General features: G+C 34.6%; 3 protein-coding genes and 2 pseudogenes across 3 annotated transcripts in view; all 5 read right to left on the reverse strand.

Annotated features, from left to right (window-relative positions):
- Positions 1-13,379: 13,379 nt before the first annotated feature.
- On the reverse strand, positions 13,380-14,791 carry LOC120128217 (annotated as a pseudogene).
- A 5,340-nt stretch (positions 14,792-20,131) lies between these two features.
- On the reverse strand, positions 20,132-53,229 carry LOC120122449 (BTB/POZ domain-containing protein At2g30600-like). The gene is made up of 10 exons (XM_039141620.1): positions 53,204-53,229; positions 23,862-24,015; positions 23,341-23,553; positions 23,197-23,244; positions 23,044-23,102; positions 21,135-21,267; positions 20,976-21,050; positions 20,803-20,883; positions 20,540-20,608; positions 20,132-20,466 (listed from the first exon to the last, which is right to left on the reverse strand). The coding sequence occupies exons 1-10, from the start codon at positions 53,227-53,229 to the stop codon at positions 20,248-20,250; spliced, it is 1,077 nt and encodes a 358-aa protein (XP_038997551.1). The 3' UTR covers positions 20,132-20,247.
- Positions 53,230-58,532: 5,303 nt separating this feature from the next.
- On the reverse strand, positions 58,533-60,739 carry LOC120128321 (annotated as a pseudogene).
- Positions 60,740-66,694: 5,955 nt separating this feature from the next.
- On the reverse strand, positions 66,695-68,305 carry LOC120128420 (high mobility group B protein 3-like). Its single transcript, XM_039146131.1, has 8 exons — positions 68,169-68,305; positions 68,019-68,067; positions 67,803-67,910; positions 67,547-67,604; positions 67,425-67,469; positions 67,249-67,329; positions 67,025-67,114; positions 66,695-66,941 (listed from the first exon to the last, which is right to left on the reverse strand). Exons 2-8 carry the CDS (start codon positions 68,057-68,059, stop codon positions 66,924-66,926), a joined length of 441 nt encoding a protein of 146 aa, XP_039002062.1. The 5' UTR covers positions 68,060-68,067; positions 68,169-68,305; the 3' UTR covers positions 66,695-66,923.
- A 1,699-nt stretch (positions 68,306-70,004) lies between these two features.
- The window catches only part of LOC120128510 (Fanconi anemia group J protein homolog), a 12,433-nt gene continuing 10,348 nt past the window's right edge, over positions 70,005-72,089 (reverse strand). Inside the window, exons 25-29 of the mRNA XM_039146214.1 lie at positions 72,025-72,089; positions 70,834-71,764; positions 70,648-70,719; positions 70,320-70,424; positions 70,005-70,233 (exon numbers count right to left, since the gene is read on the reverse strand). The exon at positions 72,025-72,089 is cut by the window's right edge and continues 87 nt beyond it. Of these exons, the coding sequence (XP_039002145.1) occupies positions 70,213-70,233; positions 70,320-70,424; positions 70,648-70,719; positions 70,834-71,764; positions 72,025-72,089 (1,194 nt within the window). The 3' untranslated portion in view covers positions 70,005-70,212. The remainder of the gene's footprint in view (positions 70,234-70,319; positions 70,425-70,647; positions 70,720-70,833; positions 71,765-72,024) is intronic.

Consider the following 72,089-nt stretch of genomic DNA (forward strand, 5'->3'; position numbering starts at 1 on the left):
AGGGCACATTTTGTTATAAAGTGATGCCCTTCAGACTAAATAATACACGGGCAACGTATCAACGAGCCATGGTTACCTTTTTCCATTATATGATGTACAAAGAGATAGAGATATACATGGACGATATGATTTCCAAATCACAAACTGAAGAAGAACATGTTGCATTCTTAAGGGAGTTTTTCTTAAGATTGAGAAAATACCAGCTTAAACTTAACCCAGCTAAATGCACTTTTGGAGCCACTTCAGGGAAACTATTACGGTTTGTAGTCGGTGAGAAAGGGATAAAAATAGACCCCAATAAAGTCAAATCAATATTGGAATTACCACCTCCTAAAACAAAAAAGTAAGTGCGAGGATTTTTAGGGAGGTTAAATTACATTGCCATATTCATCTCTCAATTAACCGAGAAATATGATCCAATCTTTCGCTTGTTAAGAAAGCAAAACCCTATAACATGGGATGAAAATTGCCAAGAAGGTTTTTATAAAGTTAAACATTACTTTTCACACACTCCAGTTTTAATGTCACCAATACTGGATAAGTCGTTTATTTTTCACTTAATATCTTTGAAAATTCAATGGGATATGTACTAACACAATATGATGAAACTGGGAGAAGAGAATGAGGCATTTATTACCTCAGAAAGAAATTCACTGATTGTGAAACTTGATATTCTTCGATCAAAAAGTTGTGTTGTGCCTTTGTATGGACCAAAAAAAGGTTGAGACAATATTTGCTATACCACTCTACTTTGCTAATATTAAAGATTAATCCATTGAAATACATGGTGGAATCATCATCTCTAACTGGAAGAATGGCAAGGTGGAAAATGTTGTTATCCAAGTTTGACATAGTTTATATGAATCAAAAAGTAGTGAAAGGTAGATTGCAGATTTTCTGGCAAGCAGGGCATTAGAAGATTATGAACTAGTAAAGTTTGAGTTTCCAAATGAGGACTTAATATGCATATTCACTGTAAATAAAGAGGAATCCCCGAAATATGAAGTGTGTAAATGAATTTTGGTGTTGCCTCAAATGTCGTGGGATATGGAATTGAGGCAGTGCTAGTTTCACCTGAAGAATATCATTATCCCTTTACCAGCCGGCTCACCTTTGAATGTTTAAACAACATGGTTGAGTATGAAGCATGTATCATGGGAATCTGAGCTGCAAATGAGCGTAAGATCAAAATCCTATAAGTATTTGGAGATTCTTCCTTAGTCATTTACCAACTTCGTGGAGAATGGATGACTAGAGATTCCAAGTTGATAGAATACAAAAATCTAGTTATGGACCTGATAAAGGAGTTTGAGGAGATTACCTTTACTTATCTTCCAAGAGAAGAAAATCAAATGACATATGTTTTAGCCAAGTTGGTTTTAATGTTCAAAGTCAATGATCACGCTCAAATGATGCCCGTCCGAATAAGTATAAGAGAAGTCTCGGTTCATTGTTGTAATATTGAGGAAGAGGAAGATGACAGTTTCTCATGGTATTATGACATTCTTCAGTATGTAAAATATCGAACTTACCATACTAAAGCTACTGAAAATGAAAAGTGAACTTTAAGAAGATTGATTATAGGGTATGTTCTCGATAGGGATATCTTGTACAAAAAGGACAGAGATAAAGTACTTTTGAGATGTGTGGACAAATTTAAGGCTAAGAAAATACTCAAAGAGGTTCATGAAGGGATTTGTGGAACACACACTAATGGTTTGACAATGCCCAAGAAAATCATGTGGTTTGGTTACTATTGGTCTACAATGGAATGGGATTGCATCAGCTTTGCCTGAAAATGTCATAAATTTCAGATCTATGGTGATAAAATATATGTTCCTCCCTCACTACTCCATGTAATAACAATACCTTGCCATTTTCAATGTGTGGGCATTGACGTCATTGGCGCAATCTCACCGAAGGCTTCAAATGGACATCATTTTACCTTAGTGGCTATCGATTACTTCACCAAATGGGTTGAAGCCGCCTCATATTCTAGTATTACAAAAGGGGTAGTTTACATATTCCTAAAGAATGAGATTATCTATAGATATGGAACACCAAAGAGAATTATTTAAGATAATTCCTTGAAACTGAACAATTACTTGATAAAGGAAGTCTGCATAAAATTCAAGATCAAGCATCACAACTCGACTCCTTATCGCCTAAAGATGAATGGGGTAGTGGAGGCAGCAAATAAAAATATCAAAAAGATCATCACAAAAACAAACGAAACATATAGGGAATGGCACGAGAAATTACCTTTCGCTCTGTTTGCCTATCGTACATCAGTTCGTATGTCGACTGGGGTAACATCATTCTATCTAGTTTATGGTATGGAAGCGGTTTTACTCGTTGAAGTAGAAATCTCTTATCTGAGAGTATTGATGGAGCTAAAACTGAAAGAGGTTGATTGGATTCATAATAGGTTTGATTAGTTAAATTTGATTAATGAGAAAAGACTAAGAGATATTTGTCATTACCAGATGTATCAGAAAAGGATGATACGAGCTCACGATAAGAAGGTCAGACCTCAAAATTTTCACGAATGAGATTTGGTGCTGAAAATATCTTACCCATGCAAAAATACCTTCGAGGGAAGTGGATGCCAAACTGGGAAGGTCTTTTGCCATAAAAAGGGATAGAGATGAACTGTCTAATCCTGTGAATTCTAATTCAGTCAAGCGATACTACACTTCAAAGAAAAAATAAAAAGAAATTAAAAAAAAAAGATGAAAAGAAAAGGGGGTTTAAGATAAAAACCCAAAATGGGCGCCTTGAATTCAAAGGAGAATTTGATTTGAAAATCCGTAAAGGACGACTCAAATATTCAGGTTTAGGCTTATGAATGTCGGATTCCCTAGAAAGCCTGTCAATTAAGGGAGAGGTTCTCATACTCAGACATACTTAGTACAATCTGAACCATTTAGACACATGTTAACTTTCAGAAAAAAACTTGGGGTGAGAAGATAAAAATACTCATACACTTGATATCAGGTGTAATCAATCTTTATTCTTTCTGTAATGTTTTCCTTTTTCTTAAAAGAAAATTTTGTTCCAAAATATTGTACTTTTCTTTACAAATCATTAATGAAAACAATTGGTTATATTTATTTACTCCTTTACATAAGCATCATGCATGAAAATTCCAATTAATAATAGTATCATGTATGAAAATATTATTATGCCTTACTCTAAGAAAAGTTCAGAGTATGGGAATTTCAAAAATAGTTGTACACTAGGAAGCACAGACGAAAGAAACATATCTCTAATTCCACATGATTAATCAGATCATTAGAGAGGAGAATTTGGTCAAATCAAAGAAATTAGTCAAAAAGAAAGCAATCTCAACCTGATTATGCGCTCCCAAGCAAATAGATCAAAATAAATTTGATGCACCATATAAGATTCCACTCGGACCAAATTATTTCTAGAAAAAGTTGACCTTATGTCAAAAATCAACTAAACAAGGCAACTTGTTCCTCTGACTAGATCAAAGAGACTAAGTTAAGCGCAATATTTGGTGGGAAGTTAGAAAGGTACCCACAGTCAAAGCCCAGACAATGGCAACACAGAAAATCTCGCATGTCATGATCGAGATTTGTTTACTAAGAGCAGATGAAGTCCCAGGAGCCAAGATTGAGATGCCCAGAGGCACACTAAAATTCATATGCATCATATCGAAATCACATTTAGACCATCTTTAAGACATATTACATACAACAAACATGAAATCATAACATATGACCTTTTGGAATAGGATCTTGAAGATTTACCTCGTTACTAAAAAGAACGAATCAATCTTTGTTAACCGTGACTAGATCTCCTCAACATGAAGGAGCCATGTCATCATCAGATTTAATGTTGAGCAAATCACTAAAAACGATTAGAACTCCTCAATATGAAGGAGCAATGTCGTTTTTGAAGAAAAACATCTGCAGGCAATTAGACGTCCTCAACTAGAAGGAACAAAGTTGTCTCTAGATTTACAATTTTCAAAACACGAATAACCGTCCTCATCAAAAAGGAACCATGTCGTGAACAACTTTACATCTTCAAAAGAGAAAGAATCATCGAAATACAACCAGACGTCCTCAGCATGAATGAACAATGTCATTTTTAGATTCCCTATTCTCATATGAGGAATTCAATTTCCAGATGCACAACAAACATCATAGCAAAACAAAATTTGTGTCTTTGGTCTTTGTCGTATTCCTTATATACGAAAATGGGAAAAGAGGGGCAGTTGTTGACACTAAATGTTGTTTGGGATTTTTATTAAACTTTATTTAATTTTTACTTTTACTTTTATTTTTATTTTATTTCATTTTATTTCCATTTCTATTAAACTTTTATTTTAATTTTTCCTTTTTACCATGTACCAAGTATTTTTGGTCATTAGTTATAATCATTTGTAATATTTTATTGATAGTATTCTAATTAAATTTCATTAGATATATGTGATTAGGAGTTAGCTATATTTACATATTAATTATAATAATAATAATAATAATACTTATTATTATTATATTCATAATATATAATATGATATAATGGTTATAAATAATAAAAAGTAAGTATAATATTTATATATTTATTTTTGTTTTACAAGTCCATTATAAGAACATCCCAACAATTACAAAGATCAACCCCTGGTGGATTATTTGCCCAATAGGGCACCCAAACATTTAATTTGGGATCTACGACAATTGCAACAGTACCCATGGAATATGTCGCTCCGGTCTGACGAGTTCCATGGGATATAGTTTCTTAATGGGTCATGTCAAGTGGGCCCCACAGCTAGAATAAATCTAATAAATCTTGATGGACTCATCACTCCGGTGTGACGAGCCCCATTAAAAAATATTTTTTTATTTTAAATTTTTTTAAAAGAAAATAGAAATAATAATATTTTAATGGCCATGGAACTCGTCACGCCGGTGTGACGAGTTCCAACAGGTATAATTTTGACTTTTTTATCGTTGGATTGACTGTTGATCAATGGTTGATTTTTTAAAATTTCAATGGAACTCGTCATGTCGGTGTGACGAGTTCCAATGAAAAAAATATGTTTTCCCTTTAAGTTGTGCACATCATCTTCAATCTTTTACATAACACACTCCTTTCATCTTCAATCTCTTACATAAAAAACTCATTTCATCTAAAACATTTCAAACAATGAACAACAAATTCTTCACATTTGTCCATTATAATGTGAAATTCTACAAACTGATGTTGGTGTTGTGTTTAAGTCAGGCAGACCGATCAATATGATGTTCCCTGTAGATGTATCTCATCACCAAATGAAGTAAAAAATTGAGAGAAAACTTAGAGCTTCTGCTTCATGTTTAAGTTATCGGCACTTGATCTCCTCAAATCTAATGAAATATGGAAAAGTTCAACTTGATGATAATGACGATGTTATTGTTATGGATGGACTTCATCAATCATAAGATAATAATATGGTGGAGATGTACGTCAAAACAACGAATGCAACTGATATTCCGACGTCACCAGTACCAACTTGAAGAACAGAAGAAGCAGGAACCTCTCAACCACATACAAGTTATGGTGATGAGAACCTTATTGGACGGTTCGGTGAAAGCCTTGTTGGATTTAGCGAGGATGATGAAGAAATTGTTCCGTTGGTAGATGATGACGACACAACATTAGTTGATGAGTCCGATTTTTTTAGGTTGCTTTAGAGGGACAAGGTTTTGATGTTGAGGCGGATGTATGGGAGGTGGTTGTTTCACAATGTCAAGGATTGCAGAATGCTCCAAATGTTTGGGCAAGGACAAACCCCCAACCTAAAATCAATCACCATGATTTACCTCGGTATCATCATGCAGCTGCAATGCATGACATTAACTACGATGCTATGCAAAATCCTGAAATATTTTATATGCCAGAGTTATGTGCTGCTCTCTAGGTTCTTTAGACGAGCATTCATATGAGTTGATTATTGGGTCTTGCTTTGAAACAAAAAACGAGACACAACTAGAAATCGAGTAGTAATGTATCAAAACTCATCTTCAATTCTATGTCGCGGAGTCGGATCAAAAAAACTTATTTCATAAGGTGTATACATCATGAAGTTGGTTGTAAATGGAGGATGTGAGTATCATACCAAAAACGGAAGAAGTTGTGGGAAGTCACAAGGTTTAATGCAGAGCATGCATGTACAATGACCTCATTGACACAAGACCATATACATTTAGATTCGGATGTCATATGCTCTTATGTGAAGTTGTTGGTGGAAAAATCCAAGAGTGATAGTTTCTATGTTAGTGGCATCTATTCGGAATACATTTGGTTATATTCCTACTTGTTACAAGGCATGGATGGCTAAATGGAAAGCAATGACCTTGTTGTATGGTGATTAAGATCAGTCATATAATGAGCTACCACGTCTTCTACAAGCAATAGAATTTTTCATCCCTAAAACCATTGTTAGGTACTATACTCATCCTGCAGTCACACTTGAGGGAGACGTTATCCCTGGGAAGAGAATATTTGGTGGCTTTTTCTGGGCGTTTAAGCCAGCTATCGAAGGGTTTAGATTTTGCAAACAAATGATTCAAGTTGATGGCACTTTTTTGTATGGGCTCTACAGACACATATTGATGATATTGTTGCATAAGATGGAGACAGAAATATTTTCCCCATTGCCTTCACCATTGTTAAAAATGAATCGAAGGAAACTTGGAATTTATTTCTCTCCAACTTGCGTTCTCATGTTGTCACTTAAGAAGGGGTTTGCATGATCTCAGATCGTTCGCCTGGGTTGTTAAGCAAAATTGGTAGACCCAAAAATAAATGGACGCCACCGCACGCAAATCCTGCATATTGTATACGTCATATCGCGTTGAATGCAATGAAGAGGTTTAAGAAGAAAAATATCAAAAAGGAGATTATCAACATGAGTAAGTACCTTAGCATTTGTCATTAATTATTTCTGCTTCATTTATTTTTTTTTAATAACATTTAATTTACTGCTTTTTAGGGTAAGCTTTACTCCAACCAAACTTTTGTGCACGACTTGAAAATTTGAGAAGATACGGAGATGATGTGTATGAGTTCGCAGATGAAATACCAAGGGAAATATGGTCATAAGCATATGATGTTGAGGGTCGACATTACGGCCATATGACTACCAACCTTGCTGAATGTATCAACTCAATGCTGAAAGGGACTCGACATCTCCCGATAGCTAGTATTGTTAGGGAGACTTACATTATGTTGGGTAAAGTATGGGCAGACAAAAGTGCACAAATTGATGCCATGATCAGCAATGGGAGAAATTGGGCTCCAGATTTAGAGAAGGCAATGCAAAAGAATCAAACACATGCGACATCAATGTTTGTCCACAATTTTGCCATACTTGATTATGATTTCGTTGTCCAAGCATTAGTTCGACCACATGAGGGAGGTAATTCTACAACATACACTGGTATTCTGAATAGGAGATGGTGTGATTGTGGTCAATTTCAAGCTTTTAGGTTCCCATGCGCTCACGCTGTTGCTACATGTATGCACATCAATGTTGACCCATACTTATATGCTGATGACTATTATAGTTTGCACACTATGTGCAACATTTACAGTTGTGACTTCAAATACCTCCCAAATGAAGCATAATGGCATACATGCACAATTTATGAGGAATGGTTTCCAAATCCTAGATTGCGTAGGAAGTTACAGGGTCGACCTAAATCTAGCCGAATTCATACCGATATGGATGATCCTCAAAGAGAGACAGGTCAACCCAAACTTTGTGGCCACTGCAGAGGTGAAGGTCATAACAGAAAACATTGTTCACATCTTCCAAAATATCGTGTTGGACGCTAAAATAGACGTTACAAAATATTATGTATTGTAAAACCCCTACTTCCAAACTATTAGTAAAATTTTTTTTTCTTTTTCAAGGATCAAGAGTAACCTTTGGAAAACCCCTAGTTATTCAATGATTATCGGTATGACCTTTTTAATTTTTAAATAAATCTAGTCGTTTAAGACCGTTGGGCTAGACAGTATCGGTACTCCTCTTTATGGTATCGATACTATTGTGTAAAGTAGTATCGGTACCCCTATGAGTATCGGTACCTATTTTGCATTCTGGAATTTGACCTGTTTGAAAAATAATGGTAGTATTGATACTACCAACTGAGTATCGATACTTCTTTTACCTTTGGTATCAGTACCAAATAAACAGTATCGATAATGTTTTTTAATTGAAAATGGAAAAGACAAATTTGTAATTGACAATTTAAATTTTAAATTTAAAACTTCATTAAAGTTTTTTTACTTGAGAATTGACTCAAAATTAATCATTTTGATAACTATAACATCTCATTTTAATGATAAATAAAATTTTAAATTTTAATGAGACAATAATTAATTAATAAAGACAACGTCATACATAAACTAAAACCATACAAATGAATATTTGAACATATGTCATTTTTTAATTTTTTTACATCTCTCTATAATTTGATCTTCCTTCGTCTTATTCTTCTCAATTTCTATACTTCTTTTTATTTGTTCTTCCCTCTCAACTAGTCGTTTGTTACGCCGCTTCGGTAAATCTTCATATTTCCTCTTCTTCTCCTCTTTTATTTTCATTTTATTCTTTTTATGCTCCTCAACTATATACTTTATTGCCTATTTCCCACTATTCATCTAAAGAATAGCTTAAATCTGAATCGTTGCTCTCTGAGTCGGTATTGTGAAATCCATAAACACCGTTAGCCAAATCAATCCCAAATTTTTCCCACGACCACATATTTGATATTCTAAATATTTTGTCACTTCTGATACATCATAATATTCACCCTAAACCCCTATTTATACTAAAATTTTAAAAATTGGTTGTTGGACGAGTTCCAGTTTATTTAAAAAATTCTTGACCGTTCCACAACGGTTACTCCAACGGTCCAATTTTTTAATTTATACCCGTTAGAACTTGTCACACCGGCATGACGAGTTTCATATCATTTTTTTCATATTTGTTAAAAATTTCTAAAAATATCATATTATTTTTAACTTCAAAATTTTAAAAAAATTAATATATTTTTTTAAATTTTTTAATTACACTAAATATCAATGAAATTTAAACAATTCTATTTTTTTTTATAATTTTATCAAAGTACACTTTATTTTATTATAATTTAAAAAGTAAACAAATTTATTACTTAATAATGAATTTTTGATACAATTAAATATTGACTACAAAAAATTAAATAAACAAATTTATTACTTATATTTACGCAATTCTTGCCAATGTCGAGGCGTGGTAGAATGGTAATGACGTGGTGCTCGTCGATTTCGTCGTGGTCGTCCACCTTTTTCATTTTCCTCTACTTCCGGTTCAGGTGTTCCAAATACTACTCCACCACTTTGATATACATCCTCGGGTGAAAATGATGGAGTACTCCAGGTATTTGATGCCATCATTGACGTCATCGCCTTAAATTGAGATTATCCGTGATGAAGAAGATGATCCCATGGATCTCTTTCTTCCGATTCATAGGAAAATTGTTGTGAATGTGGCACTTAATCCCCCCCCCACTTCTTTCCCAAACCGCTCGACTCTCCATCGATGGTTAATATGCACCATATCCACCATAACTTTCTTGCAATGGATAATAATTAGCGGATGCATAAGATGAAGATGTTGACAAAGATGTTGATTTTTTCCATATTTTTCCTTCATTATTTCCCACTCGGACCGCTCCTTCGGCGTTGTCAAGTATGGTTTCCCATTTGCTTCATAATTTTGGAGGTAGGGAGAAATATTGAAATCAAAATCTTTAGGTTGTACCTCATAACGATTAGGCAATCGTAAATGTCTATTTTGTCATTCATATATGAATGTAGCATACTTCCTCGGCCAATCTTCGGTATGTTTCTCACGTGCATCTACTTTATGCAAATCATCAATGTTATATATTGACATTTATATCGGTTGGTGAAACTCAAATTGTCGCAAAACTCTATCGGCGGCATGGATATCAACAATTACGAAATGGAGCAATGGTCTTATGGCACACCATGTGTCCACTCCTTCAAAGAACATTGGCGGTAGACACCGTTGGATATCCGACTCATAGTAAAGAATCCAATTAAACTGTCAAAAGTATTATGTTAGCATAATTAAACAATTAATATTACAATTTTAAAGTTAATGCAAAAAATATAAAATTTACAGCATGTCTACCGGCGATGTCAATCCTTATTCGAATATCTACTTTGGTTGCATCCGACAACTTTGTATCGATTATTGGTGTCGTCATCTACAAAAAATTACGTTATTTATTGTCATTTTCAAAATATTTAAATAAATATTATAAAATATCAAAACTTTAAATATATGAATTTACCTTGCGGCGAGAGGAAACTCCATATGAGCGGATGTAATAGGCGTCATAAACGAGAGACGATACCACGCCCATGATTGGAGCAAAACTAAACAACCCGCTACATCCACTTTTTTTCATCTAACGACTACGGTCGCCTTACATAGTTCATGATACAAAAACGCCAAAATTATAGAACCCCAACTATATTGGCGACATACAGTGAAATCCTCCATTACTAGAAGATATTATGTGTGCACCAAATTGCATATTTTATCATGTATCAAGATCCCTCCAATCAACGTCATAAGATATGCTCAAGATACATATATCACCTCTTACTCCGTTGATTGTTTATATACTCTAAATTCTCTTTCCAACTACGTCATTTGTACCCACAACCCATCAATGACATTGGCTAGAGCCTCCTTTCCCAATAAATTTGAAATAAGATTATTTACTTTATAAGTGTTGCAAAATACCAATGGCGTACCATTAATCGAAACTCCAAGTTGATATGCGACATCTTCCAAAGTTATCGTCACTTCACCACAAGGTAAATGAAACGTATGCATTTCGGGCCTCCAACGATCAACCAACATCGATATCAGTGTCGGCATCACCTTAAATCCGTGAAGAAACGTCGCTCCATATAATTCGGATTGTGAAAGATATATCACCATCCGCTCATTTGGTTTTTCATTCATCATTCCTCGATGACGAATGGATCGTTCTTCTCGCTACAATTTGAAAATAAATTATTCAATGCAATTACATAAATAATTATTATTAATAATAATATAATTATGTCGAAACTAAAATGAAATAAAAAAAATTAAACTTACCGTTGTCAACTCGATCGACGAAATATGAACATCATGAAGACGTAACATTTCTTCTCTTGTCGCCATTTCAACCTAAATTCTTCAATAAAAAAGTTTTTGCTATCAATAGAATGTTTGATTACAAGTGAAAAATCAATCCAACCCAAACCTCTATTTATACTACTCTACCCAACGGCTAATTTTTTCAAATTGAAAATAGTCGTTGGAACTAGTCACAACGGTCAATCCAACAATCAAAAAAGTTAAAATTATACCTGTTGGAACTCTTCACACTGGCGTGACGAGTTCCATGACCATTAAAATATTATTTTTTTTATTTTCTTTTAAAAAAATTCAAAATAAAAAATATTTTTTAATGGAGTGATGTGTCCATCAAGATATATTAGATTTATTTGACTGTGGTACCCACCTGACACGACCTATTAAAAAATTATATTCTCGGCGTGACGAGTTCCATACCATTGTTGCAATTGTCGTAGATCCCAAAGTAAATGTTTGGGTGCCATAGGGCCAAATAATCCACCCGGGTGGATTATTTGCCCAATTCTACCGATTTGGTCTCTGTGCTATTATGTTTTTTTAAGTTTGTTCTAATATGTGTTTTTATTATCACATGTTATTGTGGCATATATATATATATATATATATATATATATATATATATATATATATATATGGATATTTAAGTGTAGTCGTAAATATTGGATGCTAAATTTATGATGTAGTCATTAAAGGGGTAAACCACCTTAAATGTTTGATCATGATATTTTATTAAATTTCATACTCGTATTCATCTTCAAGGACACTTGACATAGAATGGGCGTGAAAAGTACAACTTGATAGAAGTAGTGTGATTCAAGACGACATTCGAACGAAGGTAAACTTGAAACAAATCGAGTTTTTTTAAAATAAAAATAGAATAATTATTTCTTTCATTCATTTTATTTTAAAGTGATGGCTATATATGTCTCTTTAAATAGTGCATTATTTTCCACAATTATTAATTTTTTATTTGATTCGTAATCTTTTGATAATAATGAGGAGGGAATATTTTTTTATAGACGAGAAATAGATTAGATAGTCTTCTCATTGGAGGATGTACAAATCCTGAGATTTCTAATCAAATTAAAGAATTTTACCTAATAAATAATTGTAAACAAATTAATTAAAGTTTAATAAATGGTTCATATTCTAATTTTATATTCAAATTTATTGTTTTACTTCCATGACAATGTATAAGCAAACAGATACAAATTTTGGGTTTTGTGGTGGTGATTTTCTTCCCCACGCTTAATCAACTCCTGAACTCTTTAAATCTAATTTTTTGGTAAACGTATATCGATTTATGTCTTTTAAATATTTTTTAAATGTTTAAAAGATGTTTTTTAGGTATTCTACCTACCTAACCTAAAGATCGATGACGACTCCTACTCAATTTGATCAATTAATTTAAAATGAATATTTTTAAAATAAGTCGTAAATGAACTTTTCTTTTAAAACGTAAAAACTTTTAAAATAAAAAGGACTTTACGACATTATGAATTAAGATAGAATATTTTAGAGAGATATCATAATTTAGAGATTAAATAAATTAATTTAAAATTTATGAGTTAATATATTAATTTAAAATAACAATCATAATCTAAGAATTCATTTATAATTAACTCTATTTTTATTCAGTTAATTGATAAAATTAAACAATTATATATCAGACAAGTAACATTTATTTATTTATTAATTACGAAAAGTAAACTTATTAGAGTTGTTTAAATTAAATATTAAAGACAAATTATGAAAAATATTAATAATACACGGAGAATACTCATCCTGCATGCCATTACCATAAGCAGGGTGACTGGAACTGGAATATTGTTTGGTGTCCCTTTCTTAGCTACAGTGATGGGATCGGATTCCTTAAGCTAAATCTCGCTCAGCGATTTTTTAATTTGTTTTAGTAGAAGACAAGGACAAATATGACGATGAGAACAAAGGTGGATCCTCGGTGTCTTTTGGGGCTGAACTTCCGTATCCTAGTTGTTCAGCCTTCATGTTACCGGTAAATTTCAACTTTGGATGGCCATATGGACCCATCTCATTCATTGCATTGGTCAAAAGCTCTCATTACATGTCCATTCACTTGCAATTTTACAATACTACCTTTTATTGTATTTGCTTTTTCTTTCATTGCCAGAAACAAACTGAAATGAGTAATCAATATGAACAAGCTAATGCACAAATGAGTTGCTGATCGTCAAAGGACTGGGGTCGAACTTGGCCACTTGGAGAAGCTCCTCGTCACGTTCAAGTATCACCATATCTTGTTCATCCAAGGTCACCCATGCTTCTATGCCATCGCCCAGTTGTGTGTCCACCAAAATGACCAGATTCATGAACACTGAAATTTCCATTCCGAAACTGCTGACCCATACAGGTTTTCCCCAACCAAAATCAGCTTCGTAGAACCCCAACTTACACCAACTGCTAAACCCAATATGATGTAATCCATCTTTGGACTCTTCATCACCTATTTCTCTTATAATTTCAGAAATCAGAGATTTCCCTTCTTCATAGTCTCGTAGTTTCTTTATAAGATCACCATCGACTCTCGATATTGCTTTCCTCACCTGTCCGACCAAATCAGCCAAATCCCACATGTTCTCACCCTTGGTCTTTGCTGATGCTATTCACATGAGATTCCCTGTTGAATTCTCCGTGTTATACGCCATTCGTCGCCGTAGATTCACTAGGTGAGTTAATAAGGAAGCTCTATGAAAACCGTTTCTCTCTTTGGAGGCAGCCATGGTGCACTTCCATAAGAAAGCTGAAACAGAATTGACTCGAGTAGGGTACTTACCCGAGATGGTAGCTCGGGCCGTGAGAGCGGCCATCGATGAAGCACCGAATACGATTCTCCTTGTAACACTCTTGCCTTTCTTAAACAAAGATCCCCACATCACTAGCGATGAATTTCTAAGCCTCAAATCATCCGCGGTAGGGAAGAGAGTCGTCGAAATGAAGTTGGGATTTATTATAGTTTCCTTACAGTCACGAGCTGCTGCAGTCCATGCTTTGAGAAAGGTGCTTAGGGAGGCGCCGTCGAGAATCTTATGGGAAATGCATACGCCGATAGCAATGCCGCCACACCGGAACATGTTCACTTGAATATTGGTCACGTAAGTTCCTGCAGTTGGTTCCTTCGAATTGAAGTCGCGGGGAAGGAATCTAGACAACACGAGAAGGTCGGGTTGTTCAAGAAACTCGTCGAAACGACAGTTCACTAAAGCTTCGACGAAATAAGCTCCTTCGTCGCTGCACACGATGGACAAATCATTTTTTATCCTCCCTGCAAGAGGGTAAAACCGTGTTAAGGTGTCTGATAAAGATTTCTTCAACAGCTCGAGTTTGTCGGGAACAATCTCATGATCCGAAGAGTAAAATAAGATGATCGGAGCGTATGGGGCGGGAATAAGCTGGTCCAAAAGCGAGAGTTTGAAGATTTTCAGGTGTTGAGGTGTCGGGGAAGATGGTTCTATGAGTTGTGTGGAGATGATTTGCACATCAATTTTCATTATTTTCTTCTTAATGAAAATCCACCTACTTTTGTTACTGAGCAAAGGCTAATAGGTTCGACCTGCTTTATATAATGCAACAGAAGGTGAAACTGAAATGTGTGGAGTGAGATCACGAAGCACTCCTTTACAAAGATTCCTCCAATGTCGTGTACACTAATTTTAGAGTAGAGGCGAATCCTTCAATGTTAGAGGCGGCTCCTTCGGAGATTTTATGGCATATTTGAAGTTTGGACTTGTCTAAAACTAAAAAAAAAAAATCCAATTGTCTTCGAATTTGAATTTTGTAATATTTTGATGAGAATATGTCTTGAGAGTTGTGATACAATTTTTTATTTTCTCCTGGTTTCAAGGTTTCACTTTGATTAATCTGGGCCGACTTGTGTCGCACGTCTAGCTTTAGTAAATTAATCTCTCAGCAGGTATTTTCTATATACACAAGGACTCGAACTCAAGACATTTGCTTCAGCGATATTAAATTGCTTACCACTTAAATCAACCTCTGTTGATAGTTGTGCTAAAATTTAATAATATCAAATAATTAAAATAATAATAAAATTAAAAATAAATGCGAGCAAAAATAAATTTAGATATTAAATTAGAAATTAATAAAATCTAGGTTTTAGAAAGTGATATATGGTATTTTTCTTAGCAGAACAGTTCGACGGTAAAGGCGGATGACATCTTAAATGGTGACTAACACCAGGCTTTTGTTTTTAGCACTTGTTAGTTACTAGCTGATTTATGGAACATTTGCCGTCCGAATTTCGAAGTACTGGTGTTTTCCCCATGCAAGCCAAGCGTCTTCCGATCAGGGTATATCATTTTTATTTTTTATTGGGTAAACTATAAAAATAGTCACTGAACTTTAGGATGCTTACATTTTAACCATCGAACTTTTAAAACTTAAATACAATCACCGAACTTTTAATTCACTTTCATTGCATCATTATCGTCAACTACCATTAAGAAATGCTAACATGACAAGTTAAAGTAATCTTCTTCCCGAAAAAACCTTAAATTTCTCAAATTATTTTACAGTCATCTAACTCCTTTTGTTTGTACCGTCTAATTATTTTTTAGATCTTCGTTATCACTAAACACAACAACCACACTAATACAAAAATCAGCATCTCCCCATGATCTCAAACCATTTATCAACATCATTTCATCTAATTTCTTCCATCTTTCAATCATGAAACAACTAGTGCATTTCATACACACACAATTAGATAACATTCTCATAAAGCATCTTTCTTTAAACTCCATGGTCCAAGGCACAAGCTTTGGTCAAGTTTTATGTGTTAGAAGCTGTATGAATTGAAGAAATCTATATTAATTGAAACATGAACTTTTGTCACACTCTGTTGATTTCTTGTAGTTTTATTCAAAACTGGATGAGAAACATCAAGCTCTATAGGCGAAAAAGACCTAAAGTGGAGCACAAACTAAGTTATAGATAAGGATATATGTTTGCTACATAAGATTATTCAATATATTAAGCCTCTTGTGGGGTTTGTGAGACTCTAGTGTTTTCTACCTTGCTTTTGAGTTCTTGGAGAATGATTCTTTAAGAGAATAGCTTCAAAACAAGAGTTGTCAGAAATTTCATATATGAAATTACAGGATTCGTATTGTTTTAAATGCTGATGATGGGCTTCATGACATTACCTCCACAACTTCATCGCCTAGCATATGTGTATAAAGAAATTTGCAGTGATAATGGGTGTTTAGGGTTTGGATGAAATGATTATGATCAATGATCCAATAATTATGGAAAGGTGATGAAGCTCTTGAGTATAGTGGACGTTATGATACAATATACTTTATAATATAATAATTTAATTTATTGACGATATAAAAATATATAGCGTTAATACAAGGAATGCAAACTAAATTAATAATACAATGAATGCTTCCGGAAGTAATAGTAGATATTTTTAGGGGTGTTAAAAAATCGTTATAGTTAACCGAACCCGTTAAGCGGCATAACAGTTACATTCAACATGATAATTAATCAAATTGTTATTGTTAAACGGTTTTAGTTAATCGAACCGTTAAAATGATGGTTACCGATTTAGGTTATAGTTATGAATTTGATAAATGATTAACCGTTAATAAATTAAATTTATAATTATATTTTTTTAAGGAAAACACTAATATAATTAGAAGTAAATTTTAACCATATTCTTAAAATTTATATTTTTTAATAAGATTTGTACATAAATAATTTAATATATATTTTTTATTCTTTTTAATTTTTTATTTCTTTGAAAATACATAAATATATTTACGCTAATATAATTATGTGTTTATTGTTAGGTATCAAGATATTGGTAGATGTACATACTTACACAGGAGTAAGTACATGTTAAGTACTCTTTTTTATTTTATTCTCTTATACTAGTGTAAGTATGAGTTAAGTGCTACACTTTTTTGTAGTATGAATTGTGAAACTTTAAAACGTTTATGTTGTGTTATTTTTTGAAAAATAATTATAATAGGTTAACTTATAATCGAACCGTTAATAATAATTAAACGTTTCTTAATGATTATATTACATTTAAAAAAATCTCGTAACCATTATAACGATTAACCGACCGTTTAGACTAAACGATACGACTAATCATCCATTCTACGTGTTTTCCATCTTTTCTTGTTATCAACGAGCATCAATTTTTTCCATAAAACAATTATGTTCGAGAACCAAACGCAAGCTAGGTTTTATATAAATTATAAATTCAAATTTATTTTCTATTTTAAATTTTTAAAATTTAATTATATTATTTATCTATCACTTAAATAAATAAATAACAGAGACTAATAAAAAATCCACCTTGGAAATTCGTTCTACATGTTGCATTCCGTAAAAGGGGATTGCTTCTTGAGATCTATTTCTCATATGGAGTAAATAAAATACATTTAAAAAAGTAAAGAATTATTATGGAAACGACCTTTCTAATCGAATTTGTACTATTTATAATAGTTATAATTCGAATCTTTAATATTATTTAAAAAATATAATATCTATCCCACTAAATCATCTAATTGTTATTAAATACATTAAAGATTATTAAATTATATCTAATTATAATTATTTTAAAAATATATAAAACAATCATTATAAAATAATAATTAATTTTTATCAAATTATTATAAAATAATCATTAAATTTATCAAATGTCTATATTTATTATAATATTATAATGACCATCTTATAATAACTTAATAATTTTTTTAGAAATATAATAATCAAATTAATTATTTAAATATAATTTAATAACTAAAAAATTATTATTTTTAAATAATTGTTATATAAAATAAAAATTTTACTCGTAATAATATTGAACTCATAATTTAAAGAGAGAAGAATATAATTGAAAACTGATAAAAATAATTGTTAAATATAATATAATAATTAAAGTAATCATTGAGTATAACTAAAATAATTGCTACGTATGCACGTGGGCTAGCTTTGTCTATTGATATAGTCTGATATCTTGTTTATTCACGGAAAGTGAGCTGTTGGTATGTAAACGAGTTGAACCTACATAAATGGAGATATGTTTATATTCGTTTAAATGAATAAAATTTTTTTATTTATGTTCGTTTATAAATGGAGGTATGTTTATATTCGTTCATTTAATAAATAAACGAATAAAAAAATTTGTTCATGTTCGTTCATTAAGGAATATAGTTTGTTCATGTATGTTTATTTAAATGATAAACGAACACAAACGAACAAACATAAACGAACATAATAAATGAACAACACAAACACAAAAAATAAACTTATTCGAACACAACAATGAATGTAAAAAAGTAAACAATAAGAATAACAACTTAAAATTCATTAATATAACCTACAACTTTATAGTTAATTTGCTCGAATACGACAAAAACATACATAAATAATAAATAAGCTATATGAAAATAATAACTTCTTAAAGTTAATTTGTTCAACTAAACAATCTTCTTGAAACCAAACAACTTCAATAATCTTCGTAACATATTTAACTTGCCCTCTGTTCGAACATAAATGAAAATAAATGAACGAACATATAATCGAACGTTCACGAACGTAAATGAACGAATAAACCCTTTGTTCGTGTTCGTTCATTTAAGTAAACAAACGCAAAATCTTATTTATGTTCGTTCATTTAATAAATAAACGAAAATAAACGAACTTCCAATCGCACGGTTAATCAACGATTCGTTGAACATTCAGTTTATTTAAAGTCCTAGTCAATTGCCATTTAAATATGAACTTATTATAACCGTTCGACGATTCGCTCTACTCTACAGTCTCTACTTTCTCAACCGAAGATACCAATGTCTAAGATGACATATGATCGTATGCCGCCGCTTGCTAAATCGCCTATCCGTCAACGGCCCCGTCGCATCCTCCGTCCAAACTCAAAATTAAATATTATTTTAAATAATTACATTTTTTACAATAATAATATTTTACCTCTTAAAAATATAAATTGATTAAAATACTAAATATTAAAAATACAAAATACAAAATAATTTTAACTACTCAAATTTATTATATATTTTACTAAATTAATTTTTGTATATTATTAGTATTATTATTAAGTTTATAATTTTGAGTAAACAGAAGAATAAAAATGAATAAGGATCAATATGAAAATAATTCATTATTTCAAAAATATTTATGTCCAAGGTGGTAAGAATTATTCATTATCTAAGAATTTGAAGATGATGACATTTTCAATATTTTTAACTAAAAATGTTACTATTGATAATAAGTTATTACCCGGTGATGATCTTTTCCGCGAACCAAACGTAAGAATATAATTCCAAAAAATATTATTTACTTTAATAATAATCTTTTTTGCGAACCAAACGCCTATTTTTCTTGTTGTACAAAGGAAAACAAGCAAAGAAAAGAATATGCTGAATGGATGTAAATGAATGAATGAAGTTCCTTGGTTTCATCTTCTCCTCTCACATGTTTGCTGCATCTCCTTTGGGTAACCTAAAACTTACGAATCAACAATACGAATGAAATTGCCAGAATCTTAAACCCTTCTAAAATGCAGTACAGGGCTAGCTTTCCGCTCTTAATTTCATTAATCTACAGTTCTCGGTACGAAATTTGCCATGAAGAAACAGTTTACATGTAATCTAAGAACAAGCTATAAAGATTGTTTGGTGCATGGTCTCCCCCTTGAAACTCCAGTTACAGGTGTATTCGTAGGAATGTCTTCTCATGGAGTGAACAACGCATCCGCTGAGCTTTGAAGATAAGTACCAAGCTTCTTCCGGAAGCAAGGCCCAGAGTAAAGCAGAGTCAATTGATCGTTCCAAGTGGCACGAAAGGTAAATTCAGTCCTCAATGTAAACTATATAAATCTTATTGGTAGAACTGTACATGGTTCTAGGTTAAACAAAAAGAGATACTTGAACCGATGGGAACATTGTTAAATAGATGCCCATAATTAAGTCAATTCAGTGGAAGTAACCGTACAGCTCCAGAAAGCAAATGCATAAGCTCCAGGGGTTCGAGGCATGAGTGGTTGGCCCAGTGAGTAGAACCCTGAAGAATCTAAATGGAAGCAGCGCATTTGGTCCAGTTACACGCCATGATGCAAACTGACCGGGCTTGCACACGCTTTGATCATTCTCGTGCACTCTCAAATCTATCCAACTCCTTCCATCCATACAACCCTGAAAAATCATGGAGAGTTAACTTACAGTTCACTGCGCTCCCATTGTTAGAATTCACTTGTATCTTCATTACCTGAAATTTCCAATTCCTTATGTAAGCCCTAGAGCCGTCCTGTCTCAATGTGTAGTAGTTGCACATAAGCTGCATTAATCACATTTACCACTTGGTTTTTAGAAAAATTGGTAAACAGTTTTACTCAAAGTAGAGCCAAGACCAATCAAATTAATTCCGGTACATTCTACAACTCGAAGAGATCTCGCATGTTCAACTTAATACAACTAAATGAGTGTTCTTATAGAAATGCAGGTTAATAAGAGGAAGAACCGAGCAGAAACCTGATGATCTTGGCCAATGTCAAGTATCCACCATGCAAAGATGTTTCCGTTTTCCATACGAGGTCCGGCGAAACATGTTCCCTGAAGCAGGGGATCATTTGGTTAAGCAAAATAATGCAGCATTATGCTTTATATTTGTTCTGGAGAGCTTTAAAAGGTTCGATTCATCATACCTGGTAAGTTCTTGATACTAAAACCTTGGGATCAGTATGACTTGAAACAGGGCCACTAGGTGTAATAGCAATTCTCTGAAGCAAGAAGTTGAAGAGATGATAAGGAACGGTAACTGTATTATGAATGAAAAATCAGAGAGGATTGATAGAGTATTTCACCTTGGACAGAACAGGGTTAACCCATGGGTGCTCCCCATATGATGTCCCAGATAAGTACAGAACTCCGTTGCTGTCTCCGTTGCATATATACTGGAACGTCTGTGTTGAAACCTTACACTTCACAAAATACAGACTCATGTTAGTCAAGCTCAAGAACACTGCCCCTAACCCATGCTGTATTGGCTCTGTGTAGGATATAGCCGTGTGTACTTTGTATTAAACTTGTATTTTAAATTTATCGAAGTAGAAGATAAGATAGTTATCTGTTTAGATAAGAAAATAAACACCTAGAGGAACTTTTATGCTGTAAATCCTAGGACTCTACTGTTGTTAACTCAGACTATACAGACGAACCAGTAAACTCTCTTCTTTTCTCTCCCTTTTCTCATTAAATTTATATGATATGAAATATTATGGCGTTCCCACCAGCGTCTTCCTGTCTTCCTCGAAAATCAGTTCCGAATCAAACTGACGTATACCCTCTTCAATTCTTCACCTATTCCTATAATCTGTCATGCTAATACAACGGTTGTTTCCACCAAATAGTGACAACAATCACTTCAGTGTGGCGTAGATTGGAATACTACAAAAGCAACTTGGACGAATGTCAACCTCTCATGATAAAAAATTTGCATAACATACTCGCCAAATCTATTCTGCATTAAATATAAACCCTCAACTCCATTGTCCATCATTCATAGAGTAAAAAATGTTAATTGAGTTGGATGGTTCCTCTCATTTATAAATGATCATTCTAGGACAATACGGACTTTCTTATGAAAGAAAAATTTGAAATTGATGGTTTATTTTTATATCTTTGTATACTGTGGTTGGAAGTTGGAACCTAATTTAAGAGCCAAATTCAAATCCTCAAAACAGATAATGGGATTGAATAGGACAACCTTAGGATCTTACGTTAGAGAAGAAGGGATAATTCAACTGTTAGAAGTTACTAGGTCTATCATATTTTCCGCGAGTGCTCCCAAACAATTCTGGGGAAACTCATCCTTACTACGACTTACCTTATTAATAAAATGTCTAGCAAAGTCTTATTAATTTAAAAGACCTTGTGATGTTCTCCTACAACGATTTCCTCACTTCAGGTCTTTTATCTTGATTTTTCCTTAAAAGTATTTGATTGTTCTACGATTGTTTACTTCCTTCCACCACCATTATAGTATCAAACATGATCATAAGTCTATCAAATGTGTGTTCTTAGTCTACTCTTCTAATCAAAGTGGTACAAATGATACTCTCCCCTTACTCAGAAAACATATACGCCACGGATGTCACATTCCTTCACAACCAGCCTTATTTTACCAAAGCTGAGCATCTGTGTTTTACTTTGTATGAAAGATGAGAAAGTAAACACCTAGCATGACTCTTATGTTGTAAATCCTAGTAAGACTTTATTGTTGTAAATCGGTCTATTTTAATAAGTCTGATATATTCGTTTATTCGAATAACAGAGAAATAGTAGAGAAAAACAACTCTCTCTTCCCGTAAACTCTCTCAGCTTTTGCTCTCCTTTTTTTCAATAAATTCGAACTTTGGACATTAATTTCAAAAAGAATGCAGCATATATATTACAAGTCTAATAAAATAAAATAAAAAAACTAGCATCAATAAGCAAGATTTAAATTAGCTCTTTCAGAAAGAACCAAACATGACTAAAGAATTTCCCTGATAGCCAGACCAGTACTCAAAACAATGATGAGGGTTACAGCAAGCAAGCTAAAGCCTAGAAAGAGAGGAAATTATAGTAGACGACTTAGTTTCTCTTCATGGTTTATGCGTCGGATTTTGAATCTAAATTTCCATTTTCTCAGCAACAAAAGTGACATTTTTATTCAGAATAGAATCCTTATGAGCAAGACATCAAGATGTGTAAGCACAAAAGACGACTTACTTCCGGTCATTTCCATGTGTTGCTGCTCCGCATTCTATATAATTAATGGCTTCCTTAACCTATTTCAATAAAGACATCAGCAACGGAGGAAGCAAAATATGGAATTAAAATACATGTCCAAAACGAATCTTCGAATAGAAACAATGGACTTACAAGATCACCAAAAGCAGAAATCTGCCTGCTAATACTGGTATTATCTAACTGCAACATTGTTGAAAACAATAGCAGTCGATAATTGAGCCATGGTCATATCTTAGCACTCCTTGATAGATAAGGTTAGATCCCGGGTTTTATTACCTTCTTAAGCAGGGAGTATGGCAATAAAGGGAACCGCACTGATAGAAGCAAGTCATTAACCAGTTGAAGCCCATCCTTGAACACACTTTCTAAAGTTGAATCTGTAATAAGCTCATTCACCACTTCCCACCCACATAATTTCTCTGATTTCATATACCACATCAAAATTGCATCGAGAACTCTTTCTTCAGATGTTACTGTTAGATCTGGATGCTGCAAGAAATCCATAATATATAATAATAAATAAGGAAACCTATCATGTGGTATACTTCATATGTAAGTCTATATGTAGGTTATAACTTGCATAAACTGACCCGAAGATGGTTATAATTTAAGTTTCTATTCTCTATCTATATAACTGAGTACTGACTAGCCACTTAAAATGTAGCAACATAAAGCCATCACTACATAGATTAGCCTTCACGTTGGAAATTATATTCTATGCACAGAAGCACAGAGCACATCAGCTTCATCCTAAGATAGCTAAGATACCGTTCGAGTTTTGGCAAGCAACGACCCACCTGAATAATATTCCTAAATGTCATCTCATCTAAAGAGATGAAATCAAGGTTTGCAGTAGTGCAGTAGTCAAAGTGCATGGCAAACTTCCTTTCACAAGTTTCCTTGATGAGTTTGCACGATGGGATTGACGAAATTGTCGAAACGATTTTTTTTCTAAAAGGTGAAAAAGCGAGATTTTGAAAACCACGTTAATTTTTGAATTATCTCTTTTAATTTTAAAACAAATGCAATTTAAAAACCTCTCGTTTCGAAAAAATTTGGATTTTCTTTACGATCGAAAAAATATGGTTCAAAGAGTCGCCACCAATCTTTGATTAGGGTGTGATTAGGCACCCAAAAAATGTTTGTTATTTTAAATAAAAGTTTAATTTAATTAAAACAACAAATTAAGGTCTGCGTTAGCAAAATCCGAGTTCGGGAGTCGGTTACGTGCAGGGAAGGATTAGCACCCCCACAACGCCCTAAAACGGTACCTAGTCGATTAATTAATATATTTGCAATGAACTTTACAAATTCGAACTTAATTTAACTTTTGATCTCATAAAACAAATATGTAAATTTTAAAAAAAACATTCAAAAACACTTAAATAAATTAAATTAAAATTACCAAGTCGTTTTAGAAAGATAAAGAATGTTCGATTATTTACAAATATCGAGACCAGATCTTAAAGATATAACAACCTTTTCTCGATATATTTAAATAAACGAACATTTCTTTTTCTCTCGTTCCCAAATTTTAGGTGACGAATCATTTTTTTGGTTTCACTTTAGGGATACACTTTTAATTTAAAATCGTCAAAACGACCCTCTAATCAGTTAAGATAGGTCACTCGAGACAATTTTAAATTAAAAGGGTATTACCCTTAGTTTGATTATGTAATAGGTCGAGTTATGCATGTGAGGCTATCATGTAAATTATGAAAAAAAGTGGATGTCATGCCAAAATATTTAAATACCACAAATTATAACTTTTATATATATATATATATATATATATATATATATATATATGTATGTATGTATTAATATGTAATGTACGAAAGTGACTTAAAATAATAAAAAAACATATTAACTCCAGAATACAAATTTCACGAGATAACTGAAGATATTAATTTTTTTACCCATTTTTATTATTATTATAATTATAATTATTATTATTATTATTAATATATATTATTTATTAATATTACAAAACCCAAATCGAGGCCCAACAGACTGGCCCAAACAAAACAAAAAAACCCTAAAACCCATTTAGGGTTTATATCTCAACTGTCGCCGCTTTGCTTCTCCACTGTTGGATCTAGCATTGATTCAACGGTCCAGATGGCGCCAGACGAAACCCTAGGGTTATGATACCCTAGGGACTACACCAGCTGCCGCCGCTCCACGTCGCTCCAGCCGCTGCCACGCCCCAACCGAAGGCTCCAGAAGCTCCAACACCAGTCGTCCACGTTATGGCCATGGGGGTGAGTCACCACTGGGAGTCCGGTGACTCGCCGAAGGGTATTCTTTTACCCGGTCCGATGGCCACACCGGTGATGGCTATAAAGCCATCACCCCATCTGCAAAGAAGAAAAAAAGAACAGACCACAACAGAAAACAGAGAGACAATACCAAGAGCAAAAATACGAAAACGGAGAGCAACAACCCAACAACCAGCAGAAAAAAAAAAAGAGAGAGAAGCTTACCGAGGAAGCCCCGACCACCGGACCTCTTCAAACGTCACCAAAACCTTCGAAAATCGAAGGTACTTTCTTAGATTTGCTCCGATCGGGAACTGTTTAGGAGAAAAGAGCATCGGAACCGTCATTAGGACCGTCCGGTGACCGGCTTCCCTCCGATGAGGGAAGCTAGAGAGAAGGGAGAGCTTTTATTCTCTCTCAGTTAGAGAGAGAAATAAAAAAAAAAGAAATGAGATATGGCCCGAAGGGCCAGCCGGATTTGGCTTTAAATAGCCCTTCCCGAACGACGTCGTTTCGGGGAGGGCTATTTGTGTAATTTTTAATTGCTAAATCCCATCCGCCATCCCTTGAATTTGTAATCCTTACATTTTAGTTTCTAAATTGAGTTTATAATCCTTTTAATTCAGATCTTTAATTTTAATTTTATTTATTTTAGTCCTTTGTATTAAAATAATATATTTAGGGTAAATAACAGATTTAGTCCTATAATTTTAATAATTAATATTTTAATCTGAATAGTATGTTTTAATTTATTTTATTCTAATATCCGAATTTTATATAATTTTATTTTAGTCACTAAATTAATAAATAAGAAAATAGCATGTTTAATCCCTATGATTTTGATTAATTATGAATTAGGTATTTAATTTTAATTTTACTATAATTTAGTCACTAATTTTAAATCTTTTCATTTATTTTATTGCTTTTAAATATATAGTTCTGTATTTTTATTGTTTTAATTTTACTTGTTTATATATTTAAATATTTTTATTATTATTATGTATTCATAAAAATATAAATAATAAATAATAATTTATATTTTTTTAATAAATTATTTTAACATTTATTTGTCAATATCGAAGAAAAGGGCAGTCTTAATACAACTGGATGTCCTATTCTGGTATTTTAAAATTAAATATTATAAAAAATTATTATTTTATTCAAATTAATATTTATTAATATCAAAGAAAAGAGCTGTCTTAAGACACCTAGAAGTCCTTTTCTGATATTTTTAAATATTTTTTATATAATTTTGAAATAATAGGATTATAAATTAAATATATTTTGAATTTTTAAATTTTTAATAATAGAGACAATTTATAATTAAAAAGTACCAATTTTGGGCGTTGTAGGGGTGCTAATCCTTCCCTAAACATAACCGACCACGAATCCCTTTTTATTATTAAAAAGAACGAATTTTTGGTTATAAACGCATATCAGTTCATTTTTTTATTGATGTTTTCTTAAAACTCTTTTAAAAAAAATAATTTTTAGGTATTCGACCTACCTGACCCAAAAGGCCGATGGCGACTCCCAAATTATTTTCAAAAACCATTTATTCACATCAATTTTCCCGCCAAAGAAATATTTCGTACCCGGACGAAAACCGGTTACGAAAGCTTGGCGACTCCGCTGGGGACTGGTCAAACTTTTAAAATCAATTATAAATTGTCTCTATTAATTATAAATTAAAAATTTATATATTTTATTTATAATTCTTTCTTTTCAAATTTTTTTATATACTTATTATTTTCATAGTATTTATATATTTTTCTATTAATATTTCATTTTATTTGCAAGTATTTTATTATTTATTTTTTTCTGTCAGAGGTTTGAACATTTCTCCTCACACACAACACTTGCATAGCATAACATAAAGCTCTATAATTGAGTTTGTCCCTTTTAAGTGGGAGTGAAAGCGACGTCTTCGTGAGAATTTATTCTCCGTGTCAGACCTAGCAAGTAACTTTCGGGGTTCATATGCTCTATGTCTTCGTGAGAATTTATTCTCCGTGTCAGGCATAGAGAAATGTATCCCCTCGAATTGAACTCGATCCGTTTTAGTCTGTGATGGATTAGGATTGAGGGTTAACAGCCCAAGGGGGCACTAACAAGGACAATTTGGGTACCTTTATTCTTAGATCTAAAACCTTGCATATAATAAACCCTAGAAACTCTTCCGATCTGAAGCCATGCCGAAATTTTGTCCAAAATAGGTGTACACACAGGAGAAATGAATTCTAACTTTCCTTTTAATTTATTTATTTTCTTACTGATTAAATTACATGTATATTTAAATTATTTAAATTATGAAAAAGCATGTTTAAATAAAAATATTTAGGTAGATATTATCATTAAGTTTCTTTATTATGTAAACTAATTCATTTCTTTTTGTGTGTTCTTTATTTTTTCTGTTTGCATAGCATCATACAGGATAAAAGGAATTGATCCTCGTGTTAATTGTCTCATTGGAAAGCCTTCATCCATGGATAAAAAGTGTTCAAATCAAATAATTCTAAACTCAGAAGTAAGACAGTGGGCTGAGGACTTACAAAGACAAGGAGGAGACAGTCTGCAGGATGATTATGTATCTGACTTGGCCAGTTATGCTCCAGTTTCGCTAAAAAGAAATGATATGCAAGATTTGCGAAGCATTTGGGAAAGTTGGGATTCAAACAAAAAATTACAGTTTTATCAGACTTACAGAGACATCCCATATTTGCTCTATGTCGAAGTTGATGATGAATTACTCAGAGCCCTAATTCAATTCTGGAATCCAGGGTACAATTGCTTCACTCTCAATAAGGAGGACTTGGTCCCTACTATTGAAGAGTACACAACTTTGCTACATATAGAAGGAGCTTTGGAGAATCGAATCTATTCAAAGTCAATTAAAACTCAACCCTTTCGAGTTAAATTAGCAAAGATTGCCGGGGTACGAGAAGAATGGGTGGCATCCCGTACAAAACAAAAAGGCGAAAGCGAAGGCATTGCTTGGACCAACATTAAAGAACTTATTCAGAGTCATCCAGACACTAAAGTACGATTCGATCTATTTGCTCTGGGTATGTATGGTATGGTCATCTTCCCAAAAGTATTGGGATATGTTGAAGCTGCAGTGGTAGATTTGTTTGAACAGCTACCGAAAAAGATTAATCCTGCTTCTGCAATTCTAGTAGAGACCTTCAGATCATTAAATGCTTGTAGAAAGCTAAGAGGTGGACGATTCTCAGGGTGTACCCAATTGTTATATGTTTGGGTCCGTAGCCATTTCTGGAAGACAGAAAAGGTTTCATACCGACGCTTTAATACGGATTACGCACCATTAAAAGAATTTCTGGAGCAAGAATGGCCGAAAGAAATTAAGAAAGATATGTGGATTAATGCTTTTGGAAATCTGCAAAGCAATGACATTGTTTGGCGAGCCCCGTGGCAAATCCAAAGGGAATTCTTTTACAAATGTGGGGATTACAATTGGATAATGCTGCTCGGATTATGGGGAGGAATTGGATATGCACCACTTCTGGTCATAAGACAGTATGAAGGTCGTCAATTTGTACCTGTCACCACTGGATTACATTCATCTGAGTTCGCATTCCACAGCAAAAATTATAAAAGAAATATCATGGAAGCTGTTACAGCTTGGAAAACAACTTTTTGTATCCGAGCTAAAGCAGCAAAAGAAATGCTAACTCCTGATTATGAGGAATGGAGATCTGTCAGGAAAAATGAAAATATTCCTCTACCAGATCAAAATGAGGATATCTCTATGGAAGATCGCATTAAGGTGGTTCCATTAGAGATTGAAATCCTGAGAGCTGAGTTTGAAGCAGAAAGAGAAGGCTGGTCAAGAGAATTAGAGCAAATGAGACGAGATAAAGCTATGTTGGGTGTTGATATTGACTTTCATTCATCACAATGTGCAATGTTGAGAGAAAACAAAGAAAAATTTGATGGTGAATTTAGAGCATTAAAGAAAAATTACCAAGAGTTATATAAATCCCGGAAAGCATCAGGACCAAGCCAATCAACAGTACAGATGAGCAGAGAATTGAACATCGAGAAAAGTCGAGTTGAAGATCTAAAAGGAAAGAATAGCCGTCTACTCAAAAGCCTTGAGAAAGGAAAGCAAAAAATGGAAGATTTTGAGGTTGACAGAAGAGAGCGAATTATAAAACACAAAGCTGAACACCGCGAAATAATGAGTGAAATGCAAAGAGAAAGGGATCGAGCCAAAGATTTAGAAGAGATGAAAAATGACATCTTTGATAAATTTGAAGGTGAGAAAAATATCATGTTCAAAGGATTTGAATCTAAAATGAACCAGTTGATTGCCGAACTTGAAGTCAGGGGCCAAAAGATTGAAGAGTTCAATATTGAAAAAGAAAAATGGGAGCTGGAAAGAAAGAATTTCAACACCAAACTTGAGGTAGAGCAAGAAGTGGCTAGCAATTGGATGCAAAGATGCAGAAACAAGAATGTTCAAATCCAGAAGATTAATCAAAGAACGCAATAAGCACGAACAAAACTTGAAGAAGATCTGGATCAGTCTAGAAACAAAAACTCAGAGTTTAACGCTTACATTTTGCAACTTGAAGAATCATTATTTAAAGAAAAGGTTCGTCTAGGACCTAATGATCTCAAAGAAAGTAATGAGGAAAGTGCTTCACTGCGAAGACGCATTAGAGATCTTGAAAAAATTCTGCACAATTGTCAAGTCAGAATCACTGAATTAGAGCAAACTCTTGAAGGAACTAATGAACAATGGCAAAAGTCAACTGATTTCTATGTTGAAAGAAGTGAAGAAAGAAGTAATATGGTGTTCGAGGCCATGGTACAAATGAGCGAAGTTGCTAGATATGTTGGGGAACTAGCTGTTGAAGCTAAAATAATTGAGCATCACGTTGATCCAGTTTCTAAGTTTGGAAAGAAGGTGTCATGGTTAATGAAAGAAATTATAGAGCTTAATAGGAAAGCTACGCCTTATATATAGTTATGAACTATTATAAAGAAACTTTTGTATGCCAATGAAAGTTGTTCTATGACAGCTAACTTTTTGGGATCAATACCTTTTTGCATACATGCATTTTGCATACATTCATTATTCATTTCATGATTTTCTTTATGGATATTTTTTATTAAGATAAAATTCATTAATTAAAATTTGGAAAAAATAATATCAAAAGATTTTTCAATCGCAGTTATTCTGGCCAAAAGAGAAATACAACATCACTACGGTACTAGACAAGCTACTAAGAGAATTATGGAGGATAAAATACAACGTATTGAGGAACAGCATAATAAAGAACAAGCAGAAATGAGAATGAAGCTGGAGAAAATTGAAGCCAGTATTGCAAATTCACAAGACAGCATGATGCAGAAAATAGAGGACATGTTTAAAAGGCAGGCTATCATTGGAAAAATGCATGAAAATCCTGTATCTTTCGACCAAGAACCTATGTATCCTCTAGGTTTTCCACCAGAACCAATTTATCACTCTGGTACTACACCTATACAAATTAATGCTCGCACTTCAGCATTTCAAGAAGCCAAATCACATGAAAATCGACAAGTGGATCCTGCATCTTCAAGCAAAAATCCACTTATATCAGATGTGAAAATAGGGGATTTTAATACTGAGCATTTAATCCCAGATTTGAATGAGCTGAATGAGAAAGAAGAATTGACCAGACAGATCAAGAACTTAGAAGAACGAATGAAATCCGTGGAAATAACTGGATCATTCTATGGGTTTGACGCTAGTGAGTTGAGTTTGGTTCCAGACTTAATCCTCCCCATCAAGTTCAAAGTTCCCGAATTTGATAGATATGACGGTACTACATGCCCTTCATCCCACATTACTATGTTTTGTCGCAGAATGGCAGGATATGTGAAAGATGAGAAGTTGTTAATTCACTGCTTTCAAGATAGTTTGACAGGACCAGCTTTAAAATGGTATACTCAATTGACCAAAGCCAACATTAGATCCTGGAAAGATCTGGCTAAAGCATTCCTAGAGCAGTACCGCCACGTAACAGACATGGTCCCTGATAGATGGACTCTCCAAAATTTGGAGAAAAAGAATAACGAAACGTTCAGACAGTATGCCCAAAGATGGCGTGACACAGCAGCCCAAGTTCAACCACCTTTGTCAGAAAAAGAGGCCACAGTAATATTTGTCCATACATTGAAAGCTCCTTATTTAAATCATCTAATGGGGAATGCAACCAGAAATTTTGCAGATTTGGTCATTTCTGGAGAACTCATTGAAAATGTCTTGAAAAGTGGAAAAATTGAATCAAATGAGGGGTCTAGTTCCAAAAGACCTATGTACCAGAAAAAAGAGAATGAAGTCAACAATGCAAACTCTTACAACAAGGATTCATCGAAAAGTGTTACAATAACCCAGCCAAGGGTTAAGAAAGAGGAAACAAACACTAATCGAGCAGAGTCCAGATGATCTCGAAAGGAAAATGAAAGGTTGTCTTTTACACCTTTACCAGTACCATATGCTGAGATCTATGATTCGCTGTTAAAAGCAGATGTCATACGGCCCTATCCTTTGGTTCTCATGCAACCACCATTCCCTCCTTGGTATGATATAAAGGCACACTATGTTTACCATGAAGGAATTGCGGGTCATTCTATTGAAAACTATTTGGCATTCAAAAGGGTGGTTCAAAATTTGATCAACACTGGAAAGTTGGAATTCAATTCAACATCTACATCAAATCATCTATTGCCAAATCATGGAGATAAAAACGTGAATGCAATTCAGGAAGAGAACAGAAAGAAAGCAAAAACTGACATTTCTGAAATTAAATCTCCTTTTGTTTGGGTATTTCAACAACTCTCTTTAGCCGGTATAATTCCACAACAATTCAGGCCAAAACATAATGAAGGCAAGAATTATTGTGAATATCATCAAGAGAAGGGGCATGAAATTCAACTATGTCTTGAGTTTAGGGATTTGTTGCAAAAATTAATAAATAGCAGAGAGATAGAATTCTTTGAAGAAGAACCAGGGAAAAAAGAAGATGATGTTTGCTCATCAGAGGATTCTAAACCTAGTCAAAGAACAAATGATCCTGTGATCATTAATGTGAAATCATCTACGGTGATTCCTGTACCAATAAAGCCGAAAGTAGTTATCACCACTCCTCTACCATTTCCATACAAAGATACCCGCAGGGTACCTTGGAATTATACTACCAATATTTCAATGGTAAGAGGATCTGTTTCTCTAGAAAAAACGGAGGAGAAAATATAGAGTTTGGGTACAACATCGACATCTGAAGCAATGAGTGAAGTCGGTTTCTTTACAAAAAGTGGGAGATGTTACTCTCCCGAAACATCCAATGCCTCGGAACAAGTGAAAACAAAAGGAAAAACCATGGTAATACCCCAGAAGGTATTTGATGATGAATCCCCTCCAGCATTCAATGAGCCTGTGACAGAAAAACAAGCTCAAGAATTTTTGAAATTCCTGAAACATAGTGAGTATAGTGTGGTTGAACAACTACACAAACAACAAGCGAGAATTTCTATTCTTGATCTATTGATGAATTCAGAAGCACATAGAAATGCTTTGATGAAAATGCTCAATCAAACATTTATCCCTGAGGATATATCCCTCAATAAACTTGACAGAATTGTGGGACATATAGCCGCTGACAATTACATAACGTTCACGGATGATGAAATACCTGAAGGCGGAATGGGGTCAGTAAAAGCTTTGAATATCACGACACATTGTCATGGTCATGTGTTGCCAGGAGTATTGATTGACAATGGATCCGCTCTCAACTTGATGCCTCTAGTCACACTTCAAAGAATGCCTGTGGATAAATCACACATGAAGAGTTATCAGAATGTAGTACGAGCCTTTGATGGTACTCAAAAAGAGGTGCTTGGGAAAATGGAAATACCGTTGTTAATTGGACCAGTCGTGTACAATATTGACTTTGTGGTGATGGACATCCACCCTACATATAATTGTTTATTAGGGAAGCCATGGATTCATTCAGCAGGAGCCGTTCCTTCTTCATTACATCAGAAATTGAAATTTGTTGTTGATGGACAACCAATATGCGTAGGAGCTGAAGAAGAAATCATTGCGTCTATAACAAGTGATGTTCCATATATTGAAACCAATGATGATGCTCTTGAATGCTCTTTCCGAGCTCTTGAATTTGTAAATGCAACCTTTATTGCAGAAGGAAGCAAAATTCCATATCCCAGATTATCTGATTGCACCAAGATGACGGTACGACAAACTTTAGGCATCGGAGCTAAAGCTGGGAAAGGTTTAGGAAAGAATCTTCAAGGGATTTCAGTTCCTGTAAGTATACAGATGAAGAAAGATCGTTTTGGGCTTGGATTTAAGCCCAATTTTCAGCAAAAGAACAAAGAGATGAAAAGAAGATGTGAAGACAGAAAGGCAAGGTTGAAAGGGAAAGAAATCCTTTGGGAACACATGTTTTCCCACAGTTGAAGACCACATTCAGATCAGGGGGAACAATTAATGTAGAACAACAGCTTGTTGAAGCCTTTAAAGAAGAAAAATTGACAAAAGATCAAAACATAGTTGAAGAAGCTATGAATGGATTATTTATCAACATGATCATGAATGACAACAAGACTGGCAAATACTTGGATAGGATTCGCCCATGTTTTCCTGGAGAAACACTCAACAATTGGACCACTGAAGATCTTCCTATAGTTTTTAATATTAACGCAGAGTAATATTCAGAACTAATCTTTATGTTTAGCTCAAAAGTATGAAAACTTTTTGTTATCTTGTAAAGGAAATTAGGTTAAATATAAGAAATTTTCTTTAAAATTTTCAGATGGCAATCATTCTTTACATTTTCTTACATTTTTACATTTATTTATTTCATAAATTTACTATATTCTTTCGGAAATGTGTCCGACTTAAATTTACAGGTGTCACCATGTTAATAGCATGTTTATTCCTAAATTTAATCAAGAGATAAATTTAGAGCAACCCATATGTCTGGAAGAAATCAATGGGTGTGAGGATGAACTGGAATGTGATGTTCCTACTGAATTATTAAGACTGGTAGAAAAAGAAGATAAACAAATTCTACCTCACAAAGAAGAGATTGAAACTGTGAATCTGGGAACAGATGAAGTAATAAAAGAGGTGAAAATTGGTACTACTCTGACCATCCAGATAAAACAAGAATTGATAAATCTCCTTCAAGAGTTCAAGGATATCTTCGCCTGGTCTTATCAAGATATGTATGGTTTGAGCACAGATATAGTAATGCACAAACTTCCAATCAATCCAGAATATAAACTGGTCCAACAAAAGCTCAGACGAATGAGGCCAGAAATGTTGTTGCAAATCAAAGAGGAAGTGATGAAACAGATCAATGCAGGTTTCCTACAGGCAGCTAAATACCCAGAATGGGTAGCCAACATTGTTCCCGTACCGAAGAAAAATGGAAAAGTTCGAATGTGTGTGGATTACAGAGATCTCAACAAAGCTAGTCCGAAAGATAGCTTTCCATTACCTCACATAGACACCTTGGTAGACAATACTGCAGGACACACATGGTTTTCATTCATGGATGGCTTTTCAGGATATAATCAGATAAAAATGAATCCTAAAGACATGGAAAAAACAACATTTGTAACCATGTGGGGCACATTCTGTTATAAAGTGATGCCATTTGGATTGAAAAATGCAGGGGCAACGTATCAAAGAGCCATGGTAACTTTGTTTCATGACATGATGCACAAAGAGATTGAAGTATACGTGGATGACATGATTGCCAAATCCCGAACTGAAGAAGAACATATTCAAAATCTGAGAAAGCTTTTCCAGAGATTGAGGAAGTATCAATTAAAGCTCAACCCCGCAAAATGCACTTTTGGGGTAACTTCCAGGAAACTTTTGGGATTTATGGTCAGCAAAAAAGGAATCGAGATTGATCCAGATAAAGTAAAAGCAATTCAAGATCTTCCACCACCCAATACAAAAAAAGAAGTTCGAGGCTTTTTGGGAAGATTAAATTATATATCTCGGTTCATTTCTCAATTAACTGACAAATGTGATCCAGTGTTCAAATTACTTCGAAAGAACAATCCTGAAGTCTGGAATGAAGAATGTCAAGAAACTTTGGATATTATTAAGAAATATTTATCCAATGCCCTAATTTTAGTATCACCAATGCCTGATAGACCATTAATTCTCTACTTGACGGTCTTTGAAAATTCAATGGGATGCGTACTGGGACAGCATGATGAATCTGGAAGAAAAGAAAAAGCTATTTATTATCTGAGTAAGAAATTTACTGATTGTGAAATTCGATATCCACCAATACAAAAATTATGTTGTGCCTTGGTGTGGACTACTCGAAGACTCAGACAATATATGTTATACCATACTACTTGGTTGATATCAAAACTTGATCCTTTGAAATTCTTAATGGAATCACCAGCTTTGACAGGCAGAATGGCTAGATGGCAGATGTTATTATCTGAGTTTGATATTGTATATGTCAACCAAAAAGCGATAAAAGGAAGTGTCATAGCTGATTTTCTGGCCAGTCGTGTATCAAATGATTATCAGCCTTTGAGTTTCAATTTTCCCGATGATATCCATGAATGAAGAAGTCAGAACAAATGATGCATCTGTATTTTGGAAGCTTTACTTTGACAGAGCATCCAATGCTTTGGGACGAGGAATCGGGGCAGTGTTAATTTCTCCAGAAAATATTTATTATCCCTTTACAAGTAGACTGGAGTTCTTTTGCACCAATAACATGGCGGAATACGAAGCTTGTGTCATGGGATTGAAAGCAGTTATAGAAAGAAAAATCAAATGTCTCAAAATATATGGAGATTCATCGTTAATGGTGTATCAATTGCGAGGAGAATGGGAAACAAAAGATCCCAAATTGTTGGAATACCGAAATTTTACCCTCGAATTAGTGAAAAAATTTGAGAGAGTTACCTTCAATTATCTCCCTCGAGAAGAAAATCAAATGGCAGATGCTTTGGCTACATTAGCTGCTATGTTTCAAGCAACTAAGAAAGTTGATATGATACCAATCAAAATGCAAGTATATGAAATTCATGCACATTGTTATAGTGTGGAAGAAGAGTTAGATGGTAAACCATGGTATCATGATATCCTGCAATATATCAAAAATCAAAGTTATCCACAAAATGCATCTGAAATTGATAAAAGAACCTTGAGAAGAATGGTTGCTGGATATTTTCTTGATGGAGAGATTATGTATAGAAGAAGCAATGATCAAATGCTATTGAGATGTTTAAATACCAGCGAAGCCAGAAGCATCATTGAAGAAGTACATAGTGGAATATGTGGAACACATGCAAATGGTCTTTCCATGGCAAGAAAAATAATGAGATATGGATACTATTGGGCTACCATGCACACAGATTGCATTGATTATGCAAGGAAATATCATAAATGCCAGATATATGCAGACAAGATTCATGTACCCCCATCTCCTTTACATGTAATGACAGCACCCTGGCCATTTTCTATGTGGGGAATAGATGTCATTGGTGCAATCACACAAAAAGCATCGAATGGACATTGTTTCATCCTTGTGGCAATTGATTATTTTACCAAATGGGTTGAAGCTGCTTCATATGCCAATATTAAGAGGTCCACAGTCTGCAAATTCATAAAGAAATAGATAGTTTGCCGGTATGGCCTACCAGAAAGGATCATTACAGATAATGCTCTGAACCTGAACAACAAAATGATGACCGAACTTTGTGCACAGTTTAAGATCAAACATGCAAACTCAGTGGTATATCGTCCAAATATGAATGGGGCAGTTGAAGCAGCAAATAAGAACATCAAGAGAATCATTACAAAGACCACTGAAACTTACAAAGATTGGCACGAGAAGTTACCTTTTGCTTTATATGCATACCGAACTACTGTTCGAACATCTACTGGGGCAACACCGTTTTCTTTAGTATACGGGATGGAAGCAGTCTTACCAATTGAAGTTGAGATTCCATCGCTTCGAATATTGAGAGAAACAAAATTGGATGAATCTAAATGGATCCAAGCTAGAGTTGATCAATTGAACCTGGTTGAGGAGAAAAGATTGAAAGCTATTTGCCATGGATAGATGTATCAAAAACGGATGATGAAGTCTCATGACAAAAAAGTACATCTAAGAGAATTACAAGAGGGGGATCTAGTACTAAAAAAGATCTTGCCTATACATAAAGATTTCCGTGGGAAATGGATGCCTAATTGGGAAGGGCCATACGTTGTTAAAAAGGCCTTTTCCGGAGGAGAATTGATCTTGGCAGAAATGGATGGAAAAATTCTGAGAAATCCAATCAACTCGGATTCTGTCAAGAAATATTATGCTTGAAGAAAAAAAAAGAAAAAAAAAGAAAAGAAAAAAGAAAAAAGAAAAAGAAAAAGAGAAAAAAGAAAGAAAAAAAGAGAAAAGAAAAAAGAAAAAGAAAAAGGGGGGTCAAGATGAAAACCCGCAAAGGGCATCTTGTAACCAAAGGAAGGATTTGAGTTGAAAACCTGAAAGGGCGGCTCAAATGCATGTTGATATTAGGCATCTGGCAATTGAACCCTCTTAAGATTTTGACAGTTTGGGAGAAACTTCACATCTACAAGCATTTTGACAACGTTTGAGATCTTCCAGACAAAAGCTTACATCATTACTCTAAATTGTGTCAATTTGATTAATTTAGAAATACTTATGCTAATAATTTGTTGAGACATTTGAATTTTTATCAATCTTATGCTTGTCATAACTTTGAATACAATTCTATCTATTTTAAGTTCAATTTATTTAAGATTCAATTTATTTTCGAAAATTCAATTTATTCTTCTATGAATTAACATAATTTTGAAATAAGTTAAAGATTTATGAATATCACTTTATGTTAATACTTTTAAATGCATGGAATACAAAGTAAACCAATCATCATCATCATAAATCCATGAACAAGTCATTATTTGCACTCTGGATATATAGGGTAACATTGGTTACAGTATTTCAAAAGTTGAAGATGACCAGTTTTACTATTAACTAAATCGTTCCATGATTTGAAAAGAATGGGATATATTGGAACAGCAGAAGAGACAGCTGTCGCAGCAGTCATTGCAAGAAAATGCACCAACAAAAATCTTCTAGTTCATCATGATGATGTTTATTGCTTCCATTAAGATTGTTACACGGGATGATACCGACAACAAGGTCAAATCCGCCAAATCTACTCATCAATTGCTCCAATTGATCATCATTCAGTTCTTGCACATCTGTTTTCAAAGATATGCTAAGACAGTAGAAGGCGACCTCTGCAGCAATGATTCCAGCAAAAAGAAACAGGACATTGATATCACTGGGGAACATATCTCTAGCAGATCCTCCTCCTCGTGTATGGTTTTTAAGGAAACCTAGAAGCATTTCCGCCTCATCAGGTTCAAGTGGAGCAACTTTATTCCTTCCAACCCATACTAGATTCCATTTTCAGCACTCATTAAGAACATACTTCTGGAAACTCGAATGTGGATCATTGTCATAAGCTTCAAGAGCCTTACAGATCCTTTCTGTCAATTTGGCACTTCCTGTACATGTTTATAAACAGTTCAACTTTGTTCTTGGATCCCAGGAAGGCCATCATTTCTTTGTCAATGGAAAAACATCAGCATATGGAGGAAGCAGAATAAGAGAAAATCTGCTCTCAATTGGCAGAATTATGAATATAGCCCTTTTCAGTGTAGTAGCATGAAAATGCTTCGAATCTACAAATTTTGGCTCTACATCGAATAAGTACTATGATATTCCAGTCCAAACATTAACTGGAGCAAGTGCCATGTGCTCATAGTAGAAATAAGGAGACCCAATAGCATCTTCTGGAAGTGTTCTTTGAGTTATCTAATCTGGTTTGGTATGAACCACAAAACCAATCATTGGAATTAAAAGATGAACTGCATGATCGTCTTTATTAAGAAGCTTCTTTTCAAGCTTCTTTTGCTTATTCCTTTCCCAAAAATCATATCCCAAGTTTCGCCTTTTCTTGTAATTGGGATCATTGCATAATGGCTTCCCATCTTTTACCGGAAGAAATGTGTCAGTAACCTTAGCCATTTGAGCAGCACATATAAAATTTGTCAATTTTGCAATTGATGAATCTGGACCACATCTCTCCATGGCTATTGAAGCTTCAGCCTCTGAGAATCCCATTTTTGTCAAGTATAACAGTTTATTCTCCTCATCAGAATCAGAATTCAAGATTTCTCGGTATTAAAAGAACTATCGATATCTGTGAAATCATCTTGAAAGGTCACTTCATAATCAGATGAGTTGTTATCAGAATCAGAATTCAAGATTTCTCGGTATTAAAAGAACTATCGATATCTGTGAAATCATCTTGAAAGGTCACTTCATAATCAGATGAGTTGTTATCAGAATCAACATGTTGCATGAATGCAAGCTTTTCAAGAGCCTATACTATTGAGTTTTATTCTCAAGAGGTTTTTTTTTTGACATTATATCTCCATCTACATTTGTCAAAGATGATAGATTCGTTGATTTGAAGAAGAAAGATTTATTGGGTTTCTACAACTGAAGAAATATTCAGTTCACCAATCTGAAATCAAATAACTTAACATTCATGCATCATATTTAGGTGTTCGCAAAAATAGGTGCATTTTCATTCATTTTCATCCATGTTGAATTTTTAACAGGAATTTCAAAGATTTTAGCAAAGATTTAAATCCATCATTCAATGGATCAACTTTTCTAGAGAAAGTTTGTAATGAGAAGAATTCATCTGAAGAAGGAAGAAGAAATTCATAATGAGAAGAATTTGTTCAACCTTTTGCTCAAATCCATCATTTGATGGATCAGCTTTTCCAGAGAGAGTTCATAATGAGAAGAACTCATCATTTGAAGAAGGAAGAAGAAATTCATAATGAGAAGAATTTGTTCAACCTTCTGCTCAAATCCATCACTTGATGGATCAGCTTTTCCAGTTCGAGTTCATAATGAGAAGAATTCATCTGAAGAAGGAAGAAGAAATTCATAATGAGAAGAATTTGTTCAACCTTTTGCTCAAATTCATCACTTGATGGATCAACATTTCCAGAGAAAGTTCATAATAAGAAGAACTTATCTGAAGAGGAAGAAGAAGTTCACAATGAGAAGAGCTTGTTCAACCTTTTGCATAATTCTATCACAGAAGCAGATAGATTAGCATAAACCTTTCCAGAGAAAGTTCATAATAAGAAGAACTTATCTGAAGAGGAAGAAGAAGTTCACAATGAGAAGAGCTTGTTCAACCTTTTGCATAATTCTAACACAGAAGCAGATAGATTAGCATAAACCTTTCCAGAGAAAGTTCATAATGAGAAGAACTCATCTGAAGAAGAAAGAAGAAGTTCAAAATAAGAAGAGCTTATTCAACCTTTTGAATGACTCTATCACAGAAGGAAATAGGTCAACATCATCCCCAGCGAAAAGTTCATAATGAGAAGAACTCATCTAAAGAAAGAGAAGAATTTATTCAACATCTCCATCATAATCAAGTGGAGCTAAATGGATATAAAAAAATTTATCTTTTCGTCTTTGCCCTATTCTTGTCAACACAAGAATGAGCAAAGAGGGGCAGCTGAAGATATTAAATTTTTTACCCATTTTTATTATTATTATAATTATTATTATTATTATTATTATTATTATTATATATTATTTATTAATATTACAAAACCCAAATCGAGGCCCAATAGACTGGCCCAAACAAAACAAAAAAAACCCTAAAACCCATTTAAGGTTTATATCTCAACTGCCGCCGCTTTGCTTCTCCACCGTTGGATCTAGCATTGATCCAACGGTCCAGATGGGGCCAGACGAAACCCTAGGATTATTATACCCTAGGGACTACACCAGCTGCCGCCGCTCCACGTCGCTCCAGCCGCTGCCACGCCCCAACCGAAGGCTCCAGAAATTCCAACACCAGCCGTCCACGTTATGGACATGGGGTGAGTCACCACTGGGAGTCCGGTGACTCACCGAAGGGTATTCTTTTACCCGGTCCGAGGCCACACCGGTGATGGCTATAAAGCCATCACCCCATCTGCAAAGAAGAAAAAAAGAACAGACCACAACAGAAAACAGAGAGACAATACCAAGAGCAAAAATACGAAAACGGAGAGCAACAACCCAACAACCAGCAGAAAAAAAAAAGAGAGAAGCTTACCGAGGAAGCCCCGACCACCGGACCTCTTCAAACGTCACCAAAACCTTCGAAAATCGAAGGTACTTTCTTAGATTTGCTCCGATCGGGAACTGTTCAGGAGAAAAGAGCATTGGAACCGTCATTAGGACGGTCCGATCTACATAATGGTGTAAAAATAAAAAAATTTCGGCCACCGGATACGGTGGCCGGTGGTGAGAGTCACGGCGGCAGACGGCTGCCGTCCGGTGACCGGCTTCCCTCCGATGAGGGAAGCTAGAGAGAAGGGAGAGCTTTTATTCTCTCTCAGTTAGAGAGAAATAAAAAAAAGAAATGAGATATGGCCCGAAGGGCCAGCCGGATTTGGCTTTAAATAGCCCTTCCCGAACAACGTCGTTTCGGGGAGGGCTATTTGTGTAATTTTTAATTGCTAAATCCCGTCCGCCATCCCTTGAATTTGTAATCCTTACATTTTAGTCACTAAATTGAGTTTATAATCCTTTTAATTCAGATCTTTAATTTTAATTTTATTTATTTTAGTCCTTTGTATTAAAATAATATATTTAGGGTAAATAACAGATTTAGTCCTATAATTTAAATAATTAATATTTTAATCTGAATAGTATGTTTTAATTTATTTTATTCTAATATCTGAATTTTATATAATTTTATTTTAGTAACTAAATTAATAAATAAGAAAATAGCATGTTAAATCCCTATGATTTTGATTAATTATGAATTAGGTATTTAATTTTAATTTTACTATAATTTAGTCACTAATTTTAAATCTTTTCATTTATTTTATTGCTTTTAAATATATAGTTCTGTATTTTTATTGTTTTAATTTTACTTGTTTATATATTTAAATATTTTTATTATTATTATGTATTCATAAATATATATATAATAAATAATAATTTATATTTTTTTAATAAATTATTTTAACATTTATTTGTAAATATCGAAGAAAAGGGCAGTCTTAATACAACTGGATGTCCTATTCTGGTATTTTAAAATTAAATATTATAAAAAATTATTATTTTATTCAAATTAATATTTATTAATATCAAAGAAAAGAGCTGTCTTAAGACACCTAGAAGTCCTTTTCCGAAATTTTTAAATATTTTTTATATAATTTTGAAATAATAGGATTATAAATTAAATATATTTTGAATTTTTAAATTTTTAATAATAGAGACAATTTATAATTAAAAAGTACCAATTTTGGGCGTTGTAGGGGTGCTAATCCTTCCCTAAACGTAACCGACCACGAATCCCTTTTTATTATTAAAAAGAACGAATTTTTGGTTATAAACGCAGATAAGTTCATTTTTTTATTGATGTTTTCTTAAAACTCTTTTAAAAAAATAATTTTTAGGTATTCGACCTACCTGACCCAAAAGGCCGATGGCGACTCCCAAATTATTTTCAAAAACCATTTATTCACATCAATTTTCCCGCCAAAGAAATATTTCGTACCCGGACGAAAACCGGTTACGACAATAACTATATTTAAGGACTAAACCATATTAAACAAAATTTTACTATTTTTAAATACAAACAAAGTAAGAATTAAAGTGTACATGCATATATTAAATGGTCAAATGTATGAAGAAATAAATCAACCTTTAGGACCTAAAAGAAACATGCAAAAATATAGAACTCTAATATCTAAATGACAAAAACAAAATAAATAACATTTATGACTAAAATTAAATAAGCATGAAATACAAAGATCAAATTAAAACGCAACAGATTTGATTCAAAGACTAAAATGCCAATTAACAAAAATTACATGCTAAATGCGAAAACAAACAACAACAAAAAATAACATAAACGGATGACCTAAAAAAAGAAACATTTACAAATGTGAATATCAAATTAAAACTTGGAAATTTCGATTTAATGACTAAAATTAAATACGCGCAACAATTGAGAACTAAATTAAAAACATAAAAGATTTTACTTGAGAACTAAAATATAACATGCAAAAACTCGAAGACCGAATATGCAAACGAAATAAAATAAATACCCTAGCATTTAGGACTAAAATCAAATGTGCATAAAAGATAAAGACCAAATTACGAAGCAAACAATACTCGACTTCAGGACCAAAATGGAAATCAACAGCATACGCAGTGACCTCAAAGTAATTAGCCCTAATAACCTAATATAAAACCTACTTTAAACTAAACCTAATCCTAAACTCATGATAAGCCTAACCCTCAACCGTTTTTCCTCTTTCTTTCCTCTCCACTTATCTTACATTCGACCGAACGGCTGTCATGGCCATCTTCTCTAAAGCTCAACCAACAGAACCCTAAGCACTTAACAAACGACCTAGAATCTCGACCCCGAAACCCACATACAAACACTCAGTTGGCCTAAGAACGTGACCCCCGACGATTGGCCAAGGTAAGCTCTTTCTCTATCGCTCTTTACTATTCTGGGTTATCTTTCAAATGGTTCTTGTTTTAATCTTCTCTCAAAATCTTACGCGAATGATTTTTGGGCATTCTCACTTTCATGGCAACAAAACTTTGATGACTCTCTTTCTAGGCTTCGAATCACCCCTAATCACTGCCCCGCCGTGCTACATACGCTAAACCCCGAGACCCTTACACTCTGATCTCTCCACTGCTCGACCCCGAGGTAAACTACCTTGCTTTCTTTCTTTATTTGCTTTATTTTGGTATTGTTAAACTAAATCTCGCACTTCTTTCTTGATTAGTGAACCCACACAGAGAACAAATGGAGCCAACGAGACTCCCCCCCTTTTTTTGTGTTCGAGCAGTATAGGTAAGTCCCTTTCAAAATTTAATTTTAAAAACAATCACACATGCATAAAACAAAAGAAACGAACTGAAAAATTAAGAAAATTGGAGAAGAACTCCTAGGAAAAATGTACCTTTATTGCTTTATCTATTTTTGAATTGTATGATTACACTGTGATTTCCCTTCGTATTATCTCAACACTGCGAAATTGCTGATAGTTAATCCAATTTTCTGCTTCTTGTCCTCTCGTGATGGCTGATATATCCCTCGGCTAATACCTCTATTGGCTCATATCTTTTTTTTTGTTTTTTGTCTGTCTCTGTCCTCTCTGTCTGTCCAATGTTTCCTGTATCCCCCTTTTTTTTGTTTTTGCCCCTGATGAGTGGTTATTTTTTCTTCTTTCTATGGATATCCCCACGTCTCTTATTTGTTGCAAGTATCTCCAAACGGTTGCACGGTTATGGGACTCATCTGGCATCTGCTGGATGGAAAGAAACTGCTGAAGATTTTATTGTTGTCTCTACCCTTGAGCCTACACTTGTTGGGTTAGTTGTGTCTTGGGCTCCGACCAAATGGGTTTGCTCTGATTCGGGCCCCTATTTGGTCATGCATATAATATTTGGCTCGAATAAAGCCCGGACAAAATGAGTGTCTACAGCTGCCCCTCTTTGCTCATTATCGTGTAACGAGAATAGAGCAAAGATCAATAGATGGTCAAGTTTGTCCGGCCATGAGAACTTCAAAAGGTTAATCCGCTCCTCTGGTACTCCTGGATAAGTGAGACTTGAAAAATCTTCAAATGACGGGTCCGCTCCCTATTCTTTCAGGGAGTATAAGACTCGAACAATCTTCGGTAAACGTGTCTGCTCCCTATTCATTCAGGGAGTATAAGACTCGAACAAACTTCAATAAACGGGTCCGCTCTCTATCTGTTCAGGGAGTATAGAACTCGAACAATCTTCATAAAACGGGTCCGCTCTCTATTCCTTCATAGAGTATAGAACTCGAACAATCTTCAACAAACGGGTCTGCTCCCTATCCGTTCAAGGAGTATAGAACTCGAACAATCTTCAACAAATGGGTCTGCTCCCTATCCGTTCAGGGAGTATAGAACTCGAATAATCTTCATAAAACGGGTCCGCTCTCTATTCCTTCAGAGAGTACAGGACTAAATCTTCAACAAACGAGTTTGCTTCACTATTCTTCCATGAAAGCTTATAGATGATTTGCTTCACTACTCTTCCGTGAAGGCTTAAGTTTGAATTGCTTCACAACTCTTTCGTGAAGGCTTAAGTTTGACTTGTTTCGAAGGCCAAACCTGAAAATCAAACATTACCAATCATTAATGTATGTTTGAAAAATATTATACTCAAAAATTTAGAATTTGAGGAAATTTCTGAAAATCCATCTCCATCGTGAAAACTTGTCTGGAAGCCATTGGATACGTGAATCTACTTTGGCTCAGTTTTGGTCTAACCATCATTCTTTTCAAGATCTCAAAACTAGTTATCTTCATCTCAATGCTTCTTCTAAACTCCCAAATCTCCCATCATTGGATGCCCTAAACCAGTATTGAATCTCGTGTACATTCAATTTATCTCCTGGTTATTTCCATCGAGACTCATTAATCTTCGATCTCAACCCTAATCACCAACTGCTATTTTTACTACCCACATCAGGAGCTCTTTCTACTTCCAGAATCAATTCGGAACCTTCACCATGCAAGAATCCTGAATTTAAACAAAACTCAAGCCGCCCTTTGCTGGTTTTCAACTTGAGACCTCTTTTGGTTCCAAGACGCCCTTTGTGGATTTTCATCTTGAACCCCCCTTTTATTTCTTTTTCTTTTTTCATCATTTTTTCTTTCTCATTTTTTCTTCCATTTTTCATTTTTTTATGTTCCCTTTTTTTTCTCTTTTTATTTTTTCCATCATTTCTCATTTTTTCCATTTTTCTTTTCTTCTTTTCATTTTTCATTATTTTTCTCTTTTTTTTTCTTTTGACAGCGTCGGAATTCACTGGATAGGGTAATTCTGATCCGTCTATTTCAGTTAAGACTAGAGCTCCCCCAGAAAATGCTTTTTTGACAACATAAGGTCCTTCCCAATTGGGCATCCATTTTCCTCGGAAATCCTTCTGAACAGGCAAAATCCTTTTAAGCACCAAATCTCCTTCATGGAATTCTCGAAGACAAACTTTCTTACCATGTGCCCGTATCATGCATTTTTGGTACATCTGACCATGACAAATAGCTTTCAATCTCTTTTCTTCAATCAAATTCAATTGGTCATACCTAGCTTGTACCCATTTCGCCTCATTTATCTTCACCTCTGACAAAATCCGAAGTGAGGGAATTTCTACCTCAATAGGTAAGACAACTTCCATTCCATATACCAGAGAAAATGGAGTTGCTCCAGTTAACGTCCGTACTGAAGTTCAATAAGCAAACAGAGCAAATGGCAACTTCTCATGCCAATCTTTATAGGTCTCAGTCATCTTCTCTATAAAACTTTTGATGTTCTTATTAGCCGCCTCTACTGTCCCATTCATCTTCGGGCGATAAGTGGTGGAATTATGATGTTTTATTTTGAACTGCTTACAGACCGAATCCATCATCTTATTGTTTAAATTCAACGCATTATCAGAGATAATCCTCTCTGGCAAACCATATCTACAAATGATCTCCTTTTTTAAGAATTTGCATATTATAGACTGGGTAACATTTGCATAAGAAGTTGCTTCTACCCACTTGGTAGTAATCTATGGCTACCAGAATGAAGCGATGACCATTTGAAGCTTTGGGCGAAATTTGTCCAATAACATCCATGCCCCACATTGAGAATGGCCACGGAGCCGTCATTACATGCAACGGATGAGGAGGAGTATGTATCTTATCTCCATAAATCTAAAATTTATGACATTTTTGGGCATAATTAATACAGTTTGTTTCCATAGTTGACCAATAATACCCAAATCTCATAATCTGCCTAGCCATAGCATGCCCATTAGTATGGGTACCACATATTCCGTCATGCACTTCTTCAAGAATCAACTTGGCTTCTTTCTTGTCCACACACCTTAACAAGACATGATCCAGACTTTTCTTGTATATAGTCTCACCATCAAGCACATACCCTGATGTCATTCTTCTAATGGTTCTCTTATCATTCTCAGTGGCCTGTACTGGATAACTCTGATACCTTATATATTACAAGATATCATAATACCAGGGGTTTCCATCTTCTTCCTCTTCAAAATTAAAACAATGGGTTGGATACTCATAAGCTTTCATTTCAATGGGCATCATATTTGAATGCTTGTTCATCTTAAATCCCGCTGGCAGTGTGGCCAAGGCATCTACCATTTGATTCTCTTCTCTGGGGAGATAATTGAAAGTTACTTCTTCAAATTCTTCAACAAGTTCCATAACCAACTTACGGTATTCTATAAGCTTAGGATCTTTTGTCTCCCAATCTCCTCTGAGCTGGTAAATTACCAAAGCTGAATCCCCATACACCTTGAGCATTTTTACTTTGTGTTCAACAGTAGCTCTAAGACCCAGAACACAAGCTTCATACTCGGCCATATTGTTTGTACAATCAAAATTAAGCCGACTGGTGAAAGGATATTGTTCTCCCTCTGGTGAGACCAAAATTGCCCTGATTCCATGTCCCATGGCATTTGAAGCACCATCGAAGTTCAACTTCCAATATTTACTAGTGGATATCACTGCTTCTTCTACCGAAATAGACATTAAATCCTCATCTGGGAAATCAAAGATCAACGGCTCACATTCTTCCAAAGCCCTGCTTGCAATGAATTCCGCTATAGCACTTCCTTTAATTGTCCTCTGGTTTACATACTGGATATCAAATTCGGACAATAGGATCTGCCAACGAGCTAATCTTCCAGATAATGCAGACATACCCATTAGATATTTCAAGGGATCAAGCTTGGATATAAGTCAAGTAGTATGATACAACATATATTGCCTAAGCCTTCGGGTAGCCCATACTAAAGCGCAACACAACTTTTCAATGGGTGAGTATCTAGTCTCACATTCAGTGAACTTCTTGCTGAGATAATAAATAGCCCTTTCTTTCTTCTCAGTTTGGTCATGTTGCCCCAGCACACACCCCATTGAATTTTCATAAACTGACAAATAAAGGATCAATGGTTTGCCTGAGATTTGTGGCGCTAAAATTGGAGTACTTGAAAAATATCTCTTCACTGCTTCAAAAGCTCTTTGACAGCCCTCATTCCAGTTTCCTGAGTTATTCTTGCGAAGAAGGCGAAATATGGGATCATATTTTTCAGTCAACTGTGAAATAAACCGAGCTATATAATTCAACCTCCCCAAAAATCCTCTGACTTCTTTTTGTGTTCGTGGGGCTGGCAAGTCTTGAATAGCTTTTACTTTATCTGGGTCTATTTCAATTCCTTTTTAGCTTACCACGAATCACAACAGCTTCCCAGATGTCACCCCAAAAGTACATTTATTTGGGTTGAGTTTTAGCTGGCATCTTCTTAGTCTTTTAAAGAGTTTTCTCAAATTCCCAATGTGTTCTTCCTCTATTTTGGCTTTGACAATCATATCATCGACATAAACTTCTATTTCTTTATGCATCATGTCATGAAATAACGTCACCATGGCCCTTTGATATGTTGCCCATGCATTCTTCAATCCAAACGTCATTACTTTATAACAAAACGTTCCCCACATGGTAACAAACGTCGTTTTTCCATATCTTCAGGGTTCATCTTAATTTGATTGTAGCCAGAGAAACCATCCATAAAAGAGAACAAAGAATTTCCAACAGTATTATCCACTAGAGTGTTTATATGTGGAAAAGGAAAATTATCCTTTGGACTAGCTCGATTAAGATCTCTGTAGTCGACACACATTCGAACTTTTCCATCCTTCTTCGGTACTGGGACGATATTCGCCACCCACTCAGGATATTTAGCCACTTTAAGAAACCCGACATCAAATTGTTTCTTCACTTTCTCTTTAATCTTTAGCAGCATCTCGGGTCTCATTTTTTTCAGTTTTTATTGTACCGGTTTACATTCAGGCTTTATTGGCAGTTTGTGAACAACCGATTATGTATCTAAACCCGACATATCTTCGTATGACCAAGCAAACACATCCTTGTATTCTCGAAGCAATTCTATCAAATCTTGTCGACCTCCAACTGACAGAGTGGTACCAATCTTTACTTCTCTCTTATCCTCATTTGTCCTCAAATTCAAAATCTCAGTAGGCTCCTTATGAGGCATAATCTGCTTATCTTCATTCTCCACCATTTTCAGCAATTCAGAAGGTAGTTTGCACCCCTCATCATCATCACAATCTTCGATCTCCCCTTGACATGTGGGCTTCTCGAAATCAATCTCCGGGTCAGAGTCATTAGCATTCATATTATTGATATCTGAGCTCCTGAAAAAAATAATGAAAGAGAAGTTATATATAAATATATACATATGGGAGGATCTTTTCCCATATAAATAAATAGAAATAAATAAATACATACATATATACAACAAAGAATGAATGAATGAAAATAATGCATGGGAGAATGTTTGCCATTTGGAACTAACAGAATGCATCTTTTATTGAAAGCAAGAAAAAAACAAACAGCTTAACCCTTTACATAAAATCACCTATTGCCCCAGGGTATGAACAACAGGGAGAAAGTTCCAGTGCATTACTCTGTAACAGATTTGTAAACTACAGGCAGTTCTTCCACGGTCCAATTGTTCAACACGAAGTCCGGCGGTGCAGGATAAATGCCCATAGCTCTCATTTCCTCAAACTCACCATCAGTTAGAACATTAATGCCTAAATCTCCCAAGGCATTCTCAACCATTGTCTCATTACTCCTTGAATTCCCTTGAAACATATGCCCTCCAGATATGAAAATGTTGCTCAATGGCGGGAAGATCATGGGTTCCCAGCTAAGGTCTTCACCAGCCAATCTGGCCTTTCTCATTTCCTGACCCTTCTTAATTCCCCTCATTTTATCCCTCAGAGTTGGCTGATATCCCAAACCAAACCGATCTCTTTTAGTAACAGGGCATATTGGATTCACCGGTCCTTATAACTGACTTCCTAACCCTTTTCCAACTTTTGCTCCTCTTCCAAGGGTCAGCTTAAGTCCCATTTTGGTACAATTTGACAATCTAGGATTTGGTATCTTCCTGCCTTCAGCCAAAAACATAGCATTGACAAACTCCAACGATCTGAAAGAACACTCGACCGCTTGCTCATCCACTTCAATGTACGGAGCAGTAGTAGAAACAGAAGCAATAATGCCCTCTTCAGCATGAATACATACCAACCTTCCATCAATCACAAATTTCAGTCTCTGGTGCAATGTGGACGGAACTGCACCACCCTGATGAATCCAAGGTCTTCCTAACAAATAGTTGTACGTAGGAATAATGTCCATTACGAGAAATTCCACTTCATAAGTTGCTGGACCAATAGTTAGAGGAACATCAATCTTGCCCAACACTTCTCTTTTAGTCCCATCGAAAGCTAGAACCACACTTTGGCAGGTTCTCATAAGCGTACTATCTAATGGAAGCTTCTTCAGAGTCACTAAGGGCATCACATTCAAATCCGAACCATTATTAATCAAAACTCGGGACAACACATGCCCTTTACACTTAACTGTGATATGTAAAGCCTTCTGACTACCAATCATCCCAGAAGGGATCTCATCCTCAGAAAAAGATAAAAAATTATCAGCTTGTAAATTAGAAACTAACCGGTCCAACTTTTCAATGGGCAACTCTTTCGGAACAAAATTCTGGTTCAAAACCTTTAACAGAGCATTCCTATGGGCCTCTGAACTCAAAAGTAATGATAAAACAGAAATACGGGCAGGCAACTTGTGTAACTATTCAACAACACTGTACTCATTGTGCTTCAGAAACTTCAAAAATTCTACCGCTTCACTCTCGGTTACTGGTTCATTGATAACAGTCTCATCTACTTTTATCTGAATATCAACCTTTTTCCCCTTATCAACCGCAACCTTCTTCTCATACTCTTTAGGTGGATTAAGAGAATAACACCTACCGCTTCTAGTAAAGTGTCCCACCTCATCTACTTCCTCATTCTTTTTTGTTACATTTCCCATCTGGCAATCATATCTCCAAGGCACTTGTTTATTTTCCCGATATGGGAATGGAGATGGAGGTGTAATAACCACTTTCGGAGCTACCTTTTCAGGTAATCGATTCTTGGGAGTAATGATTAGGGGACAACAAGCATTGTAAACTCCTTTAGACGATCCTTCTGAAGCGCAAACTTCCTCTTCCTCTTCTTCAGCAATCTTTTTAAAGAACTCAATTTCTTTACTGTCCATCATGTCTTGTACCAAAGATAGGAAGTCAGGACATTGCTGAATATTGTGTCCTTCACTGTTATGATACTGACATACCTCTCCACTGTTAAACTGTTCACCTATCAAATTGGGCTTCAATAATCCTACCTTGACCATCTGGCACCACACCCAACTCATGGGTGATACCACACCACTAACATTCCTTACAATTTTCTTTCTTTTCTCTTCAGTAATCGCGTTAACTCCTACCCCTGCATGGCTTGGCAACGGATTCTGAGCTATATTCGGTTGCTCACTGTCACCAAAGTTGATGACATTCCTCGTTCTTAAAGCTTGAAAAACCTTCTTAAACGCGGTACAATTCTCATTGAAATGCCCGGGATTCCCTGTATGGTACTCACACTAAGCACTAGCATCATACCATTTGAAAAAAAGAGGTTGCATTGGTGTCACGTGATACGGTGAAACTATATGCCGATCATATAAAATCTGAAACAATTCCTTATAAGTCATTGGGATGGGGTCAAATTGAGGCCTCTCTCTCCTCTGGTCCCTTGCCCCTTGTCTATTATCATTTTGCGTTGATGACCCTACTCCTTGAGGACGGGAAACAGTGATATTATTAGAATCGTACTGCCTCATATTACTGAGTTCGTTTTCCTTTTTCCTCGTTGATGGCCTCTTACTAGACTCTCCTCCCTCGAGTTTTCCACTCTTAACCGCCATTTCAATCATTTCTCCCGTCGTAACTACATCAGCAAAACTTCGATAAGGATTACCGATAAGATACGAGAAAAAAAGAGCCCTTAAGGTATTGACAAAAAGCATATTTATTTCCTCATCTTCCAATGATGGATGGACTTGCACCGCTACATCTCTCCATCTTTGAGCATATTGTCTAAAACTCTCGTTAGACTTCTTTTCCATTCCTTGAAACATCATCCTATTGGACCTAACATCTTTCACATGTTTGTATTGCTCAAGAAAGGACTTAGCCAAGTCTTTCCACGATTTAATATTAGCTCTACTCAGCTGGTTATACCACCGGATTGCCGAGCCAGTTAAGCTTTCCTGAAAGTAATGTATCAACAATTGATCATCCCCTATGTATCAGGTCATCTTTCTACAGAACATCGTGATATGAGCAGAGGGACACCTGGTACCATCAAACTTCTCAAAGTCAGGAACCTTGAACTTTGGAGGCAAAACCAAATCCAGAACTAGACTTAATTCCTTTGCGTCGAATCCATAGACACTAGTATCTTCCTTCATGGCTCTGACTTCTCTTTCTAGTTGTTTCTATTTCTCTTCCAGCTAATTGTTTTGGTCCTTCTTGGCTTCTTCATCAAGGTCCGGAACTTGATGATATTGATGTTCTTCCTGATACGAACTAGATCCAGGCTATACGTTAACAGAAGCACCGACTGGATTAATGTGCATCTTTCCGATATGAACAGGGGTCACTTGAACGTTCTGAGATTGTTCTGGGGTTAAACCTGGAGGATAAAGTGGGTCCTCAGTTACAGCTCCTGGTACAGGGCTTTTCCCATGTTATGGATTTCTTCCTTCCAACATACTCGCAAACTTGGCAAACATCTCCACTGTATATCCCCCTCATAAGGAACTATCGATAGCTCACTTGCTTGCCTCTGAAAATCTTGAACCATGGCTTCAAGCTCACTCACTTGTTTTTTCAGACTTTCAACCTCCCCTGGCTCGAGCTACCTTCCCTGTTTTGGTATCGTCGTAATGTAATCTCTAAACTTGAAATCTTCCCCTTCAACTTCTCATTCTGAGCTTGACTCTCTTGTAACTGCTGCTCTAAAGAATCATTTTCCTACGATAAAATCTTAACTTAGTGTCTGTTTCACTTGAGCTCTTCTTAACTCTCTCCGGCTACTCTTTTGAGGCTTACCACCTCTTGCCTCAATTCGACAGACTTACTCGAGCTAGAACCTGCCTGAGCTTTTACCATTCACTAATAAGTTGACCGAAGATCGTCAAAGTCTAGCCAAATTTGCTTCTCTACTTTTTCAATTCGATCTGCTCTACTCTTCTGAATGTTAATCTCCAATCCCTTTTGATACACTTCATCTTCTAGATTCTGTAAATTCATTCTCCATTGTCTCCGTTCTGCTTCGAAATCACGCTTAGCTAACTCTAATAGAGATGGCACCACTCTCAACTGTTCCTCCACCGGCTGAATATTTTCAGGATTCACTATCGAGATGTTGTCATTTACTCGACTGCTTCTCCACTGTTCGTACTCTTGAGATAACTCGAGATCATAAGTATAACTCGAGATTCTGTAAAGAAACTCAATCTCGCTCTCCACATCGGTAAAGTATAGCCGAAGAGATATTCTACGAAGCTCGCCACAAAATATCACCATCTCTGATATCCTTGAAGATGACCATCCATTTTTCTTTGGTGAAGCCCCTAGGCCATTCTTTAGAGAAAAAAATCCTTCAAAGGCGAAAACCCCTCTAGAAACACTCATCCTGGTGCTCTTTCAACATGTTTGAAATGACTCAGAATCCACACTAGCAGCAAAGGCGCACATCCTATAAAACGTCATTCTCATTCGCGCCTACAAGAACTCAAAGATCGGAATGTCTCAGCTAGAATAGCTGGAACAGGATCCACGTGCTTGTCTAATCTTTCAAACAGGTCAACGACTGATACGTCTACATATCCTAGCACCTTTGGAAAAATAGCGAGCTCATAAATCCCTAAAGCAAACAAGTCAAGCTTCTTTCTCTTATTAGGGTGATGAGCAATTACTTCTTTCAGAGCAGCCCAAGAGATGCACTCATTGTCTCCCTTCTTCTTAATGTTTCTGACTACCCAATCTTCACTCATTCCAGTCATCAATAGTAATTTCTTCTTAAATGAAGGAGTGACTGACAGCTTGGTATATACTCTATCCATATGGACCTCGAATAACGGAACAAAGCTTGATACTCCTCTATTGTTGGTGTCAGATCCACCCTACCAAATGTGAAACAGCTATAAGCCGGATTCCAGAACTGCGCCAATGCTCTAAACAGATTTCGGTCAATAAGAACATCCAGAAGATAAGGAATATCATCGTACAACTGATAAAACATCTCTTTATCGGCTGCTTCACATCTTCCCCATACCTCTCTTAGCTCACTCAGATCATCCTGACGTACGTTGAAGTGAGTGTAACCAAATAACTCCGACACATATCCAGGCATCACGCTGTCCCCATTAGTTAATTGGGACTGTTCCGACCACCTTAAAACATCCGCATTATCCTCAACCTCTTTTTGAACCGTTCGTTCCATATTACTGGCCTTCTATATGGACATCGATCCCAAATCAACACCATGTAATGGACATTGCAATGCAAAATAGAAAAAAAATAAAGCAAAGATAACAAAAGATCAGTTAGTAAACATAAAGCAATTAAGTCGGGATAATAATTTGTTCAAGAATCCTACCCACACATGCTGGCTACCCAATCATGCTTTTTCAGATCCTACCCAACATGATATCTACCCCCATGCTTTGTTATTCACAAAAAGAAATCCTAACCGCATGATATCTAATCCGCATGCTTATTCAAAAAAATAAACATAACCACATGATATCTAGTTCGCATGCTTGTTCGAAAAATAAACCTAACCGCATGATATCTAGTTCTCAAGCATTTATTAGAAAAACGAAAATAGATGACTCAAAAAAAGTTTTTCCTTGTGTACTCTCCTCACATGATTCTTAAGGTTCGGGTTTGGTTCAACCTAAGTTTAGGCTATACGTTCACTATATGCCGGGTTAGGTTCTAAAGTAATAGGTTCTCGAATTGTCATTGTCGATGCCCCCTTCGGCTGCCGAACCCTCAATCCTGGCCCATCACAGGCTTTAGGGGATCGAGTTCAATTTCGAGGGAACACACCTCCTTATGTCCATGCGAATACACTTAATTAATCGACTATCGGCCTGACTCTTTAAAAAAAATCCCCAGCAGAGTCGCCAAGCTGTCGAAATGATTTTTTTTTCTAAAAGATGAAAAAGCAAGATTTTGAAAACCATATTAATTTTTGAATTATCTCTTTTAATTTAAAAACAAATACAATTTAAAAACCTCTCGTTTCGAAAAAATTTGGATTTCCTTTAAGATCGAAAAAATACGGTTCAAAGAGTCGCCACCAATCTTTGATTAGGGTGTGATTGCGCACCCAAAAAAATGTTTGTTATTTTAAATAAAAATTAATTTTAATTAAAACAACAAATTAAGGTCTGCGTTACCAAAATCCGAGTTCGGGAGTCGGTTACATGCAGGGAAGGATTAGCACCCCCACAACGCGTTAAAACGGTACCTAGTCGATTAATTAACGTCTTTGCAATGAACTTTACAAATTCGAACTTAATTTAGCTTTTGATCCCATAAAACAAATATGTAAATTTTAAAAAAAAAATTCAAAAACACTCAAATAAATTAAATTAAAATTACCAAGTCGTTTTAGAAAGATAAAGAATGTTCAATTATTTACAAATATCAAGACCAGATCTTAAAGATATAACAACCTTTTCTCGATATATTTAAATAAACGAACATTTCCTTTTCTCTCGTTCACAAATTTTAGGTGACGAATCAATTTTTTGGTTTCACTTTCGAGATACACTTTTAATTTAAAATCGTCAAAACGACCCTCTAATTAGTTAAGACAGGCCACTCGAGACAATTTTAAATTAAAAGGGTATTACCCTTAGTTCGATTATGTAATAGGCCAAGTTATGCACGTGAGGCTATCATGTAAATTATGCAAAAAGTGGATGTCATGCCAAAATATTTAAATACCACAAATTATAACTTATATATATATATGTATTAATATGTAATGTACGAAAGTGACTTAAAATAATAAAAAAACATATTAACTCCAGAATAAAAATTTCACGAGATAACTATATTTAAGGACTAAACCATATTAAACAAAATTTTACTATTTTTAAATACAAACAAAGTAAGAATTAAAGTGTACATGCATATATTAAATGGTCAAATGTATGAAGAAATAAATCAACCTTTAGGACCTAAAAGAAACATGCAAAAATATAGAACTCTAATGTCTAAATGACAAAAACAAAATAAATAACATTTATGACTAAAATTAAATAAGCATGAAATACAAAGATCAAATTAAAACACAACAGATTTGATTCAAAGACTAAAACGCCAATTAACCAAAATTACATGCTAAATGCGAAAACAAACAACAACAACAAAAAATAACATAAACTGATGACCTAAAAAAAACATTTACAAATGTGAATATCAAATTAAAACTTGGAAATTTCGATTTAATGACTAAAATTAAATACGCGCAACAATTGAGAACTAAATTAAAAACAGAAAAGATTTTACTTGAGGACTAAAATGTAACATGCAAAAACTCGAAGACCGAATATGGAAACGAAAGAAAATAAATACCCTAGCATTTAGGACTAAAATCAAATGTGCATAAAAGATAAAGACCAAATTACGAAGCAAACAAGACTCGACTTCAGGACCAAAATGGAAATCAACAGCATACGCAATGACCTCAAAGTAATTAGCCCTAATAACCTAATATAAAACCTACTTTAAACTAAACCTAATCCTAAACTCATGCTAAGCCTAACCCTCAACCGTTTTTCCTCTTTCTTTCCTCTCCATTTATCTTCCATTCGACCGAACGGTTGCCATGGCCATCTTCTCTAAAGCTCAACAAACAGCTAAGCACTTAACAAACAACCTAAACGACCTAGAATCTCGACCCCGAAACCCACATGCAAACACTCGGTTGGCCTAAGAACGCGACCCCCGACGCTTGGCCAAGGTAAGCTCTTTCTCTCTCGCTCTTTAATATTCTGGGTTATCTTTCAAATGGTTCTTGTTTTAATCTTCTCTCAAAATCTTAATCGAATGATTTTTGGGCATTCTCACTTTCATGGCAACGAAACTTTGATGACTCTCTCTCTAGGCTTCGAATCACCCCTAACCACTGCCCCGCCGTGCTACATACGCTAAACCCCGAGACCCTTACACTCCGATCTCTCCACTGCTCGACCCCGAGGTAAACTACCTTGCTTCCTTTCTTTATTTGCTTTATTTTGGTATTGTTAAACTAAATCTCGCACTTCTTTCTTGATTAGTGAACCCACACAGAGAACAAATAGAGTCAACGAGACTCCCCCCTTTTTTGTGTTCGAGCAGTATAGGTAAGTCCCTTTCAAATTTTAATTTTAAAAACAAGCACACATGTATAAAACAAAAGAAGCGAACTGGAAAATTAAGAAAATTGGAGAACTCCTAGGAAAAATGTACCTTTATTGCTTTATCTATTTTTGAATTGTATGATTACACTGTGATTTCCTTTCGTATTCTCTCAACACTGCGAAATTGTTGATAGTTAATCCAATTTTCTCCTTTCGTATTCTCGTCCTCTCGTGATGGCCGATATATCCCTCGGTTAATACCTCTATTGGCTCGTATTTTTTTTTTTTTTGTCCGTCTCTGTCCTCTCTGTCTGTCCAATGTTTCCTGTATCCCCCCTTTTTTGTTTTTGCCCCTGATGAGTGGTTATTTTTTCTCCTTTCTATGGATATCCCCACGTCCCTTATTTGTTGCAGGTATCTCCAAACGGTTGCACGGTTATGGGACTCATCTGGCATCTGCTGGATGGAAAGAAACTGCTGAAGATTTTGGTGTTGTCTCCACCCTTGAGCCTACACTTGTTGGGTTAGTTGTGTCTTGGGCTCCGACTGATTCGGGCCCCTATTTGGTCATGCATGTAATATCTTGCTCGAATAAAGCCCGTACAAAATGAGCGTCTACAGAAACTGCTTGGAGGATTGGACAGACAGAGTCTTGCAACAAAGTTCAACGGTTAGCTTCACAAGCAACATCTCTACAGTGAACATCTGCAGCACAACTAATTATATAAGCCCTATTGTCAGCTTCCTCGTCCATTAAACTTGTGCAAAATAGAACTCCATCCCTGCATGTAATATGTACATGAAAGGTATCAATATCTTTATAATTCATTATTATAAAACGGGTCTCTTCTTTTGTTTTCAGAACTTCAAAACCGCAACTCACTTCTCCGCTCTTTTAATTCTCTATCATTCAAAAAAACTTAATGAGATATTGGTGACGACATATCTGCATGCATCTGACAAAATGACCAAATCAAATTATTTCGTAATCTATAGATTAGTAAACTACCTCTGAGAGGCAAGGTACCGTAGTCCTCATTATCCTCAATCCTGAGTTCCCTGCAGTACATGAATTCAAGCATAGCCTTCAATGCTGCTGGAGACACATCCCTAAATCGAACCTCAGCTGAGTTGCTCTCACACATTTCATTAGTGAACATCTGCAGGGCAATTAATGTCGAATACTGTTGGCACAACCAAACCGAGAACCACAAACATGGAAAAATTGAATAGGAGACATGGCAAAGCAGAGAAAGCCAAACATATCCTAACACAACTTCAGTAAAGTTCCATAATATATGCTACAATTCTATAATGTATTTCATTTAATAGACTTAAATTTCTTTGGCAAGATAACATAACTGCACAAGACCTTGCAGCATTATCCATAGAAGGCATATGAGGTCCTCACCTTTGCGAATGGGACACTATATAACCCGAGAATGGCTTTATGAGCCCGAGCAATGAGACCTTGATCCTCAATGTAAATGCTAATGTCACTGTACTCGCCTGTTGCAAGAAATTGCTGGAGTCTCTGAATGTCTATAGGAAGTCCACAGCAGAAATTTACTCCAGAATGGATGTGAAAACTTGCATATGATAATTCAGTCTCACTGGAGTCTAACGACGTCTTGTTTGCTTTAAGCCACTCCATTGCTTCCTCACATTGCTTCAGTAATGGTATCACTCCGAACTGAGAGCTCAGAGCCCACAACGAACTAAGTTGTGTCTCTGAAATATTTGTCAAACAGAAGCAAGACAAAGGAAAAACTAAGACAAGAGAGACAGGATTTCTAAACTGATATAGAATGACAAAAACATAGAGCCTGCGGGATCTAAGGGAAACAATAGTAAATACCTGTGTTTGGCCTGCATATACATATTGAAGAAGTGCGTGAAGAGTTGGATATGCTACCTGCTGTAGCTGAACAACATCTCCATGCGATGAGCTCAGACAAAAGTTGTTTGATGCTTGCAATATAACCTTATGAGCAGGGACAGGCCTCCCCTCTTCCCCAACAATGAACAACATATCAGATAATTCTCAACTCTCAAGAAAATTTTGAAGTCCCCACTTGTTATATTCCGTTTGTTCATCATCCAACTCCTCAGCATCGTAGCCATTGTATTCGCTGTTAACTTGCTTCCACAGCGACAAGTGATTCTAAGTGGGGCAATATGTTGACATTTCTATACCCTACATGTTTGTCCCAGCTACTAAGCCCAACATACCGAACACTAAATTTGGGATTTGTATCTAGCCACTCGAACACACGATTCTGAAAAGGGTATCTTCCTTTACCAATACTAATTAAACAATCACACATGCTAATCCAATAACTCTGAAATGCTGATGAACAACATAGACCAACACGTACAATATCAACTACAGTTTTCCCATCCACTTCAATCTTCAATCTACTGTTCCTATGGCTTCCAATGATTACAGTATAATGAGGAAAGCTATTCCTCTTGTAATGGTAGTGTTGACTTCCAAAATTCTCCCTAAAGACCACAGTAACATCATTGTGTGCGGAAGCATCGAATGCTACACATCCTCTGCCAGCTTCACGGAATTTCAGATCCTTTATCCAAGCACACTCAAAGGGAGCGACCGTGAAGAACTTTTTCTCTTTCTTTTCCATTTTTTTTCCCGAAAAGAAAACCCCGTACTTTTCACTTACTGGGAACTTCCACTAGAAAATCAACCTTATTTATAGGACCTGAGATAGCGAGAGGGATATCACACACCGCTTTCTTTATCTGATAAGAAAAAGGAAGCAAGTTTAGATTAAAGCAAGAAAATAACAATCTTACCTTGCAACAACTCAATCTAAAAAACATATTAGAATGCAGATCAAGATCAAAATCCCTCCCAAAACAGATTCTTCTAAGTGATGAACAGTGAGGTTGTCGTCATATGCCAATCAGAGAGGACCCTGAAACCGCAGGAATCTTGCAGCTTGACAGAAAAAACTAAACCCACCAGCAGCTTTAAGCTCGCTATCAATCCTATCCTCCGCCACATTTTTATCCAATTCCGACACCAATACGCAAAAAATATCTCCAAATATAACCTGAAAATAAGACCAGGAAAGTCCCACATAACAGACAAATACAAGGCATGAGATGAGAACCCATGCTGACAAGTTACAACACAAACATCACTTTTGACAATATTAAATTATATCTACATATGCTAATATAAAATACCAGGGAATAATCATGGATGGTATTATTTTTGCCTTCTGATTTTTTTGTGTAACTTGACACCTTTCTTTTGCTCGTTTGATTGTATTGATTTTGAAGCAATTACTGCTTTCCTTGGGTAATAAAATTCTAATTATCCAAAAAAAAAATACCAGGGAATTTTCATGGATGGTATTCTTTTTGCCTTCTGATTTTAGATTGAATTGGCAGAATGCTCACATGTCCATGATTGAAAGAAGATACTTTGGATCAAGAAAAATGAAAGGTCTTCAACATTGAAATAACACGGACACGGGGGGGGGGGGGGGGGATCCTAAACAGGCAAGTTGATATTGAGAGTAAAATATTGTTATAAAGATCCGGGAGTGGATTGAATTTATGGCTGAAATTTAATGATAATTTAATGGATGGTAAAACGTGGCAGCTATGAATGTTATTGTGACATTGACACGTAAAAGAACCAACCAGATTTTTTGGGTTTTTGTCTTTGTCTGGTGACATTGGGATTGTTGCTTTTTGTTTTGTCTTCTTACCTTTTACGGGTTTTTCTTGGGTTGTCTAACTGATATAAAGCTAAACACAGAACTCTCGAAAATCTGAAACCAAAAATCTGAAAAGAATTTTAACAAAATTGATTTAGTGTAATTGAAAATGTTAACTTATACTTAATATATTATATTACAATGGGCAAACATAAATTTATTTAATCGATAACTATCGATATTTTTCTAACAAGTATAGATATTTTTGAATTTAAAAAATGAAAAATAATAAGACTGCACAGTATTAATATTTTTTCTATAAATATTGATAATTTTGAATTTTTAAAAAAATATGAAAAAATAAGAAATATATATATAAAATATCAATATTTTTCCACAAATATCAATACTTTCAAATTTAAAAAAAAACATAGAAAATGAGAAGGTTGTAAAGTATCAAATTTTTTTTAAATAAATATCGATGCTATAATATGATGATCGATACTTTAACATTTGATGAATGGTAAAATATTAATATTTTTTTTATTATGTTTGATACTTTAACATTTGAGAAAGTTGATAGAAATTAAAATACCAATACTTGTTTATTTGAAGAAATTGTTCAAGTTAAGATCAAAAGTTACTTATTTGAAAATTTTCATTAAAATATCGTTGTAAAAATATCGATAGTGTGATAATAATTACAACTTAACCGGTTAAAATAAAATATGTGTAATCTATTACGTTAAACTTACTACTTATTTGTTTAAAGGTATAATAATAATGTAAACTGTAAAACATTTACAACTTAACCGGTTAAAATAAAATAAGCGCAATTTATTACGTTAAACTAGCTACCTGTTTGTTTAAAGGTATAATAATAATGTAAACGGTAAAATATTTACAACTTAACCGATTAAATAAAATAGACACAACATGTTATGTTAAACTAGCTATTAGTTTATTTAAAGGTATAATAATAATGTAAACAATAAAATATTTACAACTTAACTGGTTAAAAAAATTGGGCACCACCTATTACGTTAAACTTTCTAGTGGTTTATTTATAGATATAATAATAATGTAAACGGTAAAAATATTTACAACTTAACCGTTTGAAATATTTTTTTAAATTCAAAAGTATCGATACTTGTGGAAAAATATTAATACTTTGCAGACTTCTCATTTTTCAATTCTTTTTTAAATTCAAAAGTATCAATACTTGTGGAAAAGTATCGATACTTTGCAGCCTTCTTATTTTCCATATATTTTTTAGATTCGAAAGTATCGATATTTGTAGAAAAGTATCGATACTTATTCGCATACATTTTATATAAAAAGTTTCGATATTTTATCTGTCTTGCCTCGTTTTGTTATTTATTGGCTATCTTAATAAAACAATAACGGTTAATTATAAGGAAGTAGGAGAAGTTGAAGTATCAATATTTTGTGTAAGTATCAATATTTTGCAAAGATATTTTTTATGGAAATTTTCAAATAAGTAACTTTCTATCTTTACTTGAACAATTAATTTTATCAAATAAATAAGTATTTATATTTTAATTTCTATCAACTTTCTCAAATGTTAAAGTATCAAACATAATAGAAAAAGTATCTATATTTTACCATTCATCAAATGCTAAAGTATCGACCATCATCGATATTTATTTTTAAAAAAATCCCTCCAAATGATACAATTACATATTAAAGCGCAATCGGATATTGTAGATATTCATAGCATTATAAGTAATTAATTTATTTTGTTATCGTGAGATTTCTAAGGTCCTGTCAACTTAAATTTTAGTAACATTTTAGGCGCAACCTAATATGTTAGTAATATTTATAACAAAATAAATAATTAACTTATTTTGTTATGGTGAGATTTCTAAGGCTCCATAAGCTTAAACTTTATTAACATTTTAGTCGCAGCCTAATATGTCAGTAATATTTATAATAAAATAACTAATCAACATATTTTATTATCGTGAAATTTATAAGACCCTATCAGCTTAAACTCTCGTAATATATTAGGCGAACCTCATATATTGATAATAATAATAAAAAATAAATAATTAACTTATTTTATTACCGTTATAATATTTTAGACACAACCTGTTATGTTACTACTATTGATAACATTCCAGTAATTAACCTAAATTACTAAAGTTAATATTTTCTTTACCCATTTTACATACAACGATAACATTTCTGATTATTACTATTATTATTATAAACACAAATAACATTTTCAATGAAAGTTTATAACATTTATGATAGCGCTTTTAATCAGTCACACTGTGTATTAACCGTATTTTAACCGTCTTATAGCAGAAACCTCCCACCTTTTACACTTGGCTTGTAGTCTTAATTTGTGGAAGCATGAAAACCATGGCACTTTCCTTTTTTCTACTGTTTGCCTCTGATTAGCAACCCGTGTTGTTGAATAAGAGTTTTTCAAGCGTTGGTATTAACAAATTCAATTACCAGATAACAAATCCCCGTTGCAGTCTAATTGATTAGGATACTCGGCTCTCACCCGATAGACTCGTGTTCAAGTCCCGGCATCAGAACTACCTTTTTAAACTGATTCTTTAGCAAGGCGAAAAAGCAATCACTTTGCGAGTTCTCCGCCAATATTTTTGTGGAAGCCTAAAGGATTCAGCAAAAAGCATTGGTGGCAAGTGTTGGTAGCTGTTTTCTTTCTGGTTTATTTTCGGAAAGTATCCTTGTTATATAGCATGGCATGATAATACTAAAAAAAATAAAATCTACATTTCCTGTTTTCTTGCTATATCTCCCATAGATGTCCTCTCCGAGATCAGGGACAAAATGGGGATTGAACTATGAGGGGTAAATTGTTTAACTTTGGAATAATAGCATCTTTAAAATTAAATAAATCATAAAATTTAAATCAAAGAAATTAGCAAAATTTGATTTTAAAACTGAAAGGATCCTAAAACATAATTAAACCAGTAAATTTTGAGAAGGACAAAAACTTCATTGTAATGATTTCAAAAATATTAATAGTCTAAAACTAATTAAACCGTCAAAATTAGGGGAGGCAATTGCCCCTCCCACTTCTAAGATAGCTTCGTCCCTGTTCAATATCATTGGGAAAGAGTACATTTTCGGCCTCGGCATCGGAGCAGAATGGTAAGCCAAAGGAAACCACCTTACAGCCTGAGGGATGTTTCCCAAGCTGCTACTTCAAATTCACCTTCCTCCTCATGTATCAAATCATAGCTGTTCTTCTGGAACTCATCAACCTTCAAAATTATAGCCTGGGGACGGTGAGTTGAAAATGGTCACAAGTGTCGCAGAGCTTCACGCCCCAAGTCAAGAAAGACTAAAGCTCTTCCCGACATCACAGAGCCTTAGATCTCTCAAGGAACAGCTTATCCCTGACCAGTATTCAACCCATAATTACAAAGAATACTAGTCCAATTGCTCAGGATAGGGATGCTCAAAGGGTAAAGGTCGCCTATGGAGATGTGAAGATACTTTTCTGCATGCAAAGTAAATGGGGGATTAAAGATATATTGCATGAAATTGCAAGAAGGTTTGATATAGATGATACAAGTGGATTTGATTTTATGTACATGGATGATGATTCTGAGTGGGTCTTATTAATATGTGATGCTGATTTGGATGAGTGTATTGATGTAAGTGGATGATCTGATGGCAACTCAATTAAACTCTTATTACAAGTTTCTCATCGTCATTTGGACCAGTCTTCAGGCAGCACTGCTTCTTGATCTGAATACCACCGATATGATTCGGATTTGATTCTAAGCGACAAAAGCAACATTTTCTCTAGAAGAAATCTTAATTTTGGATGCAGTGATGAAGGAAACAGTCTGGTTTTCCAACTTTCTTCGCCCTATAGCACTAGGAGGAGAAGTAAAATAATCTTAATTATTGGATGCAGTGATGAAGGAAACAATCTGGTTTTCCAACTTCCTTCGCCCTATAGCACTAGGAGAAGAAGTAAAATAAAGGAGTACAGGAGAGAATTTCCAAGGAAATACTTGTCATAGGATGCGGAGAAGTGAAGGTGATGACTATGTTCTGCATGCCTTGGGTGTCCCCCATGTGATATATTGCTTTTAGACAAGAAGATAATATTTCCAAGCCTATAGCTATTATAACAATGAATCAAGGAATGAGTTTTTTTTTTCCAACCTTATGCATACAATTTTTAGAATGCATTCTATTGTTAAGTCCCTTGAGTATTGATCTTAAAGAAATAACATACGAGGTTACATGTTAATCGCCAAGCTCTTATTAGATTCAATACTATTATTAAAAAATGTTTATTATTGACCTTCCATAAACATGATTTTAAAAAAATTGACTACGCAACATTGGAACTCTTGATTTAAATTTAATATTATAATAAAATACAAAGAATAACTTAAAAATTCACTTTAACGTAATCAAAACATAAATATACACATGCATACACAGAAAACTCTCCAAGAGCAGAAAATAAGTTAAGTGCCCAAGAATAAACGAGGGTAGCAAATCACATTACAATCCATTAGGTTGTAAAGGCAGATATAATAACAAAAAGACATAAAATCAAAATTAGTCCCTCAATATTTGTCAAAACTGTCATTTTGATCCCAACGTTAGATACCTTTTTTGACATTATGCCTAACAAAAATATGAAAGATCATAATCCAATAAGCCCCAGGTCGTAAACATGTAGCCACAATGACAATACATGTTATAGGAAAAGGAAATCTGTATTCTACTCTCAGACCAGCATGAATACTAGTAACCTTGATAAATCACAAACAAAAATGTGCGTAGGTAGACAACCACGGAACACAAAATAATCGATGCTTCTAAAACCTCGATCAGACTTGTTATCGATGGACTACTGTTACCATCTGAATTGATATAAAAATGAATTGTTCAATGCCTGTCACATCAGCAAATGAATCAAACGCATCATCAAAATACCAACGTGCATGATAAATAGTTGTGATTCAAAGTTCAAGAATAAACGACTGGGGGGCTACAAACGAGTTTTTCCATGCCATTCAACTTTAAAATCTAGGGTACAATATTATTTAGTATGTGTATATATAAAGCAATAAGTAAATCTTCCACCATCCACATCTATTAATTTATGAAATGTCAGAAGGAGCTAATGGGATTTAGAGGTACAATTTTTCCCTTTAGAAAACATGCATGACCATCTAAAAGGAATAACAGGGAAACATCAAAAGCATTAACATACTAAGATTTTGATCAAACAACTATCACCGGCCTACATTCATTATGCTATATCTCCTCCATCAATCTTTCCTTCCTTCCTAATCATCATCTTCTTCCTGCATTTTAAAAAAAATGTACCATTTCAATAACAAACAAGAACCGTAACAACATAAAAAAAAACTGAATTATCACAACTCACCTCTCCACTGCCCTCTTCATCCTCCTCATCATCATTATTCACCTCGGACGCTGACTTCTCAGACTCTGAATCTTCTTGGGGACCCTCAGCCTGGTATTCGTCCCCCCCCCCCACACACACAAAAAAAAGGGTTCACAAACTATTAACAACCAAAACCAGAAACTTCGAGCTCATTAAAGGAAGACCCTAAAAAACAACTCATTTGGAAATATAAAGGGGGATACCTGACTCTTATTGTAGGCTTTCATGTTCTTTTCGTACTCAGCCTTTCGCTTCTCTGCCTTTGCTATATAAGGTGCTTTTTCCTAGATGTTATTGTTTTTTAAATTAATCAGAAAACAGATTTGTATGTTTCGTTTTAAAGAATTTTAAAAATGAACACGGGAAAAGAGAATCTCACAGCATCAGACAGGCTCTTCCATTTATCTCCACCAGCCTTGCCGACCTAAATTTGATCGCAGGAGAAATATAAAAAATCTACGGCTTCAAAAATAAGAAATAAAAATTATAGCCCATACTTACAGCAGCAACTGATTTGTTTTTAGGGTGTTCCTTCTTGTACACCTCACGGAACTCCTCCCTAAAGATCAAGATATCAAAATTACCGAATTAGATAAGAATATGATTGTAAGTCAACGAAGTAATTCCTTGACGCTTTATTTTAGCAATTGTGGTTTACACGAATAATATAAACGTCAGAGCTTTCAGTGAAACAAAAAAAAATATGAAGAAAAGAAAAAAAAACTAACATATACACTATATAATAATGAATGATTACATGAAAACGAAGAAGGCACTAGCAGGCCTTTTTGGCTTGTTTGGATCCTTAGCTGCCTTCCCCGATTTCTTCCCAGCTTTGGCAGTTGATTTCTTGTTCACGGAAAGCCTATCAACAAATCAGAGAATAAACTCAACCAATAAGAAAATATAAAAACCTCATCTAGATCTGAGAACCTATAACAACCGATATGAAGAAGATAAAGAAAAAAATAACCTGCCACTCTTAGTATCTGACTTGGATTTACCTCCCTTCATGACGAATCCTGCAATTAAGATCGGAATCAATAGAGAAACACGAAAATCGATAGGAAAACGGGAAAAATCGTGGGAAAATGAACATCAATGAAGGTCGGAAGGGACATACCCGATTGTAAGGTAGGGTTAGGGTTGAGGGGAGAGAGAAGGAAAAGTAGAAAGGAGAAAACAAAACGGCAGAGAGATTAAGTAGCAAATTAAAGATTAATTGCGCTCTCCTTCCAAAAAAATAAAATCCAATAGCGCTGGAAATGAAAATCGGGAGGATGGGGTTGAGGTGGGCGTTGGGCATCAATATAAAAGATTCTATTCAATACGGATCCATTAAACAGAACTGGACTGGACTAGATAGAGCTCCCTTGTTTCATCTTATTAAAGTTGATTTGGTGAACAGTAACATTAATTTTATTCAAATAAATAACATTAAATATTGTAATGATGAGATTAAAATTAATGATAAAATATATAATTGTAGGCATGTAAACGAATCGAATGTTCAGCGAACCGTTCATGAACTGTTTGACGGAAAGTTCGTTTATGTTCGTTTATTTATTAAACGAAAAAACATGAACAATATTTTGTGTTCATTTAATTAAATGAACGAACATGAATAGATGGTTCATTCCTTCATTTATGTTCGTAAACATTTGGTAATATTTTGTTTGTTCATGTTCGTTTGCTTATGTGTATTCATTTATGTTTAGCTCAATCTCTCTAGACTCATTTAAAATATTAAATCCCAATAAATTTTAATTTGATATCTATAAATATTTTAAAATTCAATTAATTGTAAATACAAATAAAAAAAGTTCAAAACAATTAAATATAATATAATCCTAAAATTGTTAGGAAAGAAAAAAAATATATTTTCATTTATGTTCGTTTACGTTCATTTATTGTATTTGCTTACGTTTGTTCATTTGTGTTCGTTTACGGTCATTTATTGTGTTCGTTTACATTCGTTCGTTTATGTTCGTTCATTTGTATTCGTTTATCATTTAAATGAACGAATATGAACGAATACGAACAAGCTACATTCCTTAACGAACAAATACAAACAAAAACTTTTTCGCTCGTTTATGTTCGTATTCATTTATTTATTCGATTAAATTTAAACGAACGAACATGAATATACCCCATTTGTATTCGTTCGATTGGTTTACAAACCTATATAATTGGATACAATTGCAGCAGTAACGGTCGGAAAAATTATGATGAAAAGAAAAACTTGATTATTGTGAATATTAGATTAAAATATTAAAAAATATATATCACTTTAGTTTAGTTTAGTTTATAAGCTTAATAGGTTTTAAAAAATACAAATATTATTTTTCTCAAATAATAATTTTATTATTAATAATAAATAATACCAAATAATATTTTGAGTTTAATATTTCTTAATTAATTATTTTGATTAACATTAATTTCATAGAGATAAAATATAAATAACGTATAAGAGCAAATTTAATAAAATTATTAGTGTATATATAACAAGATATAGTATGAATTTTTTAATCAGAAAACTTGAAACAAAAGGTTCAAAATGATAAAATATTTTTTTTGTGAAATGGTTTTTATTTTTCGTACGAGCTTAAAGTTCCAGTTAAAGCTTGGAGGTGCGGTATGGCGAGATTGAGTAAACATGACTCACCATTAATGTTTCAAATACCAAATAACTTCAGTGAAAAAGTATTATATCCTAAAATTCGATCTCGTTGATGTCAACTCTATATATTGCGTTTGCTCAATGTACTTAAGTCTAAGCAAAACGAGAGATGATGATGCTTGTAAAATTTAAAAAAAAAATGTCTCTCCCTGGTAAATCAGAAACGAGAAGAGAAATAGCCAGTTATTTTGATTAAACCTTTGGCACCTTTCAGAAAAATATGCCAACAAAATTGATGTTATAAAAACCAAAAGAATATACACTAGTCCTATAAACGGACAGGACAGCAACCTCAGCTTCATAAATTAGACTGGGATATGGTAAGTCCGTAATTGCTGCCGGTTTGATTTACTATGAGACATATCAGATTCAAAGACCAGTCATTCACCAAAATGTACATCCCTCTAACTTCCCCACATCTCATCAAGCGAAGGCTTTGTAAAGAACAAAATTTAGTTATGTGCAACTCACATGTTTATGCCCAACGCTATCTCTTTGAAAGTTTTAGCTGCAACATATCAAATATAAAGTAAAAAAAAAAAATTGGAATGGACAGAATGTCTCAGTGATTTAAAGAATTTCTTTGTATCTAACCTTAGATTTTGTATTCCTCCATCCTCCCAAGTCCGACTGCTGGGAGGAATATGCAAACTTATCAATGGAATTTAAAATGGCAGTCTTCGTGCTTGAGCAATTAACCTGTAACAAATAGTATGTTCAGTTATATCTTACCAAACGATTTTAGCCAAGTATTCAAATTTTTTGGACAGCATGCAATATAGTGCCTGAAATGGAAAGTACTCCTGCATCATTGCTAAGTGGATGAAAGCAAAATTTCAGCATTTGTCTTAGTATCATGGCATGTCTGGAAAAGACAAGGGGTCAATGATGGAAGAATCATTAGTCCCAGTATTACAATTACCTTATCCTTCGCAGCCCGGTCCTGTGCTGCTTCAGAATTTCTAATTACTACACTTCCATGGTAAAGCATTATCTGCAGATGAAAAGTATGTTTCAGACGAGCATTTTCGAATATAAAAAAGGATAAGACACTGTATGAAGAATGGGGGAAAAAAAATCCTATGACATTAAGGTCCTAATAGCCTACCTTGTTTAGCAACTGCACATTGTTTTCATCAGCTGCTTTGATTTGCACACCAAGACAATTGTTAGGGTTGCTGCAGAAGGGGCAGAAGACCTTTTTGAATACACACCCATCTTCTTCGTGCCAAATGCCCTGTTCTCTGTCACCTTCGAGAGTTCCATTGCATAGTCTTGGATCAACTGATGAAATGTCAGTTATTATAACGGGTACGGTTGGTGGCGTATTTGAATCACAAGAAATTAATCTCTCTTTGAAAAGAGATAACAGGTAGACTTTTGAAGACACGATCAATGAAAACCTGATATACAAATTATTTTCAGGGCGGCCTAAAGGGCTTCTGCAGAGTAAACAGGAAATTTGTAGTCTTTTATCCATAACAGGACAAGAGAAAATAGTATTATCAGTTGCCAATGGCCGCGGAACATTTGACTCCAGATAATTGTTCTCGGCTGAACTAGTTTCTAAACCAAATTCAATTCTACGAAGCATATCTCCATTGGCTAGTCCATCAGAATTCAATGAACCTGGAATTTGAGCAGGAGTATCACTCTCTTCTTCATCAACAAGGTTAATGAAAGTTGAAGCTACCGATTTCCGCCTTTTCTGAGTATAAGAACAAACACTAAGATTAAAAGGTGATTCTTTTCTTGGTATCACACCAGCTTTGTTCTGATCCGCATCCTTTTCAGGGGTGAATATTGTCTCAGATTCACAAACGGAAGGAAGTTCATTTAGGCTTGTTGACATTGGATTAAACAAAAATTGATCCGGAGACTTAGTTGAGGCCTGAATTATAGTTGAACCAGAGCTACCATCCCAAGTTAAGGAACCTGGACTAGCTAAAGTAATACCAGTATTCACAAACGGTGTTTCCTGGACCATGAGTAAATCTCGATCTTCATTGGCAAATGTCATAGATGAAGCCTCAAAACACCTACAAAAAGATGCTTCTAAGCCAATAATAACATTTTGATGTTCCATATTCTTTAAAAAAAAATAGTTACAAACTGCTAGATATAAGTAAGAACATTGAAAAGCGTCCAAAAGCAAATGATCAAACAACAGAAAATTCCTAAACATGATGCAGCCAGTACTGATGTACAGTGATTCAACAGTGAAGTTACATGCACGAGCATATAGTTTGCTATCGCTACATTTCAGCTTCAAAGTACATAATAAGTGTCAGTCACTTACCGTGAATCTTTTGGAGAGTCACACTCTAAATCAATACATTCATTGCAGGTCTTCTCATCCTTATC

Source organism: Hibiscus syriacus, unplaced genomic scaffold, assembly GCF_006381635.1.
Source record: "Hibiscus syriacus cultivar Baekdansim isolate YM2019G1 unplaced genomic scaffold, ASM638163v2 tig00000132_pilon, whole genome shotgun sequence".
Lineage (NCBI taxonomy): Eukaryota > Viridiplantae > Streptophyta > Magnoliopsida > Malvales > Malvaceae > Hibiscus > Hibiscus syriacus.

What these genes read in the sequence shown, in the direction of transcription:
- LOC120122449 (XM_039141620.1), bottom strand. Translation starts at nt 53,229, where the DNA reads ATGGGAAAAGCCCTGTACCAGGAGCT. An exon ending in TTTCTGCTTTTGGTGATCTT is followed by an intron (nt 23,103 to 23,196) that starts GTAAGTCCATTG and finishes TTATTGAAATAG; the next exon opens with GTTAAGGAAGCCATTAATTA. An exon ending in TAAGGAATTGGAAATTTCAG is followed by an intron (nt 20,467 to 20,539) that starts GTAATGAAGATA and finishes ATGATTTTTCAG; the next exon opens with GGTTGTATGGATGGAAGGAG.
- LOC120128420 (XM_039146131.1), bottom strand. Translation starts at nt 68,059, where the DNA reads ATGAAGGGAGGTAAATCCAAGTCAGATACTAAGAGTGGCAG. An exon ending in TCAGATACTAAGAGTGGCAG is followed by an intron (nt 67,911 to 68,018) that starts GTTATTTTTTTC and finishes ATTTGTTGATAG; the next exon opens with GCTTTCCGTGAACAAGAAAT. An exon ending in AAGCCTACAATAAGAGTCAG is followed by an intron (nt 67,115 to 67,248) that starts GTATCCCCCTTT and finishes GACGAATACCAG; the next exon opens with GCTGAGGGTCCCCAAGAAGA.